The sequence below is a fragment of the Arctopsyche grandis genome, chromosome 9 (assembly GCF_051622035.1).
Source record: "Arctopsyche grandis isolate Sample6627 chromosome 9, ASM5162203v2, whole genome shotgun sequence".
NCBI lineage: Eukaryota > Metazoa > Arthropoda > Insecta > Trichoptera > Hydropsychidae > Arctopsyche > Arctopsyche grandis.
Window position 1 is genome coordinate 20,470,730 of NC_135363.1, and position 72,089 is coordinate 20,542,818.

The following is a 72,089-nucleotide window of genomic DNA, read 5'->3' on the forward strand; positions in this document are numbered from 1 at the left end:
TAAAATATAATGGAAATTTGAATAGGTACATAAACGTCGACGACTTACGGGAATAGTTTCCCGATAAAATCTCGCGCAATATCGAAATGCATCCCGATTGAAGAGTTGCCATTTTGTATATGTTTCGTTCGTGTCATCCGCCAATGAATACCTCACCGTTTTCTTGTAAACTTTCAGTATGGCTTGACATGCCATAACTTTCAGTGACATAAACGTCAAGAGTTTCAAACTTTATATACCCTAGTGAATGTTCCGAGCCATCAGAACCACTATCGGACCATTTCATTCAGATGGGGGAGGAGAGAGGGCGGGAAGGCCCTCGAAGATACATTGAAATTTTATCACCCACTACTTTAAATACTATTTTTCAATAGCAAGTATACACATGCGATTCACTAATTGAGTCACATCGTTTAAATGTAGATTCGCGACACGATAAACGGACTAGATTCAGTTCCAGAATTTCCTCAGTAACGACTAGAGCCTCTAAATATTCGTAATTTCAACTATTCGATAAGAAAATATTCGTAAAATTTTAATTGAAAAAAAATATTTTGGATGATGAATGAATAGATACATATTTAAAAAAAATACATGACATTGTTGAAAAAATTAATCCGATCAAACTCCATCGCTGCACATGTAATATTACCCGGAAACAATAAAATAAATTTTTAGAATTTTGATAATTACAAAATATTTTGTATACAACTTCTTTATTATCGGTTTAGTGTTTAAGAATGCCGACTGTTGTCGTAAATAATATATGACAAATTTGCAAACGAAAGGGCTACGCCGACAAGTGTGCTGTTTGTTGTCTTTTTTTTTTGCTTGCTTGCAATTTGTCTTTTAATTGCTGGGTGCCTGCTAGTTAATAAAATCTTTTATCATTATTTTGTATAGAACTGAAATTATGAAAACTGACTCCAAGCTTGTCAAAAATAATAATAAAAACAGGAAAAGAAATTCACAAAAAAAAAGTTGAGCATTTGGATTATGCCGCAGTGCATAATCCGCGGTATATCCAGAATAAAAATAAAAATCGTCTACGACTTAAGTTTTCTATTACACATCCAAATATTAAAACTGTTTTTCGTTTTCAAATTTCAAAAGTGTTATATTAAAAATAGTAGCGAACTCTAGTAACGACCTTGATCAATGATGGAAAAATATATAAAATTATCTACGAATTATGTGCTCGATCTGCCTGTCAGTTACTGTGTCATGAAATATATATTTAATTGAGACGGAACCATTTTCCGCAACACTATGCTTCTCGCCAAACGTGTAGATGATTTTAATTAAAAACAGTTAAGAAACTTTATTTTTTTTAAATTTCAGTCATTACTGTATACAATGAGATGCTGAATTTTTATTTTCTAATATATCATATAATGTTCTTTTCTACGTATTTTAAACTGGAGGATCAAAATTTAGTTTCAATATAATAATATTTTGAAAGATACTACTTCAGAATATGTAGACATCTTACTATGAATGTAAAATAACAATTTGATGCAAATTAATTCCGGAAACAATGCTAGAAGTCGACGTAGAAGAAAGATGCCTTATGTATAAAATTTACACCAATGGTATACAACAGAGCTCGACGTCCTTGTTTAGAACGTTAGTTGGAAAAATAATATATGTATCCTTGGAGAATACACCACGATATGAATATGTATTCAAATAAACATTGAAATTCAATTGAGTTTAAGATAAGATATAAATAATACCAACAACATTAGTGTATACAGTTAAAAACTAAGGGATCACGGGTTCAATCCCTGATCCAGTGTTGCTGACCAGATCTTGCATATATTTATGTGACTCCAGATCGATCGTTTCCTATTAGAGTTTGCCAAGTTATCTGATTTCAGCGTTGAAACGTTTCTTACCAAATTGGCCACCTATGTACTATTATTCATGTTACAGTGGAATTATAATTACACTGACGTTTCTGTGAAATCAAATCTAATTACATTTTCACTGGTTATAGTTATATTTTCACTACGGAAATTACATATTCATTGGCCTCTATTTGTGAAATTATAATTTTTGGCAGTTAGATTATAGTGAAATGCCATTATTTTAAGATTATTGTGTGCGTCGCCAACATGAATCGCGCCACCCCACGTCACAACCCCGATGCTTTCCATCCCCACTCCGTTGTTGAACTCGCGCTCACACACCCTTCCCGCAACCCCGCTCCTGTCCATTCCCACTCTCCTCATGGTTCTCTATCAGTTGCGAGCCAACACTTATTTATTTAAGGTTAGATTAGGTTAGGTTAAGTTACGGTTGGTAGTATGACGTGCACTATCGCATGGTGCATTAGCTTTCGAATTACGAATTAACTGACATTGAGAATTGTAATTTTATTGTTACATCTGTACCTAGATCCGTACCGCTCGAGTCAATTAATTATAACATTTCATTAATATTCAATAATTATTTTTGCACACTGAAAACATTATTTTCAGTGTGCAAAACTTTTCTAATTACACTTCTACGTGAGTTGCATTGTATATGGCTCATTACAACTACATACTCAGTGTAAATTGTAACTACAATGAAGCTGGATGGTATTGACCAGGGCTACCCCCTGAATGATTGATAAGCGGGATGAGTTCAAAGTGGGATTCATTTGGAACAAACCTGCCGGTAATGAGATCGGTAGTGGTATCTCTTTACTCAACAGCGGCTGTTTGAGACTGCTCGTTCTTCCAAAGTCAATGCCGAATTTCGATCGAGAGTCACCTGCGACAGATGCATGTGGAACATATGAATTCAGGAGATTAAAAGTAACGGTCGTGTCACAATTCAAACAGGGTCGAAGGGTACCTCGGTTAATACACCAAAGTGCGTTAGATACGACCCTCTTTGAAATGGGACTCATTTGCATACCGACCCAGAAAGCGAGTCGTCTGTGCGATTTAAATTCGCTTATGTGCCGTATGTTTTTGTCAGTTTAATATAGCGAAATGTCTCGAATATTTTCAAGTGTATAACATCAAGCACCGGATTCTCCATAATGCGGAAAATTGGTCACATTTTATTTTCAGTCCTGCACCCATTATATGTACATACATATGTTGTGCATACTGAAAATTGGCTATGAAACTCCGGTGGAGATGTAACAACTGGCTTAAGAGGTGCGAAATAAATATCGAAGGTGTTGAGAGCAACTCGGCTTGTTAAAGTTTTTTTTAAATTTAATTTTATTTGGAAATTCGCAGTGTTCCCAAAAAATTGTAAGCAATGAGCAAAAAATTGTACAGACGAAAGGTCTTTTTCCCAGGTCTTATTTTCGTTTTTAGGGTTTCGCGCAGCTTTGGCGAATGTTAATTTTAGCCTTTTGTGTTCGCCACTAAAAAGGTTGTACCGTGACCCTGTCCTGTAATGTCGTTATTTTTTATATAGCACATGCCCATAAAACGAGTTTTCTTTCGTAAAAATATAATGTTATTATATTATATAAAAATTGTGAAAAGCTGCTTGTCGTAGCTGCACACTGAATATATTATATTACACCACTTGAATATTTCAATACTGTGTATGCACGCTTTTTATGCCGGCATAAGGATAAAGTAAATGCCCAGTTATGATTTTTTTATGTATACAGAAATTATTATAATAAGGAAATAAAAACCAAAATAATACGTAGATTTAGATAAGATGGGTAGATGAAATTAGAAAAATGTGTGGGGTGAGATGAATGAGAGTTGCGAAAAAAAAGAGACAAGTGGAAGCGTGTTGGAGAGGCCTTCATCCAGCAGCTTCACTCGTCTCTATTTTGCGCAGCTCTCATTCGTCTCACCCAATATATTTTCTTAATTTCATCTGCAAATCTTTCCTGCGGTCTTCCTTTGCCTTGGTCTTCTTTTACCCCTTTGAGTTCTCTCGGGTACCATTCTAGCACTTCTTTTGTCCACTTTCGTTTTCTTCGAAGATGGTTTTCTTCAGGCAAAGTATATTTTCATCTTTTAAAATTAGCTCAAAAATTAATATCTTTTAAAGCAATAAAAAAATCACAATCAACAGAAAGACATCTAAATATTGATTGTTATGCTCACTTTTCAGTAAAGTTTTGATATTATATTTGACCGCAGAAGCCCAAAAACAATAAAAATTGCGCATTTTTTTAACCACTCATGTTGTATATCAAACAAAGACCGTTCGTTTTTGATTGGCTGTCGTTAAATATTATTTTTTTTTGATTCAAATAAACTTAATAAAAAGCAAATGAAATTTTACTGTTAGATTGAGCCATGTTTAAATGATTTACAATAAAAATACCGAGCGAAGCCGGGTAGAACCAGTTGTATAAGCTGTATACGAGAGTGAACCAACAAAAATCATTGTCTTATTCGAATTAGTGAAGTAGTAATTTTTTTGTGGCTCGGAGTATCTTTTACAAGGGGTTCATGATGTTAATTAGACATATAGTTTTATATTATAAGAACAAATATTGTAAAAAGCCTTATAAAAAGTAAAATACTTTCTATCAACGGATATAAGACACGAGTTTTCAAAAGAGTGTATTTTTTATTTGCAAACAATTAGATTAAAAAAATTGCAGATAGAATTTTGTTCAGTTTAATTCAAATACTGAAAATACAACTCGTAATGTTTTCGGCGTGAAGCTTTATATTCGGTGCTCATTTTATGTTATGTTAACGATATTGTGGTTGAATCGTATAACTTTTAAACTCGCCACAATACGTCAGAACTTTTACATTATAATTAAATTATTTAATTGAATCATATGTATAAACATCGGATATAAATATGTATGTATATAATATTTTCGGTAGAAAGTGAAAAATTTGGCGACGATTCAGTGCGAATCGACACTAATGAAACTGTTGATTCGAAATGCCTGAAAAATCAAACCGTCAAGTTCGATATTGGAAAAGTCTATATTTTCCTCGTGCTCTGATGAAACATTTTCCGCAATTCGATGGTGGCGAAAAATGAACACAAAATGCGCTTTTTTTATATTTCTATATTTGGCGGAAAATATTGGTGTGGGTCATAAATAATAATAAATTAGGAGAGCGACGTGGAAGGGGGAAATAATTAAACGGAACGGTTGATTTACTTTCAACTTCCATCCCGCAAAACAAATTTAATTGCGAATGAAATAAAAAATAGCTTCATTTAAAAACGAAGCCATTTCATAACAATGGAGAGAAAATTTATCAACTTTTTAAATAGGCACCGAAATGTGATATAAATATGCACTTTAATTATATTTGTACGCTATCGGTGAATTGGAATCTATTTGTGATGTAAACATTATTTCAGATAAGCATATCGAAAATATGAATTCAGAAAAGGTCAGATTAAGTTCACAGCCATTTTCTGATATAAATTTACCCTTGATATTACGAGCATATTTTTCACACCCGAATGAAGTTGTTAGAAAGTTTGCTATCATTTTATTTTTTTTTTATTTTTATTAATTTTGTAGGAAAAATTTAAAGATTTCAAATAAAACCCAATTTTAATACGATCAATATTATTGTCGTCAATAATATTGACGCATTTATTTATGTATCTATTTAATACGCCAAACAATCAATATCTCCACCTTACATGGTCAATATAATAAGTTATGATCAATAATATTGATCGTGCAAAGTGCCTAAAACATCTTAGCTTAAAGCCCTTACGAACGATCTCTCCCTAACACAATAAAATAAGACTTATAAGCAATAAAATTAGAATATTTAATTTGTGTTGTTAAAATTTACTCAGTAATTAAATTAATTAACCAGCAACATAGCTTGGTGGTTAGTATATACATAATACTAACAACTGAGGGGTCAAGGGTTCGAGCCCTGATCCAGTACTGCTGGCCAGACATAAGGTTATACATATATACGTGACTCCAGATCGATCGTTTCCAATCAGAGTTTGCCAATTCATTTTATTTCATTGTTGAAACGGTTCTTATCAAACTGGCCACCTACCCTCATTTGTCACTATTATTTGAATTTAATTTCAAATTTATAATCATATTATAAAAGTTGGACACAGACGTCGCCTTGAAGTAATCCCTTAACGAAAATAAATTAAAAAAATATTTCTAAAAAGTTTAAAAATAAAAAAAATGTACAAAATACGAATACAAATTTCTAGGCTGAAATAATGTAAATATTATATTTCAAAATTGTTGATCGAATCATATCTACAAAGTACATATATGCGATATTAATGGATATGTAGATAGTTCGATTTTTCAAAAGAAAAAAGTTTATAAAAGAATTATTAAAAATTTGCTTAATAATAAATACGACTAACTGTTATAAATATTAATATTTTAAATATGTAAATATTTACATAAATTATTATCAAATTAAATAATTTGTTTGTACAATTTTCATGATAAAAATTTAATGCCAAGATACTGAAAATGAAAATAGTTTTTCATCCAAGTTAAAAGTTAAAAACCTTCGAAATACAATAAAAACAATCAATCAATGAAATTATTTTCAGTATATTATATTTGTATGCATACATATATTTGAATAATAAAATAATTTTCAATATGAATGACAAATGTATGTAAATTAAATTTTTTTTCATACATTTTCATTTGTTTCCATACATAAAGTTTGAAAGTATATTTAATTAATTCAAATATAAATAATAACAATGCTAAATACTCTAAAAACAAAAGAACACTGATTAATTTGAAAAAAAAAACTGGAAAATCAATCGATAACTACTTATTCAACGATATCGTATCCCATTACAGGTTACAGGATATCTGTTTCAGTTGGTGGTACCAACCGGTTCAAGTTGAAAGGTTATAAATTTGAAATGCCGACAGTTTGAAAACGAAACAGCGGGAGATATTTACATACCTTCATGAGCGTGTGGAGCCAAAGTGACCGGAAGTATGTCTGTGCCGACTTCCTCTGATCTCGGACATGGGGTATATCCATATTGTGGTTTGGAATGTCTGCCGGGGGAAGGAGAAACCCGGCTGAAGCGGCCGCGCTCCCCCATCGTCACACAACATGCCGACACCACTACAACCCGCACACTGACACTGATAACTTCACATGCTACAATTCACGCTCGACCCATACACGACGCGCATTCGGACGCTCGCCCACGGTTATCGTTATCATCCCCTGCTAATTTTAGCGCTCGCGTTGGCACCTCTGCAAGTGACGTCGTTGAATGTTGTTTGATTATGAATAAATATAGCCGAGTGTCGTTTTTGGAGTGGGTGTTACGTTAAATGTTAACTCGAAAGATTTATAGGGCGCAGAGAGAAAGTTGTCATGTAGGAGAAAAACTCACGTATCTGTCGAAAATTACACGCACGTGATGCTTTATATCAGAGCATCGTAACCTCTGGATATTCGCGGCACACATTGTTTACGACTCGTAGAGTTTGTCAGCTACGTACATACATATGTACTTCATTGGCAGTCGCTAGTTATTCCGTATATGCATAGGTGACAAAACGCTAACTAGCATCGGTTTTCTCCCTCACACGCGATCTCACTCGCACGCATTAGGCCGAAGTGCTGTTTGGGGAACAAATATTGCCGCGGCATACAGGTTAAGATGCTCTGCTTTAGATCGTCGACTTAAATTAATATTATGTATTAGATGTGTTGTTCCGACTTAATTTGAGGTATGTACGTATTTGTTGGATGGTAGCACTGATAAATCGGCCACCGGAAACATGAGCTCGTCATTGTCAGAACGCGCAGGGACACTTTCGATGACACTTGTGTCTGAGAATGGCGCGTGCTCAAATTCCCCACGTGTAAATTTTCTATCTCAATAAATCTTCATCAAAACCAATTACCAAAGGCTACCATATGTTATGAGCATTTATAAGAATTGTAAATAGGCTTTTGAGCTCTTTTTCCTATTATGCTGTACATTAACATTAGAATAAATAATACTATGATTACTAACAAAATTAAATTAAAATTGTAAAATAGAAAATGTAAAATCAGTAGAACATAATGTAGTAATAATAAAAAGCATTTATAAATAAAAAAAAACACGCATGTGATGATGTCTAATATATAATTTCGAAGCAGACTTTGTAAGTATTTTTGGTTGGGAATCGAAAACAAGTCAAAGTTTCTATGACGACGATTCCATTGGTTGAATATTATTTTTTTTCGATTCAAATAAATTTAATAAAAAAACAAATGAATATTTACTATTAGATTTGCCATGTATACGCTATTTATATTACAAATACTGAGCGAAGCCGGGTAAAACAACTAGTATATGTTATATATGTAGTTACACATCAACTATTATTATCGGTGGCCTTCGAATCAAATAAATTACTAATGTGTATCCGATAAGCAAAAGAATTTACTGGTAACAAAGGACTTTAAAAAGACACAAATAAACGTCCTTCAATTTAGCAAATTAATTTAAGCCAAAGGCCACTCACAGACACGGGTGTCAATTGCCTCCCCCCCTGGACTTTTGTTTGTCATTTGATAAAATATTATGAATCAATCAAATTGGTCATTAATTACTAGAAGATTAGGCCAGCAAGAACTGTAACAAGTTTAATAAATATGTCGATTAGGGGTCTCCTGCGAAGCATCAATTCTAGTTAAATGAACTCTCCGTTTCTATACTTTTCTCGTCGGATTGGTGCTAATAGTATGTGAAAAATGTTTAAATAATTGAAATGAATCAAATACAAGCATACATACATATGTATGCTCCTGTAACAAATTTGAATATATTAATCTTATTCAAAATTGATGACAAATTATATTCAGGTATAGAAACGGAGAGTTCATTTAACGAGAATTTGTGAAACCAGGCCCACCGGTAGATCAGAAGCATCTTCTTAAAAAAAAAAGATTTTACATAAATCAACCATAAACTGGCCAACCTTAGCTCAATCATAAACTCTTTTTATTATGTATTTACATATATCTCTTCATGTTTTGACCTGAGTGTGAATGAGCTAAAATACTAAAAAAAATGAGAAAAGATTCATCTTGTAGAAATTATTAATATAGACTGTTTTTATTTCACGAAGGCGTTTTTTGTATGGTTCGCATTGGTAAAAGGGATGTATTTTTTTTCTCCGAAAAATAATTATAGTGACCAATAATTATACGTAATTCCATAATTATTGTCACTAATGCAGTTCTAATGTACACTTTTTGCCTATATGCTTAGAATCTAACCAATACAATATTTAAAATAAGCCTGCATGAGTTGAAAGAAGTGTGTAATAGATGTTTTGTATGTATATTCAAACATATAGAAAAATCTAAAATAGATTTTCGATTATCCTTTCACATTTCGAACAAAATTCCCTATGGAATTTTCACGCGTATTTTTGTCACGGAATTGTTTTCTCACCTACATCAACCCAATGAAATATTTCCAAATGTCGTAGGTGGCAATCGATTCAAATGAAAATATAATTCTTAAAAAAACCGAACAAACATTATTTGTACACAAAATCAATATTCTATCCGTCTGCAATGGAGTTATAATTGTGCAAATTCAAAACACGAACTGTTAACGAGAGTTTTAAATTGCTACGTGTACTGGTGCATTACTCTCCTTAGCGACACCATCTGGCGGTGGTTGTTGGAAGTTGTCAGGACGCGCTTCTACCCGCGTCCACCTGTTAAAATTTTCAAATTTCCACCAACTTTCAAACACATGATTGATTACATCGCATTGTTGCTTAAACGTCACGTCGTCGATGCCCCGCCAAAGCGATGCCTCGCATACAATTCTCCATTATTTATTTGCCTTTTTTGCCGAAAGTTTTACCCATCCTGTCCCAAACATAACCTCGATAGTGGTAAACCGGCTTCGTTCAAAATGAGTGATGATAATGTATGCAGACTATATGGAATAAAGTTTCATTGTTAGGTAGAAATAAATTAAACAAAAGAATTCAAATTTATTTTGATATTTAATTTATTACACGCAAAATAAATAAAACAATACTACTTTCATCGAAGCTATACCACATAAAAATAATTTATTGGATAAGTGCAACATTAGTTTTCTCGAAAAACTTTCTTATACGATTCCAATTAGTTTCCCGTGTAGGAAGAACTCAATAAAACAAAAACGTTCAATTGTAATCGATTTCGTCGAATAAGCGAAGTTTCTGTGAATCTTTTTTCTTCAGTATTAGATTACTTTCGATTCAGCACAAATCATTTTTTTTATAGATTAATCTTCCAAACAAAGTATCTACTTCTAACACATATAAAAAAACTAGTGTTTTTACCCGGCTTCGCTCGGTAGTTTTACATAATATAAACCGCTTAAACATGGCCAATCTAATAGTAAACATTTTATTAAATTTATTTGAATAGTTTTATTTTATTTAAATTTATTTTAATATTCATTTGTTTTTTTATTAAATTGAACGTCACGGAATCTACGACCCAAGCAAACACATACATACATAAGTCTTTTTCGAAATTATATATTTGATGTCAATTCAATAGTAACATATTATATAAAGCTTCCTTATTTTTTTTTGGAAAACATATCATTGCATGACTTAAATATCGTGTTCGATATTTTTTATATGACCTCGGAAATATATTCATATCTACATTGTAAAGCATTGATTATGCATTTTATATAAAAGTGGATCAAGTACAATTGTAGAACATTTTGGAACAATATTATGGAACTTATTTACTAATTCATTTCAGAAACTAATCATTGTTATTTCTTAGAGGATTTAAAATATGTTAGAAAAATATGCATCAGATAGGACCCCGACCTTCCTCAAGTGTGAATCCGAATGCGGTATCAGTATACCTCTGTTGAAGGTCCGGGTCCACGTGTGGCTCGGGCACGCGCACTGTGCCCCGCTCCACCCCTGAACAAAGACTCCGGGACTTCCGCATAGGGATCGATAGGGGTCCAGATGCGCCCAACACTTGTGTTCAGCTGCACGATCAACATCCACAGGTAATGGACTTGTTTGCTAGACATCTCCCGACGGCGCAAAACCACAACTACCTTTGGAACAGGTCATCAGGTGTCGCCAAAGTTTATCGACAGCATTCGATGCGTCGAAATAGTCTATAACTATTTTCAGGTACTTGCCTGATATTGAAGTTGTAACAAATAAACTTGTTTATAGATACCCTTAATGTGAGTTGAAAAAAGTTGATGGAAATGGTATTTTTTTTAATAAAATTCTGAATTAGATATGATTTCAAGTAATTTAATTATTTAGCATGTGACTATGTGCGAAAAAATGATATTGGCGTATTTTGAACTGTTGTACAAATGTTGTTAACGTGTTCTATAAATAGCTGCCAACAAAAAGTTTATTTCCGGAAAAACTTTTTGGTCTACTCTATTTGACAATAGATGTCGCACTTTCAATTTTCATTTTATTTTTAAATCAAAATAAACAAGGAGTCGAATCAATTTCATCTGGTTTAAAGCTTGGCTGTATTACATACATACGCTTGCAATTCATGCTATTGTACAAATACAATTCTCTTTCGAAAGATGTCTCATTAAAAATAAGTGGAAATGGATTTTACTTCTGTACAAAAACGAAAAATAATATTAGAATAATGAATATATTCAGAGAAAGGTGGTAATTCAATGATAAACAAAAGAAAAAAAGTTTTTCTGAATAAATTCAAAGGTAAATAATAATTAATTAGTAAATAAGATAAAATAAATAAGTTGAAATTTAAATATTTATTATTTTATTTCTAACTAGTGGCCTGTGTGTACATAATTGTGCTCTTGGTAAAATATCGCAATTAGGATCAACGGAATTAATAATTTAAAATTTAATTTATTTTTTTGAAAAAAAACTTTTGTTTTTGTCGGCCAATCATGTGAACGAAGTGATATGCCACGTCATTTTTCACGATATTCGATTCCAAGGGGAGAAAGAGGCGGAGCATGGTGAGTGAGTACTCTTTCCACGATATAGGATCCCAGGGGGAGAAGGGAGACGGAGCATGGTGTTAACAGCGAGTACTTCGTACACACACACGCACGCACGCACGCACGCATTAGATAATTATTATATACAAGTAAATTTGGGAAACTATATAAACCTACATTTCCAGATGGATACTTACTTTTATTTTTGAATATTATCTACATCAAGGATTGTTCTGTATGCTGCAAATTAGCCGAAACATACGAGTATGTACCTGTGAGATTTAGTTTTAGTACCTGTGAATCTGATGATTTTACATAAAACATTTTCCCGTATAAAGCTTTCCTGCTAATTTATAACTGTAGAGAAAAACGAGTTTCAAGTCTCCTCTAATCGTTTTAGATTTCAATGTGTTTCTTTACATAATAAAAGTATTTAGTATAAGTCTAATTACTTACAAACTTTAATACTGATCTACAATCTACAGCAATTTAAATTTTGTAGCGATGTGTTGAAATTTTTTTGTATTATTTTTAAATTATCAAAGTATAATTTGGATTCTAGAAGAAAAATAATAACACCAGCAAATAACACTGAGCAACAAAAAAAATTACCAGAGCGGAGACTAACCAATCGTTACTAAATTTGACCCACTGAATTCGAATATGATAATGATTTTTGTTGGTTGGTGATCGTTTATGAGATATGAGCGTTTAAAAAAATGCGCGGTTTTTACACTTTTTTGGCTTTTGCGGTATTTAACTCAAAATCTAGTATTTTTGTGCTCAAAGTAAGTATTGGAATCAATAGTCAGATATTTTTCCTATTGATTGTGATATTTCATTACTTTAAAATACTTCGGATTAATTGTCTAGCGAATTTTAAAAGTCAAAAATATATTTTTTTTTACGGATTTTTTCTCCGTGCTATTTTGCATTTATTTGGAAAAAAAATTATTTCACCTCGTTTATAAGGATTGGTTTTCTATCTCAATATTTTTTCTTTTTATCTAAACGTACTAACTCGAGCGGTTTTTGCGTAAGAAAGACTTTCGTTCAGTTCCCGTATGCGTATAACAGAAGCGTTTGTGCAATACTTATAATTAATTTTCTAGCTAATTTTAAAAGTCAAAAATATATTTATTTTTACGGATTTTTTCTCCATGCTATTTTGCATTTATTTGACAATTTTTTTATTTCACCATGTTCATAAGGATTGGTTTTCTATCTCAATATATTTTTTTTTATCTAAACGTACTAACTCGAGAGGTAATTTCAATTTAAATGCTTTCATTGTGTATATGTTTGTACCGCGGATATCGGTGGTGCAAGGGAGATGACATGAAATCCATCTCACAGAGTACAGCGGTCGGACTACATGCCATCTCGCTTGCACCATGCTATCCGCGTTTCAAACGTATACACAACGAAAGCATTTAAATTGCAATTACCGCTCGAGTTAGTACGTTTAGATAAAAAGAAAAAAATATTGAGATAGAAAACCAATCCTTATAAACGAGGTGAAATAATTTTTTTTTCAAATAAATGCAAAATAGCACGGAGAAAAAATCCGTAAAAAAAATATATTTTTGACTATTAAAATTCGCTAGACGATTAATTAGAAGTATTTTAAAGCAATGAAATATCACAATCAATAGGAAAAACATCTGACTATTGATTCCAATACTCACTTTGAGCACAACAATACTAGATTTTGAGTTAAAGACCGCAAAAGCCAAAAAAGTGTAAAAACCGCGCATTTTTTTAAAGGCTTATATCTCGTAAACGATCACCAACCAACAAAAATCATTATCATATTCGAATTCAGTGGGTCAAACTTAGTAAAGATTGGTTAGTCTCCGCTCTGGTAACTAAAAAACGTGATTTTTTGTTGCTCAGTGTAATCAGAGCCCTATTTTATAATACATACCCAAATTATATTAACCCGAGTTTTTATGGGAAAAACTAATAATTAAAAACTCGGGGAAAAAAAACAAATTGCGCTAATTGAAAAAAAAATTGTCTTACGTATGTGTAATAGAGGGTTCATAAGATCAGGATTCTCTCTTGGTGGCTCTGGATAAATATATTACAAAATGAATTTATCTTTTCATTAAATTTACTGTTATTTAGCATTTTAAAACGGCAGTTAGTTCAAAATGATTCGTTTCCCAAGCCATTGATAAAATTTGCAACCAGGATGCGGAAGTTGATTACAGCTATCGAATGCAAAACCGTAATGACGTAAAATAACGATTGGTGTTTTGATTGCGGTGTGTTGATTACTACACCAATAAAAACTATTTTAAACTGTTTCCTTCTCACATAATATTCTACACCGAACTCACTATTTAATACAATCAATGAATTCAATTATTAATATTTTTACTTGGCGGACACAGCTTCACCTTGAATATTTAATTGTTAGGTTTATTAAGAATTTAAACACCCGATATTAATGAAGGCCAATGGTGCAATAATAATATTGTGGCGTAAATTAATCCTAATTTAATTATTGAAATAATTTCTAATATATGTATGCGGCTAATCGTTTAGAAAATTTATATCCTATATACAAAATGTGTAAAATGATGTCATACGAATTCCATTACAATAAATAATTAAACCAACAAACCTATCGCATATTTCCAATTAATTATACGTTCACAAGCATTTGGGCACTGACTACTAAATGTTTTTGGTCAAGCATTAACTTGTAACAATAAATAAGCTGTAATAACTGAAGTGATGCTGTACTAGAGTATCGAAGCAACCATTTTCAATTTTGGATATTGTATTTTGATTACAACTTAACTACCGATATTATTTGGTTCTGCAAATTCATTATACATTTGTATTACTGTGAGGATATAAAGCAATAGATTTCAAATTATTTCTATAAGTGAGTTTTATCTTCCGATTCTAGGAATATAATTTTCCTTTAGCATACACGTGTATACAATGCATTTTTTCTTTCGCAAATAATTACCTGCATTTTATGATAGTTATTTCCAACGTTTCAATAGTGTCTGGTTAAGGTAATTAAAAATACATAGATGTTTACATTTTTATTTTATCTCACAGATAAATCATGACAGGTAATTTCATAATATATTTGGATGTGAAAACGAGGAAGTGGTTAGGAAATACATAATAAATGAAACGCCAATATTATTGACCTAAAAATGAAGAAACATTTATTTTCAGTATGTCTTTTGTATAATTTATAAACAGAATGAATAATCAGTGTGGTAGTAAGATAACACAGCAGAGTACTTTTGAGAGAGTACTAATTCACCAACAATATTAAATAGTGTACACTTATAACGCATTTTTATTTAATTTTTACTCATAAAATGTACTATGATCTGTATTATGTATACCAAACTAAAACACTATTACACTCAAATTGAATCATTCTTATTCATTCCCATAAAGCTTTTGGCTGTGGAGCAAATGCACGACATTATTTCAGAAAGTATATATATATGCTCTTTTTGTTCTTCATCAATCCATTTTTAATATTTTAAAGATTTTTTTTAATGTTTTCTTCTTAATTATGTCTACCTTTCGATATTTTTGAAAAACAATAGAACATTTATAATACAATTGAATAAGAAAGGCGTTGAAAGTGGTGGCAGATAATCCTGGCGGACAAACTGGACACCCAATTAAAATTAATTACAAGAGAAAATGGGAATAAATGTGTTCTGGGAATCCAGAATAATGATCAGCTGGAAACACTTTATCTTACAAAAAAATTTACACAAATCGATTTAAAGACAGTGAAAAGTGGATGATTGATTACATCTCTCCGCAGATTTTATACTTAATAATTAAAAATGGTGTTAAAATAATTAAAATTATCTTTTACAATTATAATAATATATATTAATTTAATCAATTAGTTAAATCACTCATTCTGCGTGTGGCGCGAAGGGGGAGAAACGCCCACACTTATATAATATACACTTACAGTTTACACTCTAAAACCAATCAGCGAAAGAGTCTATGTATAGAAAATAGCTCACAGGTCGGTGGAAATGAACTGGCACGATTGGCTTTCCAACAAACACTAGAGAAATGCAGGTCCAAATATGATGGTATTGTGTCATGAAAAATGTGTTTTTCTTTATTATTACAACAATCTAGGTGTTGACAACTCACTTCGACGTCATCATAGTGACGAATTCTGAAAACACAAACAATCACACCATTAGTATATATTGCAATATTACAGCTTACACCAAACTACATATTATCATATACATATGTACACACATAAAGTACATTAAAACTATACAATGTCACTCATCAGCTGTCATTCTGCTTCACTTATCAAATAAGTAACAATAATACCAGTACATTATTATTACAAATAATATATGTATCTGTATAAATCATGCATAAGACAATATACACATATATAAACTTACTAAACATGCTCACATTTATAAAAGTATACATTTACATGTGTCTATTTGTAATGTTGTGACATAGAAGTACTTCAGTATTCAATAGGAAAACAATAAATACTGTAACAATATTACAAATATACCAATTATTATTGATGCTGCAAGAATTCGAGTGAATTTAACAGTTGTTGATATTTCTCAATTCAGTGATACAATTTCACAATCCATAGTGAAATTGTATCACTGAAAGATTCAGTATCCATAATATTATACATGAACATAAAAAATAAAAAAAGTATACAATATTATAATAATAATCACATGCTCCAATTAAAAATATGACATCAATAAATTTAATATAAATAAAAATGAGAACTGTTTGATTTCTCGGGGCACGCTGATTAATCTTTTCAGTAAGTTTGACTTCCAATACACAAAGATTCTTCCAAATTTCCTCGCTCGGTTGAGATTGAAATTTTCTACATACATACACCTTTCTCCGACAAATGAAATGAGAAATGCAATTTTTAGTGTGCTTCTAAAGACGGACGTGCAATGAAAGATTAGTATGTATAATGGAAATTGCAATATTAATTATTAGCATGGAAAATTACAATAATTTATTTAGTTTTAATAGATTGTAGCGTGACCACTAAATTTATTTACATGTTCTTAAAAAGTCGGATCTCTAAGTGTCTCATATCGTTTTAGTGATGAACAAGATGGTTACGAAATAATCAACACTGTCTTAATTTAATTTAAAGGCACATCACTAAAATTAGAAACAAAGATTCCTCTAACATTGGAGACATTAAATAGGAATTTTGGGTCGAATAGGAAAACTTTGCAGGCATACTATTAATGTCTCGATGAATTTCTCACACACGAATATTAAAAATATGCACAAAATGATATTGAATTTGTTGTTCATTTTATGTTCGGCAATATATGTATATAAAAAAAATTAAACATGCGTATGTCAATGAACATGTAATGTTCAAGTGAAATTTTCAATATATAAAATTATATACAATTGCATTGTAAAAACATGAATGAACAAAAACCATGTGTGCCATAATATCATTAAAAAACGAAAGTGTGATTGTGTTTGGGGTAGAAATTACATAAGAAAAAATGTGTGCTATTATAAAAACTGTTACTGTCCAGTAAAATCGGCAGTTATATAATTATTTTAATGGAATTTCGTGTATGGAAAAGGTTCTTAATGCAATTTTTTGTGCAGATCAATGAGATTTCACCGAGTTAATAATAATAAAAAAAAATCTATTAGAAATGAAAAAACACAAGGGTTTCGGGTTAGTCATAAGAGGATTCATCTAAGGGTGCTTTAACAGAGAACGAGCAGCAATCAATATGGAATATATATATCAGTAGTACCTATAATTTGTTTTTGAAGAATTTGTGACCTACTACACGTATATATATATATATTTTACTAAGTTTATTATCACGATATAGACTTAGCTAGCACTCTCTGCTGTTTCTCAAGAAAATTATTTGAGTTAGAGCACGGAAATCTGGAAGAAGAGCAGTAAATGAGGTCATAAAATGTACCTTATATCTCCAGAAAAGAAACCCATTAACATTTAATAGTTTTTAAGCAAAATAAATTCATAGTAGAATTACATAATAGTATAAGTTAATTTGTATAAAATAATATTTTTTAATATTATATTGAAATAATAAATTGAATGCGTGTATAACCTATTAACACTTTCATTAAAATCGGTAATAAACAACTTTTAGCGAAAACATAAAATAATAAATTTCAACTAAATTGTACTAATTTTAAAATCAAAACAATCATCATAAAATACAGAATTAATTTGTGTGATAAATTTTATCATACAATTCAAGACAAAGTGGACCTTGGCTTTCTTTCCATATAACAAGCAAGCATTTTTTCCATAATTTATGAAATGTCAATTGATCCGAGGTCCACTTTGCTTTACAACATAAATTGGTGCTAAAAATGAAGCATGTATAAATTTTAAATACACATAATCTATTTAAACACAAATAAAAAGTAAAACAAATAAATACAACGAAAAAAGTTTGACAAATGAAGCATTTGTGCATGTGTTTGATAAGTGTCCCTGACCCATGCAAGTGTAAGTAATCTATTCTTATTGAAAGTTCGACTGGACCAACGAGACGCTGTGGGCAGACCAGGAAATAGTGGCTGGACTGTTGCCAGCTCGGGCCACAATCAAAACGATATTTACAAACACAACAAACTGTTGCACACACTGCAGCAGACAATATCCCTCTAACCACAAACATTCATAGTTACCATGCAAATACTTTAAATCAGTAATGAAATGCACATTCATAAAAAATCACACCAATACTACGCTTAGGAAGAAAAATAATAGATTCAAATACTATATAGCTATGTAAAACATACTCAAATGACAATTTTTTTTTTGTTTAATTACACCAAATTGAAAACGATAATAAAAATTAATTAATAGGAAATTTATTGGCTAACTCACACACACAACTTCATTTTTAATTCACACAAAAATCTCTCAAATTGCTATATTAAAATACTTATCGCTACGGAAAGGAAAACATTTAGTTATGTATCAAATTTTAAATAAAAAAAATCCATGCTAAAAATAATTTTGAACAATTTGAACTTGGAGAAATGTTATATATGAAAAAATCAATATTCTTGAAAAATACAAGCTCAATGTCAATCACAGCGGTAATCAATATGGATCTGACAGCTCACTCGTTACATTTAAAAAAGGCAATGCTCAAAGGAAAATTATTAACATTATATAAAAATAGCCTCATGTTCAACTACATGAATGATAGCAGAATGAGTAATTTATATTGTATCAAAGGACTAATATGGGAGAATAAAACAGCATAAATTAAATTATCTGATAGAATTTTTTAAGGGGAACAAAATAAGAAAAAAAAAATGTAAAAGTACTTGATTTAAGTCAACATTCATAGGAGATAGATACATCAATAGATACAAACCTTCATAATTAACTTGACCGTCACCGTCGATGTCCGCCTCTCTGATCATTTCGTCCACCTCTTCGTCGGTGAGTTTCTCCCCAAGATTGGTCATTACGTGACGCAGCTCAGCTGCCGAGATGAAACCGTTTCCGTCTTTGTCGAATACGCGGAAAGCTTCACGGATTTCTTCCTCACTATCGGTGTCCTTCATTTTTCTGGCCATCATCGTAAGGAACTCGGGGAAATCTATTGTTCCATTACCTACAAACCAAAAGTCAAACAATCAATACACCAAATCGACAACACGTGCGAAGAACAATCATCAAACGATATCCAACATAAAACAATATATGTAAGTACAGCTCATCGACCCCATATCGTTCAGCGAAAGTGTTACAATAAATATTTTACACCCACACACACACTTTTGTAACCATTCAATGAATCTTGCCATTATATTTTATAATACTTAAAATATTAACACGATGATTTGTTGCATTTGCTGGCTGTACCTCCTGCCCGCACAGTCCTTTTTCGAATGGCTCCTATTCCAAGAGCTATCCGACTTCTTAATGAAATCGTTGCTGCCGAGACTGAATGTGATATTTTCCACCTTAGTGAGCGTAAATTGTCGGAAATTACTCTAACCCATTTATCTGGTAGTCTGCGCTCATAATTGTTTTCATGATTGATTGTGATTTATGAGTGAAATTTTGATTAACTCTCTTCCATTTGGGCCTTACAGGGATGTTTTGTATTTGTAGTTGTTTCTTACATATTTATTGAAACTGGCTGTAGGTGCAAGGCATTCCTTATGCTATATTTTATTTGATATTTTTACTTTATCTGTTATTATAAATGCTATTTTTTATGTATGTATGGATGTATTTATGTTTATGTTAATTGTTATTTTGTTTTTTTTCTTTTTTGTGTTATATTTTTTGACCATTGTGGCGCTTTAGGAATTCCTGTTATGCCACAATGGTCTGTTTAAAATAAATAAATAATATATATATATATATATATATATATATATATATATATATATATATATATATATATATATATATATATTAAGTCGACGTATTTGAAAATGAAATTCGCTTAAGCAAATTTATCATGATGTGCCTCGTGCATAAATCATTGAACCATAAAGCATATTTAAAACGTGTTGGAACGAGATATAAATTTCAAGCTTCACACTAAATACATATAATCCATAGAAAAATTTAATTATGTATGTCGAATATCCGACTTGAATACTCCACACATTCAGAATACGCTTATATTTATATACATACATATATATAAAAAAAAACTCAATGTAAAGATCTAGTTCAAGGCGGTGTGGTGTCGGCACATGTGACCTTTACTGTAATTGATTGAAGAGTGGTTATCAATGAGGTGGATGGATGGCAAGGGCCGGGTGGTACATAAAAAGCCCCCCCACAAAATCGGACCAACTTGCGAATCATCATTCCAGGTATCGTCGTTCTTCGGGGAACGAACTTGGTCATCATCTCTGCAAGAAAGTTGTTTGTCCGATACGTACACACCGCTCGCGAGTTTACGTGGGCGGGAATCTTTCATACGCACCGCCTACAATATTGATACACCGATTTCGGCGCGAAATAGTACCTCATTTATTATTTTTATGCGATTTGTTTTTGCACCTACTTATCGCCAGACCGCAGGTTCCGGCATTATCGACGTAAACGGTTACGAACGACGACGAGACCTTGAACAAACACACACACGCCACACTGGTGGACTCGATCGATGCCTGCAATGGGTACCGAAAAATGTGCCGACTTTTCATCACGTCGACAGATAAAAGTGGATTATCGGGATCGATGAAGTGTCGAATGGTGCGGAAAGTGCAATATAAATATAAACGCATTGCTTTTGAATCAGATTCAAGCCGATGGAATTGAGTGGTTAACTAGTGAGCTTCTGAATTTACTACCTCTTCCGACACATTGTATATAGCAGGATACAGTTAATTCTCTTATGATAACGTGGTATATCTATGTTATGTTATTAGTGCTTTCTTGCTTTGTTACTAACGGAGCGGTCTATTGTTTTTTGAAAAGCACCAAATCAACGCCCAAGTCTTAGTTATAGCCAAGGATCGGCCGCCAGAGTGCTTTTGCCCAAGAAATGCGTTCACTGTTGTCAATTTCTATTGTCAATTATTTTTGCTCTCTAGCTATGTAGGACAATAGTAATCAACCCCTTTCCTGGGAAATAGAACCCGAGTCTAGCTCTAACTAGTCTTCGGCGGTGGAGCGTGCTTTTGGAACAAAAAAATATGAGTTTTTATTTTAAAGGGGCTATTTTCCAGGAAAGGACAAACTACAAAGCTAGAGAGCAAAAAAAAAGTTCACTATAACAATGAATAGTGCGCAGGTCGCGCCGAAGCTTAGTAATAACTTATAGGAGGGTTGACCCAACTCTGTGCCCGCTTCAAAGTGTAAAAAAAACAACAACAATGAAATCAGAAAATGTAAGGAATAAGTAGCTTTTCGAAAGAAAGAAAAAAAAAACATTTAGCTGAAATATTTATGGTCACTAGTATTTTTAAATATTGTTAAACGAGACATTATATTTAATGTTTTCCGAAATTTTTCTCGAAATGAAGAAAGGAGGACTTGTATCACTTTCAACTATGTTTAACGGCTCATTTATTACTAATCTTAAAAAGTTTTTGGAATAATTTGAAGGTATATTCCAGAAATTACCCATTATCAAATTTTTACGAAAATAAAGAAACGTTGGAAGTTCAAATTAACATAATATTAAAATCTCACAGTATAGGTGAAAACATTTGAAATCCAGTTGACCATAAAAAGTACACTTTTTTTTTTTGAAAAACGGGCCTGCAAAATTAAATCCTGTTTGGTTCCACACATTTGTGCGAATTTTTAGCAAGTGAAATGCAACATTAATTAACTGTAGTTATTAAAAAAATTAAAAATAAAATACTACCAAAAATATTCATTTTTTAATTTAATTCGGTTTGTGCCCGCCACAATTTTTCTCAAACTCGAATTCGCAAATTAGGTTGGGAGCCCCTGGTACACACGCAGTTCTGAGATCAATTGTTACTCATTTCTTAAATTAGAATCATACACAGAAAAAAAAACTTCATAGGCGTAATATGACAACATATTATTCTACTAAAAAATGTTTGGCTTCTACTCTATGTATACTCACTTTTGTCAGTAAGTGCTTAAAAGCGGCCCATTTTTTTTCTACCTACTCAACTATGACGAAACTTAATAAGCGATTTTGATAGTAGTCTTTAAAATTAAATAAGAAATCGCCTCCTATCATTGGTATATTTTTCGATGACGACAGTTCGCATCCAATCGATAGACGCATCGACTACCCACTCTAACTTTTGGACCAAATTTGTTTCGTGTAGCTCACTCTATCAAAAATAAAGTAAAAAAAAAAAAAAACCAAGCGAGACTGTATACAACCGACTTTTCCACCCAGGGGAAATCCCTTTTAAATTTAAATGTGTGTGTGTGTGTGTGTGTACATCAAAAAGGCCCCATGTGACACGAAATATATCGAAACACAAACTTACAGTGCTTTCAGACAGTGGGAAATATCGATTGAATTTTGCGATTAACTATCAAAGTGGTGTTAGTGATCCGGCGGGGGTATACAGATTTTTGCCGAGTGTGTGTGTGTGTGTGTGTTTGACCCATTTTCCGGTTCGGAACAAGTGACCGGTCGATACAACGGGGCGGTGGAAATTCCGCAGTTTTCCACCGTGTAAAATCCATAAACGCGAGATAATGTTAGCGTGCGCGGGTGTATCTTTTAGTGTTTTTGTGCGAACAGGCTGACAAAAGAAGTTTTCCAAGCGTGTGTATATAATACACCAGCGGTTCTTAAAATTTTCGTGAGCCACATTCCTACGATAGCCGTTACTCGTCCGACTGACTCAAATATCTATTTACCCGGCTGCTTGATTATTCACATATGTATGTATGAACGTATGTGACGCACGGTCGAGTAACAAAATCCATGTGAGATCATTGTTGAATTGTTCCAGAAGGTGGGATGAGCGATTAAACGTGAATAATATACATATATACATGCATATACTTTTGTATATATATATGTATATACACGACACGCTCTGTTCGAGGTGACACGCCTCGTAGCATAAAACGTTCAGCATGCCCATACAATTTGAGAGTTTATCTCGTATTCAGTCATACGGCAATGGCGAATTGCTGGAGCGAATCTTTCCTTGGTCACATTTTTTATTATTATTTAAAAAAGTATGCAAACAAAAATTCAGTTCAGCAATGTAATGAGATACGTCATCTTAGATGATTCAGTCAGTGTCGTTCTGTTCATGATAAGAGGCCCAGAAAACTTGAACGTGGGTATACAATATTTCAATGACACTATATGTATGACGTAGTAATTTTGAATAAAATAAGTTATAAACAGAAAACTTTTCGCACTTGGGGTTAGGCCATAGTATTAATAATTTTTCGCACATAGTATCAAATCAGTGAATACAACAAATTTGAATTTGCATGTCATATGACTAATTGACCACTAGAAACTGTTAACCAAACAATAATTCCGAACAAAGATTTAGAAGCATCATTAAAAAAAAAGTGGACTCTGGTAAATATACAATGAGCGCTCTCAGTGATTTCCAAATATTTATACATAAAAAAAATTGCTTTTTGGTTTTTGGCATAGGTTTTATTTACGCGATAATACTATTCGAAAATGTTGACCTTTGATCTGTAAAATATAACAATCGTAACATAAAATAACACAACGCTGATTGAAATAGTGTCTATAGGAGGATATAATCAAATTTTCTAATTCAGAGCGAGACAGCGTGTGAACCCAGCATGATGATGCGCATCATCGACTGTCGATTGAGAGGTGCCACAATAGAGCATTCGTGTAATTTTCTCTAAAAAGTTACTTAAAAAAAAAATCATTTTCTCGTCAGAAATGTTTCTCACGCGAAACTAAAATATACACAAAAATACGAGTGCATTCGATCGGCGTCGGCGTATACCATATTGGAAAGACCTTCACAAAAACCGGTCTGTATATTTTTTCATAAATTATAAACGAAGACGATCGGTTGAATAACACTGCATAAGCCATCAAAACGAGAATAGGGGAAAGGGTCGATCGACTCGTTAGTTGGTGCTGCTATTGCTTTCGCGTAATCAATTTGATTTTGCAATCTAATTTGGATAGAGTAAGCACAGTGCACTGCGATTAGAATAATAATCATGTTCTAGTTTCAGGGCGAAGTGAATTTGAAATGGAATCAATTGTTATGAGGAAAAAGTTTCACTCATTCGACGATTAAAATATTTCCATACGAATGAAAATTGTACTTAAAGTTTTGATGGGAAAGAACGTTTCTTGTGGTTCAAAAGTGAAAATGGACGATTATTTTTTTTTGTATAAAACTGTGTCAATCGACGAGTTTCCTTTTTGACGACTTTATTGTGAGCATTCAGATCTCGTCGGCAGAGATGACTCTTTTCATTTTTTTTATTAGAAATAACGATTAACAACACAACTAGGGTGGGTCACAAAACATTCGAATAGATCGAAAGTACAAAAAGTATTCGAATTTGAGATCTTCTAAGACTCAACCATTTTGTCATACATAGTTTGACTAGAGGTAGACACAAAGGGCTTTACATGCAAAAAAAGCCCTAGACGTACTCCGGTACGCCAAATCTATAACGCCGCAAGCTTTCACCCTTAGGAGTGTTTAATCCTTGTGATCGATAACGGTAATTTCGATATTTGAAGAAATTTAAAGAAACTTTAACGACATGAAGATACGCCTCCCGCTGCTGGAGAAAACGTACGCGTCCCGTGCCGCACTTTTGTGTTGTTACCAGGGCTGTGGAGTCGGATCATTTCAAGCGAAGTTGGAATCGGAGTGGTGAAAAATTAATCAAATCCTTTTTAAAATTAATAGTATTACGGTATGCGTCAAGCAGTCTCTAATTTTACTGAAGTAAATCGACGAATAAATTGAAATTTAATAATTTCTTCATAAAAATCATGAATTTAAATAACATTATAAATAAAAGCTCCGTCTCATACGTTTTTATTCTCATTTTTTTTACTAAATTGATTTGTTTGTGAATGAAATTCATACACATATACTATTTAATTACCAATAATTCAATAAATTGGGATACGCGTCAAATTTTAGTGATTTTTTTAAAATATTTTATATCTTGAAAATCACTATAATATTTAGTGCTTATGATTTTATACATTTGGCATGAAGAGTCAATCTTCAAAGTGGAATCGGTAAATTTTGATCCGACTCCACAGAGCTGGTTGTTACTATAATATTCTAATTTCGAGACGTTTAGTTTCAGATCTCGTAAGCAGAGATTTATTTTTATTAGAACCCACGACCTGCAACACAACCATTGTGCCACACACACTTCGACTGGGATTCTTCATAGAAGTGGGTGGGAAAAGCAAAATTTTTGAACCATTTGTAATTTCGTCGAATTTTCAAATCAACGCCAATGTGTACAGTGGGGGGATTCTCTTATCGTAGGAAACAACGTCGACGAGCGCGGGCGACGGGAATGTATTTTTATACATTGTTATCGCAGCCACCCAAAGTCAGCGTCAGCGTCAAAGGGGTTCCATGAAGCGGCACTTTCACGCGAAACGACCTCCATAAGGTGATGGGCGATGACGATACGGAAACCCAGAATGCACGGCGAGAGTCGGCCCAGAAACCGGGAGCGAAGTTTGGGCACGTCGTACGAATGGATGCAATCAAATAGCCGGTAGTGCAATGGTCGACCGGCTTGTGTATATTTAGCAGGTAGTGTGTGTTGTCCGGGACACGTGGGACCGCCGCTTATTTATAATCGGCACCTCTGACAGCAGCCGTGTCAGACTCGCCAAAGGTCGACCGGTTCGGAGCCGGTTCACTTTGCGCAAAAAGGAAATAAAAAGCCGACAACGGCCGCACTTTTGAAGCGAAACGACCGTTGCCAGTTTTTTTCTTTCCCCTTCGATATTATAATGTGGAATTGTATGCGAGGAGACGAGATGAGAAGGTCGCACCGCGAAGAACGCTACTACGAACACAACGTCTATTTTCAATCAAACCGTTTCGCAGAGATGTGGAACTGTCCGTCTCCGGTCTCGTCGCATTTTTCTCGAAAAAAATCTAGTCTCGTCTGCTAAAAAAAAACGATCGAAAAAATATTTAAACATAATGAGCTACGCCACTGCACAATTTCGAATTTTCCGGAACGGTTGAGCGCGAAGCCGGTTTCGCAGACGACTAGTATTTAATACGTGTGTGTGTGTGTGGGGATTCAGTTTATTTGCACAGAATTTGAACTATGCTAGCGAATTCGACCGCAGATGCTTCTGCGAAAAATGACTTCCTCTTATGCGCACTAGGAGCAGTTTCGCAAACTTTTGGAATACTTGAAGATTTGTTAAGACATGTTAGTGCCTCGCCATGTAATACAGTAGCATTACGACATTTCCAAGACCATCCATGTGCAAAACAAAAGACAAGAGTAGAAAAACCAAGTGAAAAAAATTTGAGTCTAAACAAAGGTTTTCATTTTTTTTTTAACAACTCATGAATAGAATAGAATAGGCATAGGTGTCATGTGAAAATTTTAGAATGGTAAGCATTTTTTTTTAAATACATAAACGAAATCCCATCAGAATAATATAAATGACAGGCGTGTCCAAAAAATTTTGGCAAAATTTTCACTTACAATACAAAAATTGGAAAATGCTGACTTGGACATCGGACATTTGCTGCGTATTTTGCACAGTATAATATACAAAAGACAGATCAAATATAACTTAATTTACATATATTACACGCCGACGGCGACTACATACACAATGTTTTCAAATTTCGCACTTGAATGCTATATTTGAGTAAAACGTCGGGGCGAGAAACAACTTACAGTGCCGAAGTATTCTCGGGAAAAATTATGACGACAGAATTAGTATAATTAAATTTGTTGCAATGTCGTGATTAGTATAACAGGTTGACCTGTGTAAATTAGATAAATTAGTAAGCTGGCTATTATGTAACAAAAGCCACCGAGTATCATTGAGCGCTCGACGACACCGAGATGTGAAAAACAAATATGTTTTAGTCTTCTCGACGGAATAGAAAACGTGAACGAATGAACTTGAATATATTTGCATTCGAGATTGACACGTTAACAATCATGTGATAATGTCTGAAAAGAACAATGGACTGCGGTAACGTCGTCGACGGCTGTGAAATTTACCTATAAATAAATGGATCACTAATACGTCTCAACAGTATGAAAATTTATTCAGTTGCATACATTCAGCATAGAATAAATTTAAATTTGGACATGGCGTACAAACGAGGAAATTGCTAACATTATCAAGTTAAAACAAAGTACACAAAGAACAAATTATGTATATAAAAAGCAGCTTACCGTCTGCGTCTACTTCATTTATCATATCCTGTAATTCTGCCTCAGTTGGATTTTGACCTAAGGATCTCATGACGGTTCCGAGTTCCTTTGTTGTGATGGTTCCATCTCCATCTTTGTCAAACAATGAGAATGCCTCTTTGAATTCGGCAATTTGTTCTTCTGTAAGTTGGTCGGCCTGCAAAAATATAAAAAGAAATTTAAAACATATTGAAAAATCATCATTACAAATGTATATGCAAATTTGAAATAATACTACAAGCGGTATATTCAATAGTTTCCTCGTAACAAGGAGACGAAACTTATGCTTCGGCTCCATATCGTCGAATGTACCGAAAGTGAGATGAAAGATTTCAACAATTACAGATAACTGCTATTTGAGTTAAACAAGAGGAGAATACTTTAATACCCCCAGCTCAAAATGCAAAGCAGAAAACCATTATGATGTTATACAAAAGTGGTCCAAAATATGCGCGTATTTTTTGTGGGATCGTAAAATGAAAAAAATATTAGCTCGGCATTGAAGATAATTGAACATTCAAATATTTGGTTTATTTAGCATCATTAAACAATGCGCAACTCTTAACAGTTTGTGAAAGATTAAAAGTTGAAAAAAAAAAAAAAATTATAATTCAAGCTTGAGGTAAATCTTTAGTCTAACATGACTCAAATCGTTGGGCAATCGTGAGATTATATACGAAGAAGCAAATGATGTTAGCATGTAATTGATCGATCTTTGCATTTATAAAGTCATCGATAGTTAAATGAAATGATCAATCATTACTAAGAGGGGTTTATAATTGGTCAACGTGATAATCATCCGGTTTAATCTATCGGCGATAACGAATCAATAATCGTAATTGCACGCGATAAGACTGCGTCAAAATTTCAACATAATCACATAATCATTCGTGACGTTTCCAAAGACATAAAAGTTTCTCCTAAAAATTCGCCATGTACTATTTTTAATATCACGGTAAGAATGGAATGGAAACTACTTCTTATCTGACTTCAATGCAAGGTTAATATCGAAACAGGAAACGTTAGGCGATAAAATACTACATATGATTATAATTATTTACACAACTTTAATTCAATGCAGCAGAATCACGTCAATGTGGTGTTTGTATTTTAAACATCTACGGTAAGATTTCTCACGGAGCATGCATGAATGAAAAGTTAATATATATACATATATATATATATATATATATATATATATATATATATATATATATATATATATATATATATATATTATATATATATATATATATAATAATTTGCACACTTGGCATAGCAAACGATCATGTGTGTATACAAGTAGCATGCCATCGATTGGCATTATATGTTAACAAAATCATTCCCATTACCTACTCCGTCAGTCATCAATGCAGAGCAATATTTCAATTATTTTAGAACGATGTAGATAATAAATGCATAAAAAAATATATATATATATACATATATAAATCAAAGGTCAAAGCTATACATAGATGAAGATGATTAAAAATGATATTGAATCAAATCCGATGCACTTCAGATTGCAAAAATGTCAATGACCTACAACTGCATTACCGTGATCTAATTATAAAATACTGCAGTGTGCACAGGTCACGAAGTACAGTGTGTAATGTTGTGCAAATTTGTGGCATTACCCACATCGAATTGTCACATGCGGATACGACATTTGGACATTCGTAGGACGTCGAATTATGTACAATGCATCAGATATCGACTGTTGTTACGTGCATTTTGAATTTTTGACACTTCTCATGTTTCGCGCGCTACACGCAGTCGAATCATGGTGGGATTTTGAAGTCGCAACGTGGCGAAAAACCGGCGTCTCTTATCGCCGAAACGTGGCAACCCTATCTATCGCCGAGATCGATCTGTCAAAATCGTACACGACGGGATTACGTCGCGGAATCGCAGAGCACGCGTAATCGAAACTTGCGTACATTTATAGTGCGATCGTCGGCACGTTTTTGAATCACACATTATAATTAGTGTCCGCGCGGACGCCTTCGACTTTTATCGAATGTTTTGAGGGTTCGCGTCTCGCCATCTTCGAAGGTCACATCGCAAAATGTACGCCCGTCGAGCGTGAGTCATAACGGTTTTCGAAATGCCGCACGTGTCATCGGCGTCCATATTGTTTTTTTTTTTAATTTGAATTCAATTGTTTTTTTTTTTTTTCCATCACGCTTCACTAGGTCAGTATAGAATGCAGGTTTTAATGGCGAATTTTGAATGTGTAGTATTTGTTAGGAGGGGGGACGCCCACCGTTCGGCGCGACCGGTGATTTGAGGTTAGAGTATTGCGCGATCTGAGTATTGTCGGTGTTTAAATATTAGAATTTGAATTCGCACGTGTCGGCGTCCATGTTTTTATTTTTTATTATTATATGTAGTTGGATTCATCTGTTTTAGTTTTGAATCGGGAGCGTCGGCGCAGTTGAGCGTCGGATCGATACGGGGCGGACGTATCGTATCGCGATTCCCTCGGGTTCGCGGGTTCGGACGTCCGCAATCCGCACCGGAAATGCGTCGACGGCCATCTTGCCGGCGATAACGATCCGAGCCGGGTTCGCTTCACTCGCACAGGTGGTTTCAGGAGGCTTTTCGCCGCATTGCAGATGGCCGCCACGTCGAGAGAAGCGAAGCACAGGTGTGGGTGCGGTGTGAGCGCGGGTCGGGTCGGGTCGGGTCGGGTCGGGTCAACTCACCATGTCTGTGTGGGTGGAGTAGAAGTGTGAGGATCGGAGCTGGAGCTGGAGTTAGAGTCGAAGTCGGAGTCGGTGGGCGGCGAACTGCGAACTGCGAACGATGTTGCCCGTCGGAGGAGGAACGCGCGACTGCCGCTGAGGACGAACGAGCGCGTGTGTCGGCCGGTCGGTCGGTCGTCGCTGGCTGCGGCTGCGGCTGCGGCTTCGGCTTCGGCTTCGGCTCGGCTTCGGCTGGGCGCGGCTGTTTACGCGCTCGGTCGCTCGCACACTCCTTCGGCTCGCCCCGTCGCCGCTCGGTCGCCGCTCGGTCGCCGCTCGGTCGCCGCTCGGTCTCTCTCGGTTGCTCTCGGCCGCGCTCGCCTCCGCTCGGGGCCGTTCGCTCTCGAGGCGGCGGCCGCCCGCTTCGCCCATTGGCCGGAGCGCACCTGCAATGCGTCAAGCGCAAGCGCCCCCTGCGGCCGCTCGCCGAACCGCCCTGCGACAAATTCAACTGGTGCCCCCGCGCGCCTTCGCCCCCCCGTAGCCCCGACCCCTCTCGCCCCTCCGCCCTTCGCCCTCCGCCCTCCGCCCTCCGCTCTCCGCCTTCGCCGAGTCGGTGCGAATTCAAATTCGGACCGTTACGCCGCGGCGCGTCATCCTCGTCATCGGCGTCATCGTAGGCGCTCGATAAAAACCGCACCTCCCCTCTCGCCCGCTCGCCCCTCCGCCTCCCCTCCGACGCGCATATCCACCCCTCGCGAGTCGGTCTTTCGGGCCAAATTATTCCCCCCCCCCTCCCCCTTTGACCCCTCGAGCCTCCTCCCCCCCCATCTTTGTGAATGACGACGTCTCGGATGGATTCGAATTCGGTCAAACTGTTAATGTTCTTTTGTTTTTATTGCATACCTACATATTTTTTTGTGTTAAAGGTTGCGCCGCTTTCGGCGGTGCCGTGCTGCCTACTTTGTAGTAAGTATGTTAAGAACCGTGGTTTGTATGTAAATATGTACATATAAGTATATATGACAAATAAAATAAAATACTTCGGAGAAGAGAAGAGCGAGAGCTGATCTAATCGAAGTCTATAAAATTATAAATAACCATTACAATTGTCCTCACGTAACACTCATCACAGAGGTCGTCTCCTCGGAGGTATTCTAAGACTCCAAAAAAATATTTATTACAAAATAATTAAAAATCCTTCTTTTCAAATACTTTGGAACAGTCTATTAAATAAATTAGTAACTTCTAGTAACAAGAAACTGTTGATGAATTTCTAAAAATAAATAAGCTTTTAATTTTGGTAGTTATTTATTTTCGGTTTATTCTTTTGTTTGCTTTTTACTTTTTCTTCCATTTTGAAATTTTGTAATTTTTGTTTTATATTCTATTTCGTTTTTTTTTATTTTGTTTTTTTGAATTTTGTAATATCAAATTAACAAATCTCTCTGGTCCAGTGGCGTAGCTAACTCATAGCGAAGTCATACAAGGTATGAGGGCCTAACTTAACAGGGGGTCCAAATTCCTATACATTCGATATAATTTATTGTTGCCCAACTTAAAAATATCGATAGTAATAAAAATGACTTAAGTCGTACGGACCGGCAGTGCCCCGATGCAACTTTCTAGTCAGCGCCTTTACAATTTCTTCAAAAATATATTTTTTTTTCAATTTATTGTTCATGTATGTATATGTATATGTATAATAGTTACTCGTAATAGGTATATGGCAAAAACTGAAACTAAATTAAATGTTATCGTAATTTTAAATTTAATTTATAAAATACAATAAAAAGAATATCATTTTATTTTTTACATAATTGAAATGATACATGGAGATATACATATAGTACAATATAATATAGCTAAAAATTATAATATTTATTTAACATCATTTTGGCGCCCTCTTGGGACGGCGCCCCGATGCGACGCATCTTTTGCTTACCGGGTAAAGCCGGCCCTAGTCGTAATTTTGTATACAACCAGGGCCGCCGAGAGGAATCCCGGGCCCTGGAAAAATAGTTCCATACCCAATGACAAACCAAAAAAAAACTTTATTATGCGAAAAATCTATCAGGATTATTAGAAAAATATGTTAATGGTATATGGAATACATATGTTAAATTCTATTTTTTTTAAATAATTGAATAAGAAAGTATGATATAACAGGTACGATTTCACATGCACACAAAGAATGCGCGGACCGAAAAATAATAAAAATTTAACATCCAAAAAATATATGTATTTTTATGTAGAATAATATAAAATATCAATATCAGATCAGTCGAACGTCCCAATACGGGGCCCATCAAGTAGTTCGGCCCTAGAAATAGGGGGGTTACATAATTTTTGCATTGGGGCGTAATATTCCTAGCTACACACCTGCTTGTCTATTCATCTTATAATCGGAAATTTCACCGTTTCGATTTTGAATCAGAACTAGGCATGGAAAGTGTAACGAACCGGAACGATGCTGTTTTTATCTTGTTTTGTTTTGAACGTACGTAATTTTTCCTAAATAAAATGCGCCGCAGGAGAAATTTTATTCTCGTGACAATTTTAAATTTTGAATTTTGCACGTGTATGTACCTACATACATAAGTATTTGTAAAGATATGCTGCGCCGTAAAAATTTAACAAATTTTTTAGCTTTATCTTTGGATTAAGTATTGATAAGTTGGCTATCTAAAAATATTTTTGAAATCCAACACGGCGTAAAAAATTATTTTATTTATTAAATATTGATGTATTTTTTTCTAAAGGAATCTGAAAAATATGCGGGTTATTTTATGACATCAACAACTTCATGCATCTTGTACAAAACTTACAAAACTTAGTTAGTTGGTCAAGTATTGTGAGCAACACAATAATATATCGTTGTTTATTATCATTAAATTTTACAAGTTTGCTTTTATATCGTATAAAAATATTCATGTACATACATACTTTCGTAGTTATAGATTTCGAAAAGTCACTTAGCGGGTTCGTTCCATGAAGCAAAACAGCCTATTAATATTTTTATAAAAAAAAACATTGTCCCCAAACTCCCTACATCCCCAGCACATGAACTGTATACTTTTTCATGAAATTTTCAAAATTTGTTTCAGTTTTACGACATGAGGATTGTACAAATGTCGTAGTTAATCGATGTTCTGATCGGTGATATTACCTCTTTCGTGGATTTTGAAAGAAGATGAATTAGTGTACGTGCATATGAACATGGATATATACATATGTATATGTACATCCATACATGAATTCCCATCACGATTTATTTATATCCGGTTCGATGTGAATGGTTCATTGCGGTGGATATGTTGAAGAACAATGTGTCTTGCGATCTTCACCTTTTGTTCTAACAAGAAACGAAAAAGAAATCTCAAGTTAATAAAAAAATATGAGGTTTGTGATCAAATTTAAAATATACATTGAAAATGAAGCTTATTTTAGTAAAAAAATAATTTTTTGCAGTATGAGATTTAAATATAAATATTTTCACTAGATACCGAGCTCGGATTCTCTTTATTATTTATTTAGTACTTAATTAAAATGCGAATGAATAATGAATAGGTATGTAAACATATTTCGAAGTAATTCGCTGAAATTCTAGGATAATGTAATTTGATAAAAAAAAATGTAATATTTTTTCCATTTAAATATATGTATATACATAAAACCAATTCGGAAAACCTAGAGCCTTTGAAAATGCAAACATGGCTTAAATCCAATTTACGGGATGTGAAAAAAATATTATCTATAAGAAACGATAGGCTTTCCTGGAATAAATATTTCGAAAAATAAATATCCATAGAATGTGATAAATGTACATACATACATATACGTGTAGCCTAATGACGAATACACATATTATTTATATCGATTGATTTTCAATAAATGGCGTCGTCCTACTAATTGAATACGGGGAAGGAATCGTGATTTCGCGTTTCAGTGAATCTTTTGACACGACTTCCCGCATTGAATTCGTAGCTGTGATTTACTGACACCCTGTAATGCCGCTATAGTAATTACAGGTCTTTATGTTTGTCAGGTAGATATACAGACACATTTATCATAAGATATTGTATACTCATATATCGATAAATATCATGAAATATACATACGTACATATATGAAAGACCTTCTGTGATGGATATCTCGCTTGTTTTACGGGTGGAATAATTTAAAAAATTCATTACTTTGCGACAGTAAATTTGAATAGTTTTCCTTATTATGGCTTACTATGAAGAAATAAAATTTTATATTCGTCTGAAACATGAATATCGGTTTTCTTTATTTACTCGTTGATTCGCAACTGCTAGTATTGCTGACAAACAAATATAATATACTAGCTGTATTACCCGGCTTCGCTCAGTGTTTATAATATAAACCGCTTAAACATGACTAAGCTAATTTAAATTAAAAAAAAAAAAAAAATTTTAAATTTTAAAAAAAAATTTTGAAAAAAAATTTAAAAAAAAATTTTTAAAAAAAATAAAAAAAAAATAAAAAAAAATCAAAAAAAAAATCAAAAAAAAAATTTTAAAAGATCAAAAAAAAAATCAATTTTTTTTTTTGCCTTCTAGGGCTTCGCCCTCGGCACCCCCCTGAGCCTTTGCCTTCTAGGGCTTCGCCCCTCCACGCCCCATGAGCAATTGCCGTTTAGGGCTTCGCCCCCATGATCAGTTGCCTTTTAGGGCTTCGCCCCTCCGCGCCCCCATGATTCAAAGCCGTCTAGGGCTTCGCCCCCCTTAGTTAATGCCTTTTAGGGCTTCGCCCCCCGCACCCCCAAGATTAATTGCCGTTTAGGGCTTCGCCCCCCTTAGCTAATGCCTTTTAGGGCTTCGCCCCTCCGCGCCCCCATGATTAACTGCCGTTTAGGGCTTCGCCCCCCTTAACTAATGCCTTTTGGGGCTTCGCCCCTCCGCACCCTCATGATTAAATGCCGTCTAGGGCTTCGCCCCCATGATCAGTTGCCGATAAGGGCTTCGCCCCTCCACGTCCCCATGGTTAATTGCCGTCTAGGGCTTCGCCCCCATTATCAGTTGCCTTTTAGGGCTTCGCCCCTCCGCGCCCCCATTATTAAATGCCGTTTAGGGCTTCGCCCCCCCTAGTTAATGCCTTTTAGGGCTTCGCCCCCAAGATTAATTGCCGTTTAGGGCTTCGCCCCCCTTAGTTAATGCCTTTTAGGGCTTCGCCCCTCCGCACCCCCATGATTAAATGCCGTCTAGGGCTTCGCCCCCCCTAGTTAATGCCTTTTAGGGCTTCGCCCCCCGCGCCCCCAAGATTAATTGCCGTTTAGGGCTTCGCCCCCCTTAGTTAATGCCTTTTAGGGCTTCGCCCCCCGCGCCCCCAAGATTAATTGCCGTTTCGGGCTTCGCCCCCCTTAGTTAATGCCTTTTAGGGCTTCGCCCCTCCGCACCCCCATGATTAAATGCCGTCTAGGGCTTCGCCCCCCCTAGTTAATGCCTTTTAGGGCTTCGCCCCCCGCGCCCCCAAGATTAATTGCCGTTTAGGGCTTCGCCCCCCTTAGTTAATGCCTTTTAGGGCTTCGCCCCTCCGCGCCCCCATGATTAAATGCCGTCTAAGGCTTCGCCCCCATGATCAGTTGCCTTTTAGGGCTTCGCCCCTCCGCGCCCCCATGATTAATTGCCGTCTAGGGCTTCGCCCCCCTTAGTTAATGCCTATTAGGGCTTGCGCCCCATGAGGCTGGGCCCCACGGGGCTGCGACCCTTGTGGCGCCCCCTTTTGAGCCCCATGGGGCTGCGCCCCATGAGGCTGGGCCCCCCGGGCCCCCATTCGGGGCCCCACGGGGCTGCGCCCCTTGTGGCGCCCCCTTTTGAGCCCCATGGGGCTGCGCCCCATGAGGCTGGGCCCCCCGGGGCCCCACGGGGCTGCGCCCCTTGTGGCGCCCCCTTTTGAGCCCCATGGGGCTGCGCCCCATGAGGCTGGGCCCCCCGGGCCCCCTTCGGGGCCCCACGGGGCTGCGTCCCTTGTGGCGCCCCCTTTTGAGCCCCATGGGGCTGCGCCCCATGAGGCTGGGCCCCCCGGGCCCCCTTCGGGGCCCCACGGGGCTGCGCCCCTTGTGGCGCCCCCTTTTGAGCCCCATGGGGCTGCGCCCCATGAGGCTGGGCCCCCCCGGGGCCCCACGGGGCTGCGCCCCTCGTGGCGCCCCCTTTTGAGCCCCATGGGGCTGCGCCCCATGAGGCTGGGCCCCCCGGGCCCCCACGGGGCTGCGCCCCTTGTGGCGCCCCCTTTTGAGCCCCATGGGGCTGCGCCCCATGAGGCTGGGGCCCCACGGGGCTGCGCCCCTTGTGGCGCCCCTGGCGGGGCCCCATGAAGCTACTCGCCTTGCGCCCCCGCGGGGGTGAATCCATTGAAACGAAAAAAAAAATCGGCGCCCATGGATCGAAAAAAAAAAAATCGAATCACGTGTTCGATGACGTCACCGATCTACGGACGACGAAGACGACGACGACGACCAAGGATACATACATACATACAAAGTCTCTTTCCAAATTATAGATTAGATTCTCAACTTAAGGTAAACAAATAAAACTCTCGACAACTTTACCAAGGGATCTCTTTCAGTTTCCTCTCCTTAAATCCCAAAACATGATTTATTCCTTAGTAGGCGACAATGCAGACATCTATTTTATTCTTATTTTACATACGTGGAAAACGATTTTACTTTGGAGATTTATCCACACTAATCGACGAGTGGAATTTTTTTCTTGTTCAAATGTCAAGGTGAATTTCTTTTGTTCGCTTTTTTTACTTTATTTTTAACCGTAGTAGCGGCGATATTTTTGTTGCTTTTATTTGTCGTATTTATGTATGGATGTATAATATTACATACATTTTTTTACGTACATATATACAGATACTATTCGTTATTTATTACAATATTTTATCCGAGAAAGCTTGATTTATTGGTATTGGCGTTTTCCACTCTAGTTCTGTTTTTCAAAGTATCGCATAGAAAAATATTTTTATCTTAAAATATGTAGCTCTTAAACATTTTATCGATGATTTTATGCAATATGTATGTACTTGTATATAAATATTATAGGTAAATCCATATTATGTAGAAAAGCGCAAAAAAGTATTCTTCTGGAAATTTAAGGCAATTACCATATATGTATGTACAATGTACCGTGATTTCAATCCTAACTCTTCGTGAATTATGGGTTTATATTCAGAGTGCGCTTCTTCAAGGGCGAGTGCCCTTTGCTCTTATAAATAGGTTAGTATCGTTTTGATTGCGCGCTGCATTTCCTTTTGGCGAGATTGCATCATTAGCTATTTATAGGCAGCGTGTACATGTATACTAAGGTGGAGAGAGTGAGGAAATGCTAGACACAGTGTTGTTTGTCGCACAACTATTCCTGTTGTACACGGTTGGTTGGCACGCGCGTGTCAAATGCTTTTAATCAAACGCACGCGTTCCCGCGTCTCATCCCTGAACCTTTGATGGGATTGCAATCCAACCGTTTCAAATTTGCATTCTATAGAATCGACATGCCGCAGTGAAGTGACAACATTTTTTTGACATTTGGTCAAACCGATTTGTGCAAATCGAGTGCAATGTCAATCTGTGGCTCATCATGCATGTCAATGTATACATATGTACATATGTACATACATAAGTATGCACACCGCAACAAATGCGGAAGCTGTGTGTGCGGTCAAATCTAGGGGCAACAAGTGCCAACATTTGGGTTTGCCTTTCTACGAAACACGCTACAGTAGGAAAGTCGATGAAAAAGTAAAATTTACATTTGAACGTTGTAAATACAATGAACAAAATCATCTTCTTGGGAAGTTAAGAAGAAAACCAGAAATAAAATATCGTACAAAATACTCTCTGTCCACTACGTGCAGTAGAGAAAATTAGTTCCTTGTTTGGCAGACATTTAAATGGTAAATAGGTTACATCCCAAATGCAAATCACTACCAGGATAACAGCCGCTACGAAAATCGCGCGTGTGAATCTTCTGTCGCACGAAAATTCGTCGCACAGGAAAATTGCCTCACTGAAAATTGCCCAAATATTGCTCAGCATATGCTTTTTTTTGTACAAATCATAAACATTCACTATCGTACTCCACTAGTTCTCCACTAGTACGAGTTCTAGTACCGCGCTCCACTAGTACGAGTTTTTACCGATTTAAAATTCAGCACTCTTCCAATTAACCTTTTTAAATGAAAACAAAAAATAGTGTGGCCAGAACAGTATCCCAATAAACATGTTTCAATATAAAATAGTATTAACAGTGGGAAAAAATCTCAAGTGAAAATACGTACTTTTGACTTTTGATTTGAACTGGACGACCACTTAAGAGAGATTTGAAAGCTGAAAAGTACTACAAATAAAAGATAAAATACCTATCTATAGATTCCAAAATTTACAGATTTGGAGACATCGACCGAATAACGCCAAAATATAGAAAAATCGCGCGATTTAAAAAAACACATACATATATGTATCTCCGAATCTCGAGCCAATCAACATTTTTTATTCCAAATTCGTGTTCACTGGACATAGATCTATAAGAAAAGTCATATCTCGTCTCTGAACCAAAAAAAAGTCGTCATTTGTCGAACAGTGTAATCATTCACATTTATAATAATCAACCACTGGCGTTGTTCAACAACCACTCAACCAGATTAGCACAGTTTACATTGAAGAGTTCAATTTCACCAGCAACTCGGTTGAGCAGATATATCGCCTTAGATATTGGAGATGTTACCAACATATTTGTGGGTGTCACAAGAGGAACAAACAAATCACGATTCCTCAGGTCCCTGAACTTACTAGGTGAATAAAACATAAATTCATTAAGAACCTGAGGATTGTGTACTATCCCATTTAATAACGTAAAAAAGTGCTTTCCCAGAAACATCACGACGAGACACCAATGAGTTGAAGCCGCTAATAGGAATGCACTAGGATATAGCCAAGGATAATAACCATACAATTTCATATACAGATATCTGAGAAACCATTTTTGGATTCTCTCAATCTTCAATGAATGAGTCATATCGGCAAGACTCCATAAAATGGAAGAAAATTCTAGAATGCTACGTATTAGAGATTCATAAAGAGCACCAACGCACTCTGGAAAGATTTACTAACTCGTAGTAAGAATCCCAGCATTTTTGTGGCTCGCAAACAAATATTGTCTGTCTATGTATCGTTTAAAATAAAAATTATTTGAGAACACGACCCGCCAAATGGCAAAATTCATCCAAAAACTTTAATTCGACACCACTTAGGGATAAATCAAGCGATTTGATGATCTTGTCACATTGAGGACACAGCATTTTTTAATGCTAAAAGATAATTTATTTTCGACATACCAACTTGACAGTGCATCTACATAAGTCCAACTGGAGAAGGGCTGCGTCACTATGATACTTAAAAGTTTGAGGTCATCAGCGAATAAAAGGTCGTCTGAATACTTAATTATTTTGGAAATGTCATTAATGTTGGTAAGTACTTATCTACATATGTACTTACCGAGTGTTTTTCTCTAGAGCAGGCGCACAAACTTAACATTTACCGCTTATGAGAATAAAAGTAATAAGTTTCGTTTGTACTTGACATTTTATTAGATAAGTTTAGACATCGCCTTGAACAGGAGGCGCTAGTTACGCCGCTGTTCGTAACTGTTTCTTATTGCGATATTCTTGTACCTACATATGTGTGTACACATGTACGCTTATGATCGTACAGCATGCACAGTGATTGGCCCCACGTAACTCTATATCTACCTCCCGTTCTAATGCGTTCCATACAATGCTAATGTGACTAATGCCATGCGAAACGCATTACTAATCAAATCCCTTAAATGTACCACACACAAAATATTCTATTATATTCACTATATCGCACTATACCGTCGACATTCATGTGTCACGCCACGCTACATTATTGTAGGTACAGACTTTTCCGAACGTACCTAAGCCACATTCAAAAAATGTCAAGGGAAAACTCATACCAAAGTTTCCGGCCGTCGCGTCGGTCGTGGAAAATACAACATTTCAATTTTCCAGTGTGCGTTGTACGCTTGCGTGTTATTCCCCTCAGCACGTGAACAATTTCAAAATTAAATTTTGCATACACAAAATGTTAAAAATACAAAGAAAAAATGTATGTGTACTAATAATGTGCGCATTTACATACGTATGCATGTGTGCCAGTGTCGTTTTAGCCTCCAATTTTAATTACGGTCTCAATTTGTTACACGCGTCCAATTAAAAAAGTATCGGATTGCGTGATCTCCAGCGTCTGCAAGGTCGCACTAAATTATTATCTATGTAGTGTATGGATAGTTTCTATGCTGGAACTTTTGAGGCGTCCGCAAAAATGTCTACTGCTGAAAGTTATCTCTGTTAACTATATGTATGTACGTATTATATCAACTGTGGAAACAAAGGATGCCGCAAAGGCGAAAACTTGGCCTTCCACCCTTTCCACCCCCCCCCCCCCCTAGTATCGTGTACTCATGTACTGAGCACTTTTGTCTGGAGTACCCGTACATCGAGCATCTATTGTGTCCGAAGTTGAGAGTCCAAAACCTCGGCAGAATCTTGAAGTACCAGCAGATGTACCAATTTCAAAACATGCACAAAAGCACAGCAATATTTTATTTTTTTAATTTTTTTATTTAATATACACCAAGAAGGCCTAACAGGTAAACCCAATGCGCCTTCCTGGCCAAAGACAATTATATAAACATATATGTACACCATTCAAATATACACAAATACTTCCACGTATACACATTCATACATACATAAATATAAAAATACACATATATACATATACATACATACACACCTACACATTTATATATATATATATATATATATATATATATATATATATATTCACATATACATACATATACATATATATATATATATATATATATATATATATATATATATATATATATATATGTATATATATATATATATACATATACACATACACATACAATACATACATCCATATACATACAAACATTATACATGCATATACACATAAACACATAAATCATTACAATTAGTTATTGAGTTCAATTGACTCATATTAAATAGTTCTGACATAAAAATTAATTCATTAGGAACAAAATTCAAACTCCTAGGATTAAAATCACCCAAGATCATGACTCTCCTGCCAGCCAAAACATTAAAATTATTTTGCAAATTTGAAAAAAATGAATTTATAATTCGTAGGAGATTCATACAGTACACATATTAAAATAGAAAAATTCTTTAAGCGAAGTTCAACCCAAATATGTTCACCGATGGTATTGAGCTGATCAAAAAGGCGAACAGATTGAAAACTAGCAGCTCGTACAGTGAGAAGTACTCCCCCGCCTCTGCTGCAACGATCCCTCCGAAAAACTAAATAGCGGTCATCGAAAAGTTCGCCATTTAAGACAGAATCGCAAATCCAAGTTTAAGAAAAAGCAATTAAGTCATGATCTTGAGCAAGAACATCAGATAAACAAATGTCGGTCTTTGAATTAAGTCCCCTTACATTTTGGTAGTAAACATTTAAGGACCCACAAAGGCGCGCCCGTTCCTTTCGGGTCTTATTAAATTGCGGCCTTTGTCTTCCGAAAAAGCCACCGACGCAACCCGACTCCCCGCGGCCAAAAAGCAGGATCAAAAACCACAGAAAAGTCAGCTGTGCAGACTCCTATTTTGAATGAAGCATAACTGCCCCTAGCTGATAGTGATTGAACTGTGAAGTTCTGATCAATTCGTCCCAACTTCCTACATATATAATCCCTTATTTGAGTTTCTGTAGATTCACGTTTCAGATAGAATAAATGAATAAAACGTTTATCGGAGACAGCTTTTAGATGCTCATCTTCATTACCCGAGCAACGGATGAAAGACTGCCTCTGAGACCGTTGAGACTGAATTGGAGACTTAGAAACTGCATCTATCAGAGAAGCCTTCCGTGGTGCAGGAGTTGGGCAGGTGATGGATAAGGTATTGGAAGGCTGGCATGCGACGCTCCATTGTGAGTAGCCGAGCAACGGATGAAAGACTGCCTCTGAGACCGTTGAGACTGAATTGGAGACTTAGAAACTGCATCTATCAGAGAAGCCTTCCGTGGTGCAGGAGTTGGCGCAGGTGATGGAGAAGGTAATGGAAAGCTGGAATGCGACGCTCCATTGTGAACGGTGGCAGGAACAGCAGTCTTAGGAGAAGCGGCAGCAAGAGAAGCAGCTAAGTCTGGACGGGACAACAAAGCGCTCTTTGACACTTTGTTACGGCGTTATAAAACAATGAAAACCTTTATCGTAATATGGGTAAAGGTTTGGATTTCTGTCCGGATGTAAATAAGTGATATCTCTCAAAGTTTCAGTGGACCGTTCTCAAAATTGGATGTTTTCAAGAGGTGAAAGGAGGAACATTGTCAGAATTTAATCATTGCAATTTTACTGTCCTTCATTATTACTTGTCTTAAGGATTACAATTATCTGCTATTTTTTCTTCTAGATCAGCGGTTCCCAACCTGTGATACGCGGTTGATGGTTGGTGGTACACGAAAAAAAATCAGTAATGAATGATTTACAATCATAAATTTTTTTTATATAATTAATAAATCTTAATTAATCATAGTCGACGTCAATATGTACAGTCGATGATCTAAAATCTGGCAATCGATACGTTTTCCTCTGATCCGGCTTGGATTTTGGAGTGCATTTTTAAATTTACCGCGTTAGCGCTCCAATAAATAAATAACTTGAATTAGACACGTGAGAACAGCTTGATAATGATCTTTAATGCTATGAATAAAATTGAAAGTATGATTAGGAAATTAGATTTTTGGAATCTATGTATCGAAAATGATCAAACTGAAGTATTTGAAATTTTACATAAGTTCTTATCTGGAAACAAGATTACATAGTATGTCTCGGAATATACGTGAAAAAATAATTTAACATTTAATAGGGCTGAAATCGTCTTTTACGCAGTGCTACCCCAAATCTTAAGAAGCAAACAATTGGATTTCAAACCCCTTTGATAATGAACATTTTCGGACAGCTACGTAATTATAAATCAAGGAAAAGAAGAACTTGATTGAACTTTCAAATCACAGCATTTAAAAACTGATTTCGAAATAAATAAGATTATTAATTTTTGGCAAGGTATTAATGAAGAATATGAACAGCTTTCTGACATGGCGCTTAAATTTCTGTCGCCGTTTACTAGCACTGAACTGGTTGAGAGAACTTTCTCTTAATATATTTTAATAAAAGACAAATATAGAAATAGATTGAATGCAGCTCCAGACTCAAGGGTTTATCTCGCATCATTTGAACGAAATTTTAAAAAACTATGATCCTCGAAACAAGCTCAAGAACCTCATTAAATTTATTTTGTAAGGAGATTTAATTAATGAAAAGAAAATATATTATATTTGTAATTTGGTGTTTTTATTAAAAAAAATCTTAACAAAACAGATCTATTGCGTCTATCCCGTCTTCACATTCCTTACCATGCAAATACTATATAATTACATTTGCAAAAACAAATTTCATGAAATACAATCATTTTTATATGGTGGTACAATTTAGCGTTATGTACTACCAAGTGGTACGCGAGTCAAAATAGGTTGGGAACCGCTGTTCTAGATGATATACATATAATTGCGTCACAAGATTTCGCTTCAAAATGTACATGCTTGGTTTCTAAAATCTTGTAATAATTTCTCGGTATAATCTCGTAGCAATTTATTCCGGCTGAAATCTTGAAAATAGTGTGGGTATAGTCGTAATCGTTTAATAAGTGAAAGTAAGAAGATGTTAGTAAAAAAAAGGGTCTTTCGTCAGGTGGAAATTTTGAAAAACGTTGCAGTAGTGTAACGATAGTGAGTAGGAAAAGTAGGCAATTGGAGAAGGATACGATGTCTTCATTCCATGAAAGGACAGCATCTCGAGGAAGCGCTTTGTGTAATGGCGTACGCGGTGATTATTCTCGTGCCATTTGACGACCCCTGAACCGTTCTTGTAATGCAGAGCAATGATCTGTGAGCGCCAGTAACAAAATAACTCGCCTGACTATCGCGTCCCTCCCGCTCTTGTCTTCTAAGTTACGATTAAATGTTACTCATAAGATGCTATTAACGATCACTATTCATCAAACAAATTGCACGTGGCCATTGTTCCGTGTGCCGTTAGCCTAGGTTGCCAATCTCCTAATAGGAGATCATTGACTATTATTATAGATTTTATTTGTCTTTAAACTACTGCGAACGCAATTTGTCCATCGATTCGTAGTCATGTACATATGTATATATTTTAAGTTGAATCGTTCTGGCAAAGTTTCCTTGATTATAATAATAATTTAAGTGTGTTAGTATCACACCTGCCTTGGGGAAGGTAATACAAGTCTACTGACAAGTCTTAATTACATGTACTCCCTATGTATGATGGATAAGCATAATTGCGAAGTTATATCTCTTTGATAATATAACAAGTTTGTCAATGAAATATAATGAGATTCTGAGTTTAATTTTCTTATGTTCATAAGCTTAGCAAAATCGAGTGTTGAAAAATCGTGTGTTGAAAACGACATGTATCAAACTGGGGTCTACCTCACGGCAGCGAAAGTGAAAAGGTCGAAAAAGCAAATATCGGAACGTGGAGATGAACGTGGCACATGTGAAAAAAATGTGGAATGCCTTGCACATATTCATGGAACGCCCAGCAGACACCGTCCCAAAACCCCCCCTGGAGTGTTTTCGCTAAAATTGTATCTTTGTATTTAACCTTACTTGACAGTGATCGATAACGGTGTATCCCATATTTGAAAAAATATAGGAGACCCCCCACAGCGGGGAGTCAAGCACACTACGTGCCGTTCTTCCCTGGGTGATTTCGCCCTTAGACAATTATTATGTACGATTATACAGATCGATGTGTATATATATATATGTATACATATTCACACATACACATACTTGAATTACGGGTCTACGTGACGAGCCAGAATGTTAAATTACAGAAAACACAAATATCGGATAGCAAAGATCGAAAATCGAAAGATCTTAAGTTGAAAGTTAAAAAAGGGTGCACGGTAAACAATACATACTCACGTACACACTCACTTAATTTGCGCGAGCAAGGTACAACAGGAACAAGGGGAACAGGCTTTTCCTCCCGTATTCTGCGCGCGCACATTAATACGGGAGGAAAAGCCTGTTCCTCTTGTTCCTGTTGTATCCTGCTCGCGTAAATTAAGTGAGTATGTACCGTTTACCATGCACTCTTTTTTTATCTTTCGACTTAAGATCTTTCGATTTTCGATCTTTGCCTTCCGATATTTGTGTTTTCTGTGATTTAACATTCTGGCTCGTCACGGAGACCGTTGAATTACATACATATGTACTTCTCGGAATACCTGCAGTTGCCAAATTTAGTTGGTTATCGCAGAATATTCGTAACAACTATCTATACGATTCTACGAAAAAGTGCTCCGTGTGATAAATGCGTCGTATTGGGTGCTGCATTAGCGTAAAACAGTAACGTAAACCAGGTCCGGAACTGGGCGTAAATATTTCATTGTCAAAGAGGAGGGGTTGCTTAAGTTGACCTTCAGCCCTTCCGGCCTGACGCTGCAGTACTGGAGAAACCCTGACGGTAATCCGCTGATCAATCAACCTGTCGTCGAGGGCAGAGAATAGGGTGGGGTGGTGAGAATTAGAATCCAACCCGCCGATTACCGCAGAGACCTCAGGCGATCACATTAACGAACGTCAATATTAAATGAAAATGAAAAATAATAATTTTTGTTTTTATTATGAAAAGTAAATAACAGAGAAGAAAATCGACTAGAATGAAAATAAATTGGGTTACATAATACTGTATAATAGACTGGGCAATAAAACTGACTGTTCATTCAGCTTGTCTGAATGTCGTTTGACAAAAGAGCTAATAACGGGGGCGGATGGGTGGACGCGCTTTTGTATTATTATTTTTGTTTTTGGCGATTACAATCCGAGCAATTAAGAAGTATTTTATCGTGATTATTTTGGTTTTTCGTCATCATTTATATTTATCTAATACATTTTTCAACATGGGCGTCTCGCGAATAACTCGAACGTAATGGCTCATTATGAGAACGGCGTGGCATTTATAACGACCGGGATGAAAGTGCAATAAATTCGAGCGTTATTTCGAGATAAGTATGCGCTTTGCATTTTGAAAATGTTTCCGTGTTAGCGTTAAAACCATATTAAAACTATTCAAGTGAGCTTTCGTGCGCTAAAATTAAATAGATGGATTTACACATACATATGTATGTATTATTTTATGTTGTCTGTAACCGCAATATCGCATAGCTGAAGGAGTACGTACATATATGTAAGTAGCATCTGCAGATTATTTGATATGCGTAGAGTAGTAGAAAGTGTATTAAGAAAGCACTGAAAGCTCCTCGAAGTAAATTATAAGTCATTCGTATTCTAGAGATTTCTCTTCTGCTTTCTGAGTAAAACGAAAAATTATAAAGTTTTCGGCTTGTATATTGCAATTCAAGTAGATTTTTCTTATTATGTATATGTGTAGGTAGGTTTTGAATCAGAGGGCGGGGGGGGGGGTGTGAAATGGGAGTAATCGCCCCCCTCTTTCATTGCCGATTGAAAATTATATATTGATTTAAAATATTTTTGCCGTGGCGGACAAAGTGGTTGTCCTTCTGTTACCTGTGTACAGTCAGTGCGCCAAACAGTTGATATTTGTCAGGTGTCAGGTGGAACCTGGGTTGTATGAAGTAAGAGCGACCAGGACGGAGACGGATTCTCAATAGTATTAAAAAAGTGAATCGATACATTGTTTTTAATATTAATTTTTATTTTTATATTTTCACTAGCTGAACCCGGCATGCGTTGCAATGCCACAATAACGCCTGCAATTCCCGTTCCCGTTCCCGTTTCTCGATGTGTTTCGATAAGTGAATGTTTCAGTTTCAAATTAATACTTAATAATCAAATTAAATTACAGTAATGATAATTTGCGAAAAAACTCATGCGGCGAACACATTTGAAATTATTGCGTAGCAATGCCATCCATTCCACCACGGGTATACACACAATAACTAAACAATAACAATAACTAAACAAATAACAATAACTCCCCCCTCCTAGAAAAAAATCCCCGTCCTTGGTTTTGATTGGAGGTAGGTAAGCTAGGCATTTCCTAAAATTAACTCTTTTAAAGATGTTTTTTTGTCCTACTACATAATACTAATATACAAAAAACACAAATATCAAAATTTACACTATTTTTACGTGTTTTAAGAGTAGAGTTGGTTAAATTTATAAAATTATCGTATATATGTACATGTATGAAAATGTAATTATTTAAAGGTTAACGTTTGACATAACTATAATTGTAAACCGTTGATTTGCTAGAGAGGACACGTAGAGGTGGTTCTAACTGGTTATACACAGATAACTCTCGGGTCCTTATACAGTTGCAGCTGACCGCGCAGCGAAAATTATGATGATTTATATCAACGACCGAATGATTAGAGGTGATCAGTGTTAAATATGTGCATGCGACGATCGAAATAGGTCGGAACTGCATAAACCGGGGTTCCCATTACACCTCAAATTGGCATCATTATACATATTACAGCCAGTGCTCATGTTCACTGAAATTTTTCATTGATATTCTTTTTCGACTTAAATAGCGATAGCCGAAGTCAAGTATGTTTTATGTCGAAAGTTGCCGCCGGAAAAGTTTGTGCATTTTTAAAGTCGACCAAGTTTTGCAATGCTCAAAAGAGGGAAAAAAATGTACATACTATGGGGTAGGTAATATAAAGGCTGGATGAGAGATCTCCGAAATCAGCCTCGTTCAGAATTTTTGCCCGAAACTCGAAACTTCATAATAAATCCTAACGGAAAAGTTACCCGAAAAGGTTTTTCTTCTTCTTTTTTCGCTTTAGTCGATAATTCTTTTCAATGCTTAGCGTGTTTCGTATTACTACTATTCAGTAATAACGACTACTTCAGTTATTTTTTATTTAATTATTTGTGTTTCAAAGAATATGTTCATTTATTGTAAATAGTAATAAAATAGAACAAAACTAATGTGTTTATAAATATACACACCGTCCATTCTTTCGTTATTGGAACTAAAATATTGTGTATTTTTTTTCATCTCCTTATACTAATATCTATACATTGTATATATGTATGTAGGTGTCTAATAGCCATAAAAAATTGAAAATGATCGATCAGCTATTTTGTTTTTACCTTCATAGATGTTCCATTATATTATTTGAAAATACATATTTTATGATTTTCCTCTTTTCATTTCACTAATTTCAATAATATTCTCATTTGAATGAAATGTATATAAAAGAGATTGTATCGTTTGTGCTACTTACGTGCCTTTTATCCGATTATCCTCGAGAAATTCGTTTCCATTGTCGTCGTATATCCTCGCTCTCTACACTCGTTTATTACCGTCGAGGAAATTCACCATCTTTGTATCCTGTAACGTAGAAAATTAGCATCGTAACGCCTCAAAAACGACGGGGGTCTTCAGAAACCAAACAGAAACTCGATTTAGTCGAAAGCAGCAGGGGCTTAACTGCAAAGATATGTATCATCACGCGCCTCAGCCTCTGCAAAAACCGAATTCGCAAAGTCGCCTAAGCCGCCGGCCATTTAACGAGTCGTTCGAGACGAAACGAACTTCGAAACTCTCGCCCAAAATTAATTATTCAAATTTCAAGGAAAAACTTGCGAAAATCTCACAAATCACGAACCGTTCGAAAACTCGTTTATTTATTTTCGAATTTATCTTTATTTTGAAAATTGGTCTTGTTTGAAATCAATTTTATTCATTTTGATGTTTTTTTTGTACGTATGTATGTACGTTGTTTAAATATTATATCAACTATTGTTATACATATATTCACATTTCGTACCTAATATATTGCAGACTGTAGAGTGCTCGAACTTGAGGAATTTTAATTACCTATTCCAATACTTAAACGATGACCCCCCACCCTTATTGAAGCGATCCATTTTAAGCAGTTGGAAGCTAAATTGCCACATTCCACCTGCAATATCGAGATGTATTGTACCTGTACAATTCTCACCATAGTCAACAAACTATATATGTATGTACAATGTACGTATGTACTACATACACGGATTTATTATTTATTTATTTATTAGTTTTATACTTTTATACTTTTATACCGTATATGCATATGTATACCAAGAAAGCTTAATAGCTTAATCTGACCAATTATAAACATCGATTAACTATTTATATAGAAATTTTACAAAGCATTATTGAGACATCTATAGATACATTTGACAAATATTTTTGCAGCATTTTATAAATAAGCAAATTCGAAATGTTGAAAACTCTTTTGCGAGAAATTATATAAGGTTGCCAATTTGTTGGAACCGTTGAAGTGAAATAAGATAAATTGGCAAACTCTGATAGGAAACGATCGATCTGGAGTCACATATACAAATCCTGGCCAGTAGCACTGAGCCAGGGATTGAGCCCGTGATCACTCAGTTGAAAGCATTACACGCTTACCACTGATATATGCTTCTGATTGCATTAAAACTTTCTAAACATTTTTTTAAACCAATATACTTTGTTTAAAAATAAATGTGGTTTTTCATAATCGAACGAACGAGTGAATTTTCTTGTGAAAATTGCGCATTTTCTTACTATCAATTTTTGTAACTAAAATATAATATCTTACCGTAATATCAAAAATACCATAATATATTCAACGTTTTTTAGTTTCTTTTTGACAAGTATTTAGATTGAATGCGTGCCTTATTTTCACCAAATTGCTGATTCGCGTGAACCAAAATTAAAATTGTATTTTTAAATATCAATTAAATTCGCACAGAGTAAACAATCCATGTCAACGAGGTAATTCATCATCGCTGTAAAGCCGCACAAACGTTTTGCAAATACTTATATATGTATATAAAAGTTATGGCTTAGTATATAAAATGTATGTACATAGTTGAAATGACTGTTGGCATTGAAAAAGTAGTAACTGCGATATTAAAAATATATTATATTATATTCACACGTATTTTGATATGTATAGGACCTATGTATATATTGGACGTATGTACATATGCAATGAATTAGTGGGTCACGAACCACTTGATATTTGCAAAGCACATGTTGACACATATCCATCACAGTATCATTACACTGGGAAGGAAAATCACACCGAACACAAATCAATTTATATGCAAATAGTATGAACCTACTGGGCTTTGTCGATTTGAGCGAATCATCGAATAAAGAAAAGTTCGGCCATGTTTGGATTTCCCAGTCCATTCTGTATTCACTTCGAGTGTTCGAGGGACCGACCTGTGTTAAAAAAAGATTCGAATTGCTGACCTGAAAACCTTCGGAGGGTTTCTCGACGAAGGTCGACGGGAAAACGCATCGTTAGCAATTCGGAAGAGTTCCTTTTGTGTAAGCTTCTCTGATTTAACGTTTAATGTATGTATGTATATACCTACTTAAAAAATGGAGCAAATCATTAAATATTTAATTCGTTATTATAAAAGTGGTGATAATTTATCGTATGATTTTTGACGTACATATATAATATGTATAACCGGATGACCGAAGTAATAAAGTCATTCCCTTTTATTACCGAGTTAGCTACAACAATTCAAGTGACACTAAATTATTATGGAGTATGTGTCACTTCATTCTGTTTCACCGCAGAAATATGCTAATATGTAAAAAAATGACGTTTCATGTTGTTTGTTTCAGATACAGTCTCTAATTTCCCCAACTACATATAACCAACAGATGTGGTAATGTGATAAGATGACTCAGAGACTTCAATAATGGCCAAAAATGGGTAGATTTCTTATTTGATGGGTGAAATATTCATATCAATATGTAGAGATTAGACTAAATACTCTCTTTGTGACTTCTAGCGTCGATCATACTGCGAAGCTTTTAAAACAAACATAGTAACACATCAGTACTACATATTATAAATAAGATAAGAAAAGCAGTATAATGTTATAAATAATTCAATCCTCATAGAATTGAGGACCAACACTGAATTTTGAGGTAGGTTTTGTCATTTTCCTGAACTTTGTAAATGTGGAGTGAAGGAGAGGAATGGTTTGATTTCCAATTTGATAAAATGAATATTATCTTTCTGATGATCCAGATGTATTTAATTTTTACTTTATATACACAGTATCAATAAATGACGTTTTGTGATCATGAGAAAATTTTAATATCATAATAATGCAAGATATAAGAATATTATTCTCAGCTAGACCGTGACGAAAACGCTGACATTAGAATGTTTTAACAGTTTTTTTATTGATTAAAAATTAAGTATTACATGCTCACCGTTCACATATCTATGTGCGTGGTGACTTCATCATATTATCACACCGGATTAAATAGAGAAATTGATAATATAATACGAATGCGGATTTTTGGGTAATTGAATGGAATACTCATGTTCATATACATTTTTTTAAATTTTTTAATGATAAATGATTCACTGTATAAATATCTTATCCAACTTTAAGTGACTGTAACATAAGTGTGATGCTATCTATTTTAGTTTCACTTTATGTAGTGTATGATAAAGATAATATAGTAAGAAACTGATAAAGATAATATTTGTATCCATATATATACATATGTATGTATGTATATCAATTTGATAATACAATATGTACAATGTACAATTTTCTCGAAACGATGTTTGCATACTTCGGAAATTGCTATACATAGTACAACCATAATCTATAACGAAGTTTGTATTTCTTATGTATTATCGTGCAGCGTACAATGAAAACAATCATCTCTATCCAATATCAAATATTTTATCATTTCGAACAACCTTCACGCTCTAAGGATTTATACCCTTAAATTAATCAGGTATTAGATTTCTGGAAATGTATAAGGAATTATTCAAAACAAGAGTCCTTAGAGCGATAGGTAGGAAAATCGTTAATTGTCTTCGCCGGCTTTTAGGAAAATGGCTTTATAGACAAAACAGTAATTCAGCTTTGAAATTATGTTCGTAAATATTGAAAATATTTTATCGATTTTAGTCTAAACACACACAATTTTATGGTGTGAGGTGTACTAAATTTATCAAGGATAAGTTTTTAATGTGAGCTTTATACTTTCGCCTCGTTTAACGCGCCTTCAAGATTTAAAAACTGTCTTTCACGTTAAGCGAGGTGTGACGGTGTACATATACCTATACAGCGTGCGGCGCTTAAAAAATGCTAATATTTTTAATATACAATAGACATGCTTTCGCATCAGATTCAAGTAGCTAAAAAGCCCGTATGTATGAATAGGTATATTAACAATAATAACCTTCATAATATGGTAACAGTATTTAAATTTCATTTTTGGGTAAATTCTCGCCATAAAACTCTTTTTCATATTTTCGAAGTGCTTCGTATTCTTCGAAGACTCTTTTTAATCTTTTTTTATGGTAGATAGGTACTTAAATTGATATAAATGCGCCATTACGATGTCTCCTGTGAATACAGACCGCAATGGGGTGTAGGAAACCCCACCACGACATCGAAAAATAAAATAAGGTCGTACGTTTGACATTAATCGATTATTTCACTTCAGATAATCTAATTACAATCGATTAGATAGCGACGTGTCTTCAGTGACGCTCTGAAAAATTAATAATAATGTGACACATAATATCTACTAAAAGCATTCCTCAGCAAATTCATAGAAAAATGTTTTTCAATATACCTAATATGTACATATATACATACATACATATGTGCTTACATAGAACATATAATGAGTAAAATTCGTGTATAAAGCGAGAATCAATTTTAATGAAATACCACTGAAAGTCATCAATATATTATTTTCTGAGAATTCATAAAAAGTGGAAATAAACGTTACATTTAAAAGCAATTTCATTATATATATATATATATATATATATATATATATATATATATATATATATATATATATATGTATATATATATATATATATATATATATATATATATATATATATATATATATATATATATATGTATATAAATTTGGACCCCCTATAAAGCTGGACGTGAAGATGTCATTGAATCATATCAATATGAAATATTATGACAGTAAACATAATGGTAAATATATAAACTAGTGTAGAGCCCGTTGATTTCAACGGGTGGTTTCGAAAAGAAATTGAAACTCGAATAAAAATAAAGTTAAAGATATGGAATCGACTGGTTTCGGAAAGACAAAGGCAGAAAAAAATGAAAATTATGAAAAAAATGAAAAATATGAAAATAATGAAAAATATGAAAAAAATGAAAAATATGAAAAAAATGAAAAAACTGAAAAAAATGGAAACAATGAAAAAGATGAAAAATTTGAAAAAAATGAAAAAAAATGAAAAAAACTGAAAAAAACTGTAAAAACTGAAAATAATGAAAAATATGAAAAAAATGAAAAAAAAAATTTTTTTCGATTGTCGACGAAAGCCGAAGTCGATTGTCGATTGTCGACGAAAGCCGAAGTCGATTGTCGATTGTCGACGAAAGCCGAAGTCAATTGTCGATTGTCGACGAAAGCCGAAGATACGCGAATGATTGGTTCCCCATACTTGAAAAGGGTAATCGAATATTATGTACGTAATTTAGAGCATTTTTTCTATCGAGGTCGTAGTCTAATGGCTAGCGACCTGTTCTGGGCGAGGGGGGCCTTAGTTCGATTCCGTGATTTGGAATTAATTTTATTTTTCAAATATCGCTAAAATATAAATTAATTTCAATTAAAAATATATATTTAATTGTTTTATATGAAAAGAAAAAAAAATGGTTCAAAACCTCGCTAAATGAAATTATTAAAATTACGTATTTTTATATGGCAGAAGGAATATTTCAATTAATGTTTAAAAAAAAAAGGCGAAATGAAAAATTGGATTTGGCACGATGTCCGAGACCATTAGCTCTTTAGACCCATATTCAGGCTATTTGGGGAGATCGGTTCGAGTCGCGACAAAGTCGTCTCGTCGAAAAATGAATTAATCGATTTTTATCGATTCGTTCATTATGTTCGGCGAGAGTTAGGACACACACACACACCCACACACACACACACACAGATTACCGTCGTTATATATATGATATATATGATTAAGTATAATATTTAACATAATGGTAAATATATAAACTATTAAGTATAATATTTAACATAATGGTAAATATATGAACTGTATTACCCGGCTTCGCTCGGTATTTGTAATATAAACCGCTTAAACATGACTAATCTAATACTAAAGATTTTATTAAATTTATTTGAATAGTTTTATTTTATATACATTTATTTGAATACTCATTTGTTTTTTTTTTATTAAATTGACTGTCATGAACAAACAAATATATACAGTAAGTCTCTTATAAAAAATTATATGTATACCAGAATCCGGTGCCTGCGCCCGCGAGGCTGCGCCCTCTAGAGCTTCGCCTCCGGCGTGAATGGCTTCATCCTAGGCGCCTTCCATTGGGGACTTCGAATCCTTTGAATCGAAAAAAATCGAATCGGTGCTTATGAATCGAAAAAAAAACTACAAACGAAGATTACATACATACATACATATGTATATGCAAAGTCTCTTTCCAAATTATATATTAGATAGAAACTATAGAATATAGAAACTATGAAAATAGTAAGAAAAATATTAGTGGACAAAAAAAGTGCTATTAGTGAAAAAACAATGTGCTGTAAAGAGCTAATACGAATTTAATATGCATATTGTATGCATACATACATACATACAAATATGTATGTATACATCTATCCACATGTGTATTATATCTAACTATATTATAGTATAGCATTTTTAAACAAATATACATATGTGTAAGTACAATTCAGTATGTTTAAGGTTTTCATTTAGTGATACTTTCAGCAACACTTGGCGAATTTGTATAGGACTTTGGGGTTCATTTGAATGACAAAAGGTGTGGCAAAGTAGTGGGTCATTTCGACCTGTTGCCGCTGCGGCTTACGGCGTAGACCCTCTATACGGAGAGAAACTATGCGGCATATTCTCCTAGACTACTTCAAGACAATTAAGAAGTGAAATATTATTATTCTTAAAAGTAACTTTGTTTCTGGTTCCTAAATCTTATAAAACAAAATATTATAAATACATACATATGTACATAAATATATAAAATATTGTTTGTCTATACATCTGTCACGTATGCGTTCCTATACTATTAAACTGATTGCGATGAAACTTACATGAGCATAATATTAAACTTACATTACATATTACATGAGTGTGTATACCCGCGATGGTTTCTGTAAAAAAAGAATCGCCCAAAAACGGGAACAGGAACGGGAAAACAGGCCTGAATAGCATGACACCGCAATAATTTCAAATGTGTTCACCGCCTGCGTTTTTCCGACAAATGGGAACGGGAACGGGAATTGCATGCGTTATTGTGGCATTGCAACGGATGCCGGGTTAAGCTAGTAAATATATAAAACACTAGTAGTTTTACCCGGCTTCGCTCGTTATTTTTAATATAAACCGCTTAAACATGACTAATCTAATAGTAAACATTTTATTAAATTTATTTGAATAGTTTTATTTTTTATAAATTTATTTGAGTACTCATTTGTTATTCTTTTATTTAATTGACTGTCACGAAGAAACAAACATATACTATACTGTCTCTTTCGAAATTATATGCATACCAGAAACCGGCGCCTGCGCCCTTGGAGCCTTCGCCCCCCCGAGGCTTTGCCCTCGGCAACTGCGCCCCCAGAGGATTCGCCCCCTAGGGCTTCACCTTCGACGGCTGCACCCCCGGCGGTGCCTGCACCCTCGGCACCTTCGCCCCCGGGGACTTCAAATCCTTTGAATCGAAAAAAAATAAATCGAATTTGTCGTCTACGAACGAACCAACCAACGAATGTTACATACATACAGAGTCTCTCTCCAAATTATATATTAGATTCTCATAATTTTTAAAAAATCGATAGAAAAAGGCTTTTAAATGAAAGGAAAACATGAAAAATACAAAAGATAGCTGTCTATCGAAGCAATCGTATCTCATGAAACTTGAGCGGACAATCAATGAACGGAAACCCGCACGCTACACAAAAATCAAAATGGAAAAAAGACAAAGAAAACTTCAACGCGAAAAAGAAAATTGATCTCGCATATCATAAAGAGCAACAAAGTCTTGAAGTTAACAGGAACAACGAGATCAACGGTAAGGGAAGATCACGTCTATTTCGGTCTTTTGAATATTATCATTCTTAGAACGGACGAGGAGAAAAGCTCAAAGCGGAAGAACAAAAAAGGCAAAAAAAAAGAAAAAAAATAAATAAAAAGATCAATCAGTACTGAGTTCGCCCGCTGCGAAGAAAGGGAACAATCCAATCGGGGATAATCAGTTTAGTATTGAGTTGGCGAACGCTTTTCTACGTCCTCTATCGAAATCAAATCACGTTCATACTTATCTGATCAATGTTATCCCGCGGGTGGGATTAGGTCGGCGACGTCGGGAAACATTAATTTTAGAAAAGATAGATTTACGTCCCCTTCGTTGAAAATCCTTGCCGTTTTTTCAGTGAAAATCGGCCAATTTGGGCGGCTTTTTTCCTCTAGTTTTATTTAAGTCAAAGGGGATTTACCATACGACCGAATCTGTATCTAAAAATCTTTCCCTTTAAAATATTTTAGTAACCCTTTACGATCGCTCTATCAATTTGATCATATGAGATTATTTGAACTTGACTTTACATTAAAATAGCTTTTTCTTTTCTTTATATGTACATATGCATGTTTAGAATAGTGTTGAAAATTTTTGTTTGATTTGATTTCTAAGAGCTTGGTATTATTTTATTACGAAGCATACAATACATAAATGGTTAATTTCTATGAACCTAATATGCATGTAATAATTGGGTCATTCATTTGTCAGCTAAAAGTCAAATAATGAATGGCAACGTGCCTGAAATATTATATAAAAAAATTAAGGCAATATTATCCATAGAGGTACCTACATATTTTAAACGAAGATCAGCTCATTTTAATTTTCCTCATGTCTAACCTTTTTAGTATTATAAATAGCATATCTAAATTAAACTTTCTATAAAAATAGCTAGTTTAATTTGATTACTTCATCCTTTAAACGGACTTTTTTTAGTATAGATAAAGTGAATCTTTCAAGCAAAAGGTTCTTATTATAGAAACTTATTCTTATCTGAAAATATATGTAACAATTGGTTATTCCCAGCTTCACACGATATTTGTAATAAAAACCGCTTAAACATGCCCAATCTAATAGTAAATATTAATTTGTTTTTTTTATTCCGGAACTGAAAAAAAAATCCGGATCCGAAACTGAAAACATATTCCGGGAAGGGAACCAAATTGAAAATGGAATCGAAATCGATACCGATATCGGCGTCATAAAAAATTTGATTTTTTGGATAGCGTCACGGATGCTTCCACCCAAAACATATGTACATGTTATATATACAAAGTCTTTTTCGAAATTATATATTAGATATTATTCAGGGCTTCGAACCGGAACTGAACTTAAAACCAAAATATCAAGAAAATAAAAATAATTTAAAAGGTAAAAAATAAATAAATAAATAATAATGAAATAATAAAATGAAAATAAATAATGAAATATTGTTTAAAATTGTTTAAAAAAATACTATTTCTGGTTTACGAATTCTGACCAAAACCTTATCAGCTCTAAGTTAGTACATAAATAATACAAATATAAATTTTCAGCTTAATACGTTCAGAGGTGTGGACAGAATCGAGGTCACAACATTTTTGACTTTTCTAAGAGGAAAAAATCCCACTTCCAGTTTATAAAATGTAGTGATTTTTTTTTATTTTCATCACATTGATACAAGAATAATACTTGATTTTTTTCGTGAAGAGCACGCATCTTTAAGGGGTCGAAAAAAATTATGGAGGAAAAATCGAATAAGAGTAAACTGCCACTTCCGGTTGACGGATGCTTACCAAATTTTATAAATAACTTGGTATTAAACTCAAACGTCTAAATATGAAATTTAAGTTTAATACACCAAAAGATTTCTGAGAAAAACATAAAAAACCTCGATTCTCTAGAATAAAAGTACTACTTCCGTTTGAGGAAATTTTTTTAAAAAATATTATAAATTAACAATTTTTATTACATGTAAAATTTCTCAATCCGATTCGATTAGCCTTTTCGGATATAATTGAATTCAAAAACTTAAAAAAAGAAGACACCTATAAGGGAAGGTACCATTTCCGGTTAACTTAAAAGTTTGAAAAAATTAACGTCGCAGCGATAAGAATTTCAGTAACCGACACTAAGTTTCAGTCCAATAGGATTAACGGTGTTCAAAAAATCCCCAAAATACATAGACACTCACACAGAAATATAGACACACAAAGACACACGCACACACTTTTTTTCTAGATCAGTGATCTATTCAGAGTTCGAATCAGTCAAAATCTCGAGTTCGAATTATTGTTACTACACAAAGTAAAAATAAATTATAAAACACTCACCAAACAGATAGTCTTACAAAGAAACTAAAAATAAAAAAAGTTCAACCAAGGAAGGACTAATTTTATTTACAAATTCCACGTCTTTTACTATTAATTAGGAACTCGTGTTCGGAATTCAAATTTTCCTTCTAATATTAATACTCACTATGTACTTCTAATGACATTGTGTACAATGATTTACTAATTTCGCTTGGTGCTGCTCACTAACTACCTAGTTTAGTTTATTCTCGAGGCGATAACTTATCGCCCTTTCGTTGCTTTCGGAGGATAAAGTTGGTCTCGTTGATTGATGTCTCTCGAGAGCAGGACCTTCACCTCCCCCCCCACACCAGCCCAACTTCACCCCTTTCGTCTATTTAGACATCAATCTTTGCAAATTGACTGACGCTACAGTGGCACACGTCTCTTCCGAGGAGTGACGAGTCAAAAACGAGTTCATTATTTTGCGACCGCGCTACGGCTCGTTTCCACTTCTTCGGTCGAAAGACGTCACAACCTCCAAAGTTAGCTTGGAGGACAGGTATACTTGATTGACAGCGGCAGGTAAAAGTGAGAAAAACAGCAACCGTTAGAAGAGGATTTCCCACAGACACCCACGGAAAAAAATGTAAAGGGGGTGAAAATACTCGCAAGAAATCCAGATAGTCAACACGCATAGTAGACGCGTTTGCAGATCCCGTTTTGAATATATAACAGCTATTTATTTAATTTTTTGTTCGCATATAGGAGAGAAACGTTTGTCGTAAAAATAAAGCTTTCAGAAAAATACTCTGTAATATTACATATATGTACGGCACAAAATGTGCGAAATATAATACCGAGAAGTTCAACTTTATCATCTCACGCTTTGTGGTTATGAAATACAATTTTTCGCACAGTAAAATATTAAGCTTATTTATATATAACAAAGGTGCATATATAAATTATATGTTTTTACCTACTCGGTTTATCTGCTTATGTATTATAAATCGTGTTTAAGTCCTCTAATAATTAAAACGGACGCGATGTGGATATATGGGTATGTGCCGGACCGTGGAGATACATCACCGATCCATCATTTCGAATGGGTTGGATCGGTGAGCGTGTAATGCGTGCACTCAACTTTTTACATTATATTTATATACATACTAGTGAATAGCCCGATTAAATATCATCGCATGGGTATAAAATTATTATATACTCGTGTAAAACTAAAAAAAAAAATCCGGAACCGGAACCGTTATTTTCGTAGACTCTCATAGATAGTTTTCAATTCTTTATTTTTAATAATTTTCAATTCTTAAAGTTAACGTTAACAAAATGCTAATTAAAGTTAACAAAATGTTAATTAAAGTTAACAAAATGTAATATTTTCCGATTATACACAAAATGTCATTGACCTCGTAACGTTGAATATTATTATTACACATATCAAATTACGTGCATATATATACATATGATGTGTATTTACAACACGTATTCTGGGCGAGGATATGGCGTTCGGCGCGGGCTCGTGAGAACATTTTGTTTGGATCGGAGGGTCCGAGGTTCGATTCCCGGCGCCCACGGTGAATGAAATCAATTTTTTTCTCGAATATCCTCAAAATATAAATAATTTAAATTTAAATTTAAATTTAGATAAAAATAAATATATAAAAAAATGGTTCAAAACCTAGCTAAATGAAATTATTAAAATTACGTATTTTTATATGGCGAGAAGGAATATTTCAATTAATGTTTAAAAAAAAAAGGCGAAATGAAGAATTGAATTTGGCGTGATGCACGTGACCATTAGCTCAATTTAGACCTATATTCAGGCTATTTGGTTCGAGTCGCGACAAAGTCGTCTCGTCGAAAAATGAATTTATCGATTTTTATCGATTCATTCATTATGTTCGGCGAGAGTTAGGAGACACACACACACCCACACATACACACACACACACACACACACACACACACACACACAGATTACCGTCTTTATATATATGATTTATATATATGATAAAACATAGCTTTATTTTAATTCGTGTATCAATTCCTTTCCGAAACCACTCGTTGAAATCAACGGGCATGTTTTTCCGAAACACTAGTGCATGTACATATAATTTGAGACGATGATTTGCGTTTATATGTACATACTTCAAAAACTTAAATTATATTTTTAGGTATGTATGTACCTAAAGGTATGTACATAAATATGTACATATTTCAAAAACTTTAATTATATTTTTTAGTATGCAAAGTTGAAACACTTCGATCCCATCATATTGAATAATGCATGAATTATTAATTTGAAATTTAAATCATTTGGTGAATTCTATGCAGATCTTTTCTGGAATATTCGACTGCTTATGAATTCATATCACTCTTTCTTCTTTTGTGAGTGATATTTTTGACGGGGGGGTTTCTTCGAACGTTCCCGTTTCAGCATCACAACAGCGTATTTGCTTTCAACTTTTCAAATCAATAATCCCTTTAAGATTTGCAACAGGTATGACATCGAAAATATTTATATTATTTCAATATTTCATCCGAATTCCTTTTATTACTATTCAATGGGGGTATATGTATTTCAAAATGTAATGCCTATTTTCGGTTTGGCTCGCATGTTGTTTCATCAAATAGCCCCCCACACACAGATATGGGGAAGGTGAGCGATAAAAGAATGAAACATTTCACCCCATATATGTATGCCAGTAGTAGCTACGGCATTGGTAGACATTTATGACTCTTTCTATGCTACAAGACGTGTATGGGTTACTTCGTATGGAGCCAATCGTAAATATTGGGTTAAGGAATACGCTTCCTCCACGAACGTACTTCGGAGAGAAAATGTACACGATTGAAATAGCAACGTTCGTATGCGAGAAAGGTTATGATATTACATAATTTAAATAATCGTTTTGTTAAAAGACTTTCAGCGAGCATTCATTTTATCGTAAATTGGAATAGAAGGTGGAAATCTTTCAAATAAATTATACCGTGTTATCTATCCGTAACATTTTATTTATTTAAATAGCTTTAAAGTGAAATATTGATTTACGAAATTCGTCTGGCATCCTAAATTAGTTTCATTTCCATTCGAAGGCTTTTCCACTAATAGTTACGACAACCTCCTGGGAGGTATTAGGTATCGGTTTGAATTATCTCGCAATACATACATACATACATACATACATATACAGATAACGTCGGTTCGGTTTCCCGGAATTGAGGATATTTGACCTGAAGTCATTTCCAACACCCTAACACCTTTATCAGATCGTCCTCGTTATGACCAAAGCTGAACGTAGTTTCCACCGATTGCGATCATAAGTTATATCGTGTTCGTTGTCTTTTTTGGCTACTCATTCGTGCGAACACACTATTTATCACTATTATTAGTTTATTCGCAGTATTCGATTTTTTTTAATTACGTGCTGAAATTGGGAATTATTTATTGGATTTTTTTAGCATGAATGCCTCTGCATGGAATATATACGAATTCGTGGGTTTTCTCGCATGAAGGGGAAAAACAGATGCTACCCTATAATATACTCTGATAAATTTTACTCCGGGGAATAAGCTGCTCATCCTCCCAAAGACTGCCGCATATTAAGCTCATCTCTTATCCGGAATTAAAATACCCGCAATTCCACAATTTAAAAATCATAACGCTCTACGACTAATTCAGTGAATGCTGGGTTTTCGAATTGAAAATAACAGAAGAAGTACCCACCAAGAATTTTATTATATCCGTTCAGAATGTTTGATTAAACCCGACCAAGATAAGGCGATAGACTGCGGCTAAAATTTATTCTTTGTTCAAATATTGACGTTGGAATGTAACGAATTAAAGTTCAATTGAAAAATCAAGTCTTTACCACGAATAATCTTTAAATGATTTTCTTTAATCTTTTTTCGTTTGAAGTAGAATTTAATAATGACGTAAAAGCTATAGTTTGTGTAATGTGCATAGAAAATAATGAGTTAAAATGGTTTAAAAACAACAAAATTAGTACATGGTAATGAAGTTAAATAAAATTAGCTATGTAATTTACACGCAAATAAACATACATATTTAGTGATAATTATGAATTATACAAATTTCCTTTTTATGGTTTTAGCAACAATAAAATGCAGATATTTTTATATTACATAAAATTATATCGCTATTCATACATATGTATGTATTTATATCAACGTTGGCTTATTGGGTAAAAACGTTGTAAACATTCCAATCGATTGCGACATCGGTTATTACGTGTTTTGTCGCATACCATGTCTATTGTCAATATTTCAGATTCCTGGAACATTTTTCAGCATTCGTTAGTATGCTGTACCTTACAACTTTTTGTAACTTTTTTACAATTAAGTGAACGACGATGGGCGTGGTCGAAATTTTTCTTTTCATTTTCTTCTTGAAATCTATGAGTGTATTTATGTATATGGCATTCCGAGCATGTTTATCTCACTGTGACAATGCAGCAATTTGTCAATCTTATTCAATGATTTTATCTATGCGAATACCTTACTGGTGCGCTATTTATTTTTTACGAAAAATACATATGTACAGATAAGCTTGGGTATCTACTTATATAGATACTGAATATATTCATAAAATACATATACAAGTATCCACAAGCATTAATCAAACTTTAATATTTTAATTAACAGATGTGTTTGAATTTAATGTGAATTATGTCGAGGTGAAATGGAACAAGCCCACTGCGGCAAAATTCACATAATAATTTATCTTCAGCTATTATATAGAAATATGGCTAATATAGTCAGACGAAAAGTCAAGTAGGTACTAAAACAATCCGCATATATTAAAAACTGAAATTTCTAATAATGTCATGCGGCAAGCAAGCCTATGAATAAGTCATAAGTGTGTGAAGTAGTCAGTATTTAGCGGAAAGCTGTCACTCGGCAATTAGTCAGACTATTTTTTTTTTTGAGTACACAAAAATTTGTAAATTGATCGTTCAATTGGAATGTATTAGTAATTCAAATTTTTGTATAGTTATTTTTTATGTGTTTATCTTTGCGCATTAAGGTTTTTCTGAATTTTGCGATTCATATCACAAGCGATCATTTATTTTATCACCGTGTCTAAAATTTACACATTGTTAGCGATTAGATTAATCGTATAATTCTCGTTTTGTTATAAATCGATATAAAATAGGGTTTTATTACTGACATACTAATATCGCTCATTACATAAATATGTACATATAAATGAGTATTTTTTATCTCTTTTTTTTGTTGAAAAATTAAATTTCTTCTTCATTTTATTTTTAAAAATATATAATTTATTATAAAGTTAAATATTTTGTGTGAAAAATAGACACCTGAAATTATAAACGATGCTGAATACATTAAATTATATGAATTTAGCTGAATACGTATTATATTTACAGTGTTTTCCGGAAATAGTTTATATATGCATACATTTTTCAGGGCTAGTATGGCAATGTCGGCAATTCAATTACGTCAAAACTGACCTCGATCTTCTGTAACATCGAGGTGAAAAGACAAAGAGTTGTTACAAGTAGCTTGTTCGCTTGTATTAAAAGTGGGTCAATCGCGTGGTATCCCACTGTGTGCCCTATAATTTTGGCGCTGTGCAAAAGACGTGACTACAATCCAGATCCTTCGTATAAAACAAAGATTTAGTAGATCCTACAATATTAAAAGATGTATCTATACAGGTATAAATATAAAAATGTATATACAGGTTACGTATACAATAAAACAAATATCAAAGATTACAAAAATAAGCATTTCGAGTAAAGTAAACCCAAGTTAAAATATTGACCGCATATACATATGTACAATGTATCTCGCGTAGTACAAATTATTTTATATTTAATTTTGTATAGAGTAACTAGCCAGATTCTATGTAACTTTACAAAGTAATTTGTACACAACAACCCTTTTATGCTATCATATTAAAATATGCTTTTGTCGCCAAAGTTACAAATTTCGTTAAAGTTTCGAACGCTGGATATTTTTCCCGGCTACGACCCACTATCCGCTCCCTCCCTCTCTCTTGGGGGTAATATTTTGTGTGGTAGGGCTTCACCATTCGTACGTTGTTATCTCGTGGCCCCTAATTACTATCGATCTGAAGGCAGTTCCGCAAATTAGAAGTTCTGGCTCACAAGGCAGATAGGATCCTATTACTCTGGGAACCCCGAGTTGGCGCTTTGAACTCCAATGTCCTAGATACTCGCTGTTCTATGAGGGTGGGTGACCTCAAGTAATCCTAAACGCTCCAGTAACATCTCTTTTTGGAAAATAGGAGACGGGATAAGGAATTGACACGAAATCTCATTAATATTTCATGAGGCCTAAACGCCTCAAAACCGAGTAATTTGTCGTGTGTGTTGCCAAAGGTCATAAAAGTTCCTAGTAAATAGGACACGCAGGGTAAATCCTCAACTGTGTATATAATTGATTATTCATTAAGTCCAAGGTATACATTTGTAGGAACAGTCTTTAATTTTTTTCCTTTTTTTTCGTTTCATTTTTACAGAAGTTATCGTGGACTGTTTGCATTTAATTACATTCGTTTGCGCTAAAAATTTAATAAGGTCCCAGGAGAAGATCTCACGTTAGAATAACTCTTTTGTTTTATCTTAATATTTTTTTTCCTCAAATGGGTTTTCACGGTGAAATTTCAAATAAGCGAGACTTGAAAAATACAACGCATTTCACGAGGGAAATCTAATTCGTCTTTGATATGCTCAAGGGAATCTTGAAAACATTCGTTTTTCGTTCGATTGATTTTCATTTTGGAAAGAAAATATACCAATGAAATATTTCTTATACTCGGATACATTTTTAAGTTTATTTCGGTTTTTTACGTTATTTTATTCTCCTACATATTCATGTATGTACATATATACGAGTGAGTAATTTATAAATATATATTTTATAGGAAGATAAATCAAATAATAAGAAAGTAATTTGTATCCCTCGCCAATTATGTAATATTATATATGACACAGTATTTATATAAAATATCAAGTGACATCTTTGATTACCACATCATACTAATAAACGATTATATCATATATTAAATCACGTTTGTATGTACATATGTACGTCTGTATGTACATATATGTAAATACATCGATTAAAATTTAATTTTGTTTCCAATTTACGATCAAAGCTACATATAAAATGAAATAGTATTTTATGGATATTCAAATATTTAAAAAATGAAGAAGAATACGCATGATAGCTATGCGGCAAAAAATTAACATTTTAAGCTGATTATCCTATATTTTACTATTTTATACCGTATACCTTGTAAGGAAGCCATAAACTTTCAGAACAATAGACATCGTAGATACATACATACATATGTATATTTTATGTTACGTATTTTTCTGTCTGTGATATTCGAAAATTCTCATTACTGACTGATCTAACCTAAAACACAGATGATTTCAAACTGAAATGTTTTTAAAATCAATAAAAATTAAAATATTTTTAGTGAAACTATATGTATACATATGTACATAATGTTTTAAGTTGTGGTTGTGTAGTTTTCGACATGAATTTCTCGGTATATGCTGTATTTGTATCACGAAGTGATTAATTGGTACCAATTAGGGAGTTTTGGAATACTTAGCGGAATTCTCAGCGCACAATTTTTTTGCTAGCACTCTTCGTATTTCTTTTCGTGAAGTAATAACTTATTACTAATAAGATATAAATATTTTGCAACAATTTATATAGAATAAATTTTCTTTGTAAGTAGTTGAAGAAAAATTTTAAGGGTTAAACAAATTTTTTTAACTTGTTTCAAAAAAATTGCGTAAAAATTTTTTCAGAATTGTAATCGTAAGTGAAACATAAAAGAGGTTTGTAAAAATATACACGAAATTCAATAAAAATATTACAAACCTACATATGAATGTTTATACATATGTGCAATAAAATATAGTTTCATTATAAAATGATGTACATACATACATCTAGAATGTACGTAGATATGTATGTATGATCTGATTTGCAGAAGAATTTCTACTTAATTTTTTTTCATTCCATTATTTTTAATTCTCATACTTACATAATAATAAGTTTTCATTTTTTGAGCCATATGTTCGGTACAAAGAGGAGAAATAGGAAACGAAACACGATCAGAGTAAAGCGAATGAAGATATTGAAATGACAATAGGCGAGTCATTTGATATAAGAATGTACTAAAAGTGCTTGGATAGTATAAAATTATAAAAGAAAGTATAAAAGTGCCACTCATTTAAGGTGACCATTTTTTGAAATTCAAAACTAGAACATGTGTTACAAAAAAAATTATACTTCAGTTATTAAAAACGCCAACGAGCATTAGAGAATTTTGGCTGCACATTTATAAAAAAAAAAAAACGATTTCAATATTTATTTCGGGGAAAAATGAATTCATTTTCTTGAATGCTCTTATTAAATTTTATACAAAGTTGATTAAAATTGTAATTACGAGATTAGCAAATATTTGAAAGTTTTTAGAAGAAGCCTTCTTTTAAGGTCCTTTAAGGTTATTTTATAAGGTCCTATTTTAATTAAACATTTAAAAAGGACCATATATTGTTTATCATAGAAGAAAGTCGCTTGACAGGTTCATTTGTTCCCGGTAACTACAGATAAAATTCGACTCATTTGCTAATATTTATTAGGATACTTCGCTGAAAGTTTTGAATATTTCAATCTATTAAATTAGTATTAAAAAAAAATGTATTAGATTTAAAGTGTTCTGATTTTAAATCACAATTTACAAGGACAGGTGGTACGAATGGTCACCTTGCGAAATAAGGAAAACGTATCTAATAAAAAAAAACAGCTCATAGCTGGAGACGCGAAATTAAATTTGTATTACAATTTTAAAGGGTGCATTTTTCTTAAATTCACAATTTAAAACCCGTGTCATTCTTTTTTGAAAGAAATGTTATTAAAATCAAAGAAAAACTTGTATATTTTTCCAGGGCTGTGGAGTCGGTTCAAAATTTACCGACTCCGACTCGAACGATTTTAGTAAGATCGACTTTTCTTGCCAACGTATAAAATTATTATTAATGAAAATAATAGCGATATTCAAAATATAAAAAAAAATCAAGGAATTAAAAATAGAAAAATTGACATATAGCCCAATCAATTGAATTGTTAATAATGAAATTTAATAAAAATAAAGTAAAATGAAAATAAAATAAGACGGAGGAAACGATTGGTTTTGGAAAAAACACGTGCGATTAAATGATTTAATTTATAATATAATTTAAATTCATGTTTGTTATAAGGAAATAATTAAATTATTTTTATTAGTGGATTTACTTAAAAATAATAAAATTGGAGACACTAATTCACATGTACCGTAGTACTATCAATCAATTTTTTGATATTTTTAATTGTAATACTATCAATTAAATATTTGATATTTTTACGTTATCTGCTATTATTAATTGCTATTGTTTTTTTATGATTATGTATAAATGTACTTTTATCTTTGCATATACACACATACATAAGTCTATATATTTATTTTTCTTTTATTAGAAATTCCCTTCTTTGTTGTTTTTTATTATTTGTAATTAATATGATTATCCGCTATTATATAGCTTATTTTTATGATTGTGTTAAATGTGTTGTTTGTGTATATATATGTTTTGTTTATATCATGTCTAATTTCTGGGTTTACCTCACGGGCCGGAATGTGAAATTACCGAAAACGCAAATATCGGAAGGCAAACATCGAAAATCGAAAGATCTTAAGTCGAAAGATCAAAAAAAAAGGGTGCATGGTAAACGGGACATACTCACGAACATACTCACTTAATTTGCGCGAGCAGGATACAACAGGAACAAGAGGAACAGGCTTTTCCTCCTGTATTCTGCGCGCGCACATTAATACGGGAGGAAAAGCCTGTTCCTCTTGTCCCTGTTGTATCCTACTCGCGCAAATTAAGTGAGTATGTACCGTTTACCATGCATCCTTTTTTTTTTTGATCTTTCGACTTAAGATCTTTCGATTTTCGATCTTTGCCTTCCGATATTTGCGTTTTCGGTAATTTCACATTCCGGCCCGTCACAGAGACTGCTAATTTCTTTAGTTATTATTTTGTTTCTTTTCTCTTACATTTTTAACTTTTGTGGCGCATTAGGAATTCCTGTAATGCTACAATGGTTCAAACTTTAAATAAATAAAATGATAAAAATAAGTCGGAGTTGGTTGATTTTTTACGACTCCGCTTGAAATGCTTCGATTTCGACCCTGATTATATTTTTAAAAGGTGCATTTTACTTACATCCTCAATTTAAAACCAGTTTCATTCTATTTTGAAAGAAATATAATCAAAACAAAAGAAAAAATAATATATTTGTCTGTTAATATATTTCTTTTGTTTTTTCTTAGGCGAGTTTATTTCTGAAATTCCCGGTAAAAATTCGCCTCGTGTCTCTACCCAAAACAGATGAAAATTGATGTAAATAAATTATAATCATTTTAATGGAATTTCTCGCAATTTGCCGCTCAGCCTGTTTTGTGAACAGCCTAGCGACGGTTGGTGGCCCTGACGAACACGAGGCAAGAGGTACACCGGACGTGGACATGGTCGACGCGAACAGGTTATGTGGTGTAAACAAAGCGGCGTTGTTCGCCATGTGGTCGGGCTTCGGGGTGGGGGTGGGGCGAAGGCTCCGTCGCGCGGGGGTGGGGAGGGGAGGGCGAGGGGGCGCCGTAGCGCGGTGCGTGCTACGGCGGGTCGCGACTTCGCCACTGCGCACGCGCCTCCCCAGGCAGACGCAATGCGGCGCGCCCCCCTCTCGCCGCCCCGCGCACCCCCGCCCACGCCTGCACCGCTCCCGGCCGCTCCCACCACCCACCGCCCCGTCCCATCTCACCTCACCTCACCTCTCATCACCCAACGAACCTCTACTCCCCAATCCCCACTCCCCACACCCCACACCCCCACCCTCCTCTCCGATGCTACACACGCTTTATTTGCTTTTTATCGCGAACGCGCCAAACCACCATAGACAAAAACGCAGTCTCGCATACGCACACATGCACACGTGCGTACATTCACAGACCCGTCCCAGCGACGAACAATAGTTGCGGGCGGTGTAAGTTAAAGGGCGGCATCGGAGAAGCGTTGCAGTTGTTGATCAAACATTACAGTAAAACAAAACTTCATCTACTATCACCACATATGTACATACGTTCATACATAGATAAAGTAAAATCTACCTTGGTTTTGGATTACTATGTACCTATGTATATATATACCAGATTTGTTGTTAACATTGTCTCACATATTTGCATTTGCATAAGTTTTATACATTTTTAGACGCAACGTTGCGGACTGATTGCAAGCTACCAGCCCGGCTGATTATTTTTGTTATATATGTACTTTAAAAGGCGACTGCTTTGTGTTGCGGCTTCTGTATTTATGCTCTACTTCGAAATAAAAAGCCTGTGATCATGTTCAATACTGACCATAGGTGACTATCAATTTTAAATCAAAATTACCAAGTATAATATTATCATTTTGCCAATGACTGAGAGTTTTGCTTAATATCAATATAAAACACATGCAGAAATGCATTAAAGTAAAGAGATAAATGTAAAAAAATAACATCTGAGCCTATTGACAGATTGTAATGTCGGTAGAGTGATTTTATATAATGCTCGACTTACGACGGAGAAGATATGTGCGTACATTCTTGCACCTCGGTCATAAGTCGAATTTCATATAAAACGTTAAAATATTAAGAACATTTATCAATTTTATTCGTTTAAAAATGTGCAAATTTAATAATTTCTCGAAAACATGCGCCATTTAATTTCTCCCAAAAGACAGTGGCTGTGGGTAAATGCAGCCAATGATTAAATAGTAATTAAAAAAAAAACAATTTCTCAAAATTGTTGATTTTTTTACATACATACGGTTGCATCCGGCTTCGCTCGGTATTTGTAATAGCCGCTTAAACATGGCTAATCTACTAGTAAATATTAATTTGTTTTTTTACTAAATTAATTTAAAAAAATAATATTTAACGACAGCCAATCAGAAACGAATACACACACACACACACACACAAGGAACGGTCTTTGTTTTATATATTAGATATTGAATTAGGCTGCAAGTCCTAGCGACATTTATTGAAAATACGCATAATAAATTTAAATATTATTAAATTAATTCGCTGAACTTGGAAGTTTAACATAAACCATCCGAAGAAATATTAGTTTCTTTGTTTTGTAGAGGCCAATATTCTCTTTAAAGAAAATATATTATACTTAATTTATTTTGAAGAAAAGTAAAATTAATAATGCAGACACACTTTTTATCTTTAAATAATAAAAAGATAATAAAATATCGAAGCATCTTGAAATTAACGTTTTCATCACTTAAGGACGCCACTTAATTTCTCCTCGATTATAATTTTTCTAATAAATTATGAATATTTTGCAGATGGTTCATAATTTCAAAAATATCCGCTTTCAATTAATGATATTAAATTTCCATAAGATTATAAAATACGATAAACGTGAAGTACGTTTGAAAGATCGCTGGTAATAATAATAATAATTTGCTACGATTCTGAGTAAGGTTTCATGAAAAGATTTTTTTTTTGTTCAATAAATCTTTTTTCGCTTTATCTCGCCAACTCTCTTTTTTAATGTGTCTAATCTCTTCCTAAATAGTCGCAAAGTACGAATGCGATGCCAAGCTATGCCAGGAATGCCAGTTGCCATGCGAATTTCATACGCTATCGAATAATAAAGAAAAATGTTCGGACGTAATTTATTATTGTCGTATTTTGTTCAAAGAGACATTTACGACTGCGAACTCTGAATATAGAGCGTTGAAGCAATAGGAACCCAATAATTCTTCCTCGTATAATAGGAAGTTATCTGAAAAGATAAAGGATACGTACAGTTTTCCAGGAAGCGACTGTGCAAATTTGAAAGCTGT

The 72,089-nt window shown here is 34.4% G+C and overlaps 1 protein-coding gene across 1 annotated transcript; it reads right to left on the reverse strand.

Moving 5' to 3' along the window:
- Positions 1-14,988: 14,988 nt before the first annotated feature.
- Cam (Calmodulin) lies at positions 14,989-31,052 on the reverse strand. The gene is made up of 4 exons (XM_077438385.1): positions 30,553-31,052; positions 27,827-28,001; positions 19,344-19,586; positions 14,989-16,105 (listed from the first exon to the last, which is right to left on the reverse strand). The coding sequence occupies exons 1-4, from the start codon at positions 30,553-30,555 to the stop codon at positions 16,077-16,079; spliced, it is 450 nt and encodes a 149-aa protein (XP_077294511.1). The 5' UTR covers positions 30,556-31,052; the 3' UTR covers positions 14,989-16,076.
- Positions 31,053-72,089: the final 41,037 nt, after the last annotated feature.

What these genes read in the sequence shown, in the direction of transcription:
- Cam (XM_077438385.1), bottom strand. An exon ending in AAATGAAGTAGACGCAGACG is followed by an intron (nt 19,587 to 27,826) that starts GTAAGCTGCTTT and finishes TTTGGTTTGTAG; the next exon opens with GTAATGGAACAATAGATTTC. An exon ending in CGGTCAAGTTAATTATGAAG is followed by an intron (nt 16,106 to 19,343) that starts GTTTGTATCTAT and finishes TTGTGTTTTCAG; the next exon opens with AATTCGTCACTATGATGACG.